The sequence below is a fragment of the Neovison vison genome, chromosome 7 (assembly GCF_020171115.1).
Source record: "Neovison vison isolate M4711 chromosome 7, ASM_NN_V1, whole genome shotgun sequence".
Classification (NCBI taxonomy): Eukaryota; Metazoa; Chordata; class Mammalia; order Carnivora; family Mustelidae; genus Neogale; species Neogale vison.
Window position 1 is genome coordinate 59838750 of NC_058097.1, and position 53601 is coordinate 59892350.

The 53601-nt window shown below is 58.0% G+C and overlaps 5 protein-coding genes across 10 annotated transcripts; 2 read left to right on the plus strand and 3 right to left on the minus strand.

The window, feature by feature from the left end:
- Positions 1 to 268: 268 nt before the first annotated feature.
- On the plus strand, positions 269 to 3652 carry SBK3 (SH3 domain binding kinase family member 3). Its single transcript, XM_044260574.1, has 4 exons — positions 269 to 313; positions 839 to 989; positions 1496 to 1698; positions 2963 to 3652. Exons 1-4 carry the CDS (start codon positions 269 to 271, stop codon positions 3650 to 3652), a joined length of 1089 nt encoding a protein of 362 aa, XP_044116509.1.
- Positions 3653 to 5616: 1964 nt separating this feature from the next.
- SBK2 (SH3 domain binding kinase family member 2) lies at positions 5617 to 10189 on the plus strand. The gene is made up of 4 exons (XM_044260575.1): positions 5617 to 5685; positions 6722 to 6976; positions 8550 to 8752; positions 9048 to 10189. The coding sequence occupies exons 2-4, from the start codon at positions 6724 to 6726 to the stop codon at positions 9642 to 9644; spliced, it is 1053 nt and encodes a 350-aa protein (XP_044116510.1). The 5' UTR covers positions 5617 to 5685; positions 6722 to 6723; the 3' UTR covers positions 9645 to 10189.
- Positions 10190 to 16075: 5886 nt separating this feature from the next.
- On the minus strand, positions 16076 to 39166 carry SSC5D (scavenger receptor cysteine rich family member with 5 domains). Of its 3 annotated transcripts, none has more exons than XM_044257597.1 (14): positions 39066 to 39166; positions 38517 to 38543; positions 37898 to 38206; positions 37573 to 37692; positions 37267 to 37380; positions 36577 to 36885; positions 34403 to 34720; positions 34037 to 34213; positions 31672 to 31989; positions 29634 to 30242; positions 29245 to 29559; positions 28958 to 29125; positions 21058 to 21222; positions 16076 to 17741 (listed from the first exon to the last, which is right to left on the minus strand). In XM_044257597.1, the coding sequence occupies exons 1-14, from the start codon at positions 39088 to 39090 to the stop codon at positions 16150 to 16152; spliced, it is 4566 nt and encodes a 1521-aa protein (XP_044113532.1). In that variant the 5' UTR covers positions 39091 to 39166; the 3' UTR covers positions 16076 to 16149. The 3 variants fall into 3 exon arrangements, with proteins under 3 accessions (XP_044113532.1, XP_044113531.1, XP_044113533.1); XM_044257596.1 differs by having other exon boundaries at positions 29245 to 29562; XM_044257598.1 differs by lacking the exons at positions 37898 to 38206; positions 38517 to 38543 and having other exon boundaries at positions 29245 to 29562; positions 39066 to 39165.
- Positions 39167 to 40038: 872 nt separating this feature from the next.
- On the minus strand, positions 40039 to 42796 carry NAT14 (N-acetyltransferase 14 (putative)). Of its 4 annotated transcripts, none has more exons than XM_044260576.1 (3): positions 42776 to 42796; positions 41974 to 42090; positions 40039 to 41155 (listed from the first exon to the last, which is right to left on the minus strand). In XM_044260576.1, exons 2-3 carry the CDS (start codon positions 42043 to 42045, stop codon positions 40607 to 40609), a joined length of 621 nt encoding a protein of 206 aa, XP_044116511.1. In that variant the 5' UTR covers positions 42046 to 42090; positions 42776 to 42796; the 3' UTR covers positions 40039 to 40606. The 4 variants fall into 4 exon arrangements, with proteins under 4 accessions (XP_044116511.1, XP_044116512.1, XP_044116514.1 ...); XM_044260577.1 differs by lacking the exon at positions 42776 to 42796 and adding an exon at positions 42490 to 42558; XM_044260579.1 differs by lacking the exon at positions 42776 to 42796 and adding an exon at positions 42481 to 42548.
- Positions 42797 to 43263: 467 nt separating this feature from the next.
- ZNF628 (zinc finger protein 628) lies at positions 43264 to 50193 on the minus strand. Its single transcript, XM_044257600.1, has 2 exons — positions 50021 to 50193; positions 43264 to 46551 (listed from the first exon to the last, which is right to left on the minus strand). The coding sequence occupies exon 2, from the start codon at positions 46544 to 46546 to the stop codon at positions 43397 to 43399; it is 3150 nt and encodes a 1049-aa protein (XP_044113535.1). The 5' UTR covers positions 46547 to 46551; positions 50021 to 50193; the 3' UTR covers positions 43264 to 43396.
- Positions 50194 to 53601: the final 3408 nt, after the last annotated feature.

Below are 53601 nucleotides of genomic sequence, written 5' to 3' on the forward strand. Positions count from 1 at the left end.
AGGTTGGAGAGGGGTTGGAGGTGTGAGACAGAGCAGAGAGATCAGCAGGATAGTGCAGACGGACAAACAGAGACGGGGCTGTCCGGAGGCAGGAGTCCGGCAGAGGTCGGCGAAGAAATCCTCTGACTCGGACAGGCAGAGAGAGACTGAGGCTGACCCTTTCCAACGGGCTCTAGACCTCAGCTCTGTGGGGCACAGCGGGACGCAGGCAACCCAGACAAGGGGTACTGGCTCGGGCAAGGTCCAGCGGACGCCAGGGGTCTCTGAAATGGAGCTCAGGGAGCCCGAGAACCATGAGGATGGGGACCCAGAGGTGAGAGATGGAAAACAGGGAAAGAGAAAGAGAGAGAGGCAGAAAAGCAGAGTCAGAGATAGACACAAAGAAGGACATGGACAAACATAGAGGGATGGGAGAAACAGGGAAACAGAGAAACAGAGAGACCCAGAATAACACCAACCCAAGGACACAAAGCTAGACTCAGGCCGCCAGGGCAATGGACTTGGAAATAAAGAACGGGAAGCACAGGGAGAGGATGAAGAGAGAGACGGGTGCAGTGGAGGTTATGTGAGCTGAGCGTGAAGTCCCAGCGGGGGCTGGGGGCTTCTGGTGGTTCCCACAGATGGGCAGGGTCTCTGAGACAATCACCCTGACCCTGCCAGGACACAAAAACAGGTGGCCCAAGGCTGGTGAGTCACTGTGACTCATCCTTCTCCCTGGGGACAATGACCCCATTACACTGGCACCCCACCCCAGCCCTGGGCTGGACCTCCAGTTTCCCCCACCATTCTCAGGGGGCCCCAGACTCACCCCCTCCCCACCTCTGCTCCTCTCCAACAGGAGGACACAGCTACAGCCCTCCAAAGGCTCGTGGAGCTGACAGCCACCAGGGTGACCCCAGTGAGGAATCTACGTGTCCCGTACCGCCTCATCCGAGAGCTCGGCTCTGGCTCCTATGGCCGCGTACTCCTTGCCCGGCCTCGCCAAGGAGGTGAGTTTGGCCACCAAAGGGCAGACTCCAGCATGTCCCTAGAATAGGATTCTCAGAAGCCACTGAGACAAGGGGCATCCCCAGGAGATGACAGAAACCCTGGACGGGGGCGCTCAGAAAGTTAAGAGCTCTTTGATCTTCCAATAAACAGAGCTAGCCCAAGGAAGGCTGACTTGCCTGGGGCCACACAGCAAGGCAGGAGTGTGGTTATTGGAGCTCAGGTCACCATGTTCCCTACTTGACTCAAGAGAAACCTGAGGCTCAGAGAGGGTAAAGCAGTTGCATGAGGTCACACAGCCGAATAGGGAGTCCTCAGGGATGGTCATCTTTAACCCCTACTTCACACAAGGACAGACTGGAAGCTGAGAGATGTCAGACACTATTCCCTCCCATTCTTGTTTTATACATGAAACATCTGAGGTTCAGAGAGGTTAAGCACGTTGCCTAAGGCCCCACAGCAAGATCAGAGCTCTCTGAGTTCCCTTCTGCTCTCCTCTACCTGGCAGGACCTGCTGTGGCCCTGAAGGTCCTTCGTCGGGATTCGGTCTTGAGGACCACCTTCCTGAGAGAGTTCTGTGTGGGCCGCTGTGTCTCTTCACACCCAGGCTTACTGCAGACTCTGGCAGGACCCCTGCAAAGCCCCCGACACTTCGCCTTTGCCCAGGAGTACGCGCCATATGGGGACCTCAGCGGGATGCTAAAGGAACAGGTGAGGCAGGTGGGGACCAAAGGCCAGAACGGCTTATCCCATGTACAACTGTTCCTAACCCATTTCTAGCTCCAATCCTGACACCCAAATCAGGGCTCAACCTAGCCCTTCCCTAAGCCCTAGACACCCTCCTTATTTCTAACTCTCAGTGCAATCCCATGCCTAACCCTAACCTAATCCACCCAACCATCCCAACACAAGTTTGCATGGGCAGGGACTTGGGGTTGGGTTGGGAATGAGATTAGGGGTGAGATTTTAGTTAGCACCGGGATTGGGAGTGCGGGCATGCGTGGAGTTGTGTGGGTTGATTATAGATTGGTAATGGGTGTAGAAAGCATGGATGGGATGGTTGAGGATATGTATACAGAATGAGTTGGAGATCGGAGATGAGTAATGAAGTTCTTTCTGCTGAGGAGACCAGGTCAGGACTGAATTCATGAGATTCTGAGGGTACATGAGTTTGAAGATTAGGATGGAGCCAATTTTAGGAATAAATTTTGGATTTCAGACAGGGTTAGAGATAAGCAGAAGGAAAGAAAGAAGGGAGGGAGACAGATGAATGGGCAGAGAAATGGATGGATGGATACATGGATGGATGGATGGATGGATGGATGGATGGATGGAAAGACAAGTGGATGGATGAAAAGGTGGCTGGATTGATGGGTGGCAGATAAATGGAAGGAAGTAAGGAAGAACAAATGGATGGATTTTGGATAACAAATAATTCAATACTTTATTGGACTGCTGACTGGCTGGTAGAATGGAAGCTAAGCAGAAACACTGCTGTATAAACTTGAATGGATAAGTGGTTTGACGGATGGATTGATTTATCAATCCAATGAAGTAAACTGACTTCAGAGTGGTGTCTGAGTTAGAGAATTAAATTAGTAGGAATTCTACTAGTAGTAGAATCTAAATTAGTAGGAACTAAGATTGGAATTAAGTATGAGATTTCAGTTCCCATTGCAGATCTGGGAGATCAGGCTAGAGGAGACAGGATATGTAAGGAGGGGGTTTGAGTTACGGTTAGAAGAAAGCTTGGTGGAAGCTAAAACAGCTTCTGGTTCAGTCTGAGGTTCCGGTGATGACATACTGGGGGTTGGAATACAGAGGTTGTAACAAGGTGTGGCTGAGGATAATCTGGAGACGGTGTTGGGGGACACTAGAGGTAGCCACTGGTCTGAAGTTCTGAATTCTTGAACGTCAAGAAACCCAATAAAGAAGGAGCCAAGACACCCTGACCTTCATCTCTCCTTGACCCCAGGGCCTCCCAGAGCTGCTGGTGAAGCGGGTGATGGCCCAGCTGGCTGGAGCCCTGGACTTCCTCCATGGCCGGGGGCTCGTCCATGCGGATGTCAAACCAGACAACGTGCTGGTCTTTGACCCTGTCTGCAGCCGTGTGGCCCTAGGTGACTTGGGTCTGACCCGGCCCGAGGGCAGTCCAACCCCTGCCCCACCAGGGCCACTACCCTCTGCCCCACCCGAGCTCTGCCTCCTGCTGCCACCTGAGACCCTACCCCTGCGACCAGCTTTGGATTCCTGGGGCCTGGGGGTGCTTCTCTTCTGTACTGCCACTGCCTGCTTCCCTTGGGATGTGGCACTGGCCCCAGACCCCGAGTTTGAGACCTTTGCTGGCTGGATGACCACCAGGCCCCAACCCCCTCGGCCACCCCCGCCTTGGGACCAGTTTGCTCCCCCTGCTTTGGCATTGCTCCAGGGGCTCCTAGACCTGGATCCTGAAACTAGGAGCCCCCCACTGGTTGTCCTGGACTTCTTGGGGGACGACTGGGGGCTAGAGAGGAACAGAGAGGGACCTGGGGGCTTGGGGGGCATGTCTAGTGAAGATGGGGAGGAGGAGGAAGAGGGGGGAGCAAGCCTGGAGGAGTGGACAGATGAGGAGGAGGAGGAGGACAAAGATGGCAGGAGGATGGGGACAGATCGGGGAGCTCCCTGACCAGGTGACGGAGACAGGTGGTCAGAGCCTGGGCCAATGGCCCCTCCCCCAGCAACCCCCCCTTCCCTGGCCACCTGGATGACAGCTGCTCCCCGGAGGACGGAGATGGAACACAGTGCGTCTCTCCCTGCTGAGGGCTGGACTGGGAAGCACAATTCCCCTCTCAGCAGAGGACCTGGGAGTCCAAGAGTCAGCCCCTCCTCCCTCAGACTGGAGTCCAGGCCCCCAGCTGCCTCCTCTCTCAAGGACCCTTCCTCTTCCTTCTGTCCTGACTGTGCCTTTTTGAAGGAAGGCTCTGCTCCCCGTAGACACATTTCCGCATTGCTGGGACCTGCCGAGTGCCTCTCACAGAGCTCTGACAGGGCCACTTGTCCCCACTGCCACCTGGTTGACTCTTGCAATCTGTGGCATTATGTCTGAGTTCTCAAGATCCAGCACCATGGAAACCTCACCCTCCACCTCTTCCATTTCCCTCGACTCCGGGTGACACTGGGGCAGTCACTCATCCTGTCTGGACCTAAATCCTTGCACACACACATGCCCTGTCCTGCCATGGGCCCTCTGCGCATAGTGCATCCTCTCCCGAGAACTTTACTCACAGCTCAGTGCCTCCAAGCCCTCTCCAGCCTCGTTGGAACCTATACCCAGGTGACCTCTGTCTCCCATGGTTTTCGGCCTCACCTGTTGGGCTGTCCAGGGTGGTCTTGGTTTTCCTCCTTTCGACATCTTTTCATTTCTGCTCTTGCTGGAGGAGGGGTTCTGCTCCCCATTGTGCCAGCTCCCTACCGGCATGGAGCAGTGAGGTGTGGGGCTGTCCCAGCTTTGTGGGCTTCGGAGTCTGCACTGAGAGCCCCGGGCCCAGCTGGGACGTTTGCCCCTCCCGCCTGCAGCACGAGCCTGATGCCTGGGGCTTCCCACCTACGGGGCATCCCAGGCCCTTCCCAAGGCCCAGCTCAGGCTCCCCCTCCCAGGGAATCTGCCCTGTGTGCTTTCTAGACTCAAAAGAGTGGGTTCACCAAGTGCCGTGTGGTGTCCTGGTTCGGACCCGGGACAGAAGGCAGTTGGCGGAAGTGCTGCTGAGACCTGATCCAGAGTCTATGCAGGGTCTAGCCTGACTGATGACTCCTTTGTTTGGACAAATGTGCCCTGCCTGCGTGAGATACTAACCTGGCGGGGAGCTGGGGACGGCCTGGCCGTTCTCCGCAGAATCCTTCCAGCTGTTCTGGAAACTGAAAACTATTCTGAATTAAAGGTTTGTTTAAAAAAAATGAAGGGAGTTTCACAGTGGTAATCTTGCTGCAAACCAAGGAAAGGATGTGAATCCTGGGCCCCCAGCCCCTCCTCCATCAGGCCCAGGAGTGCCTACCTTGCCTCCCCCACCAACTCTGAAATCTGTAGATGCAGAATGAGGACCTCCCCCCACCCTCCCCTCCCAGTTGCTCCACCACCTGCTTCCCCTCAGCCCCAAGTCTGACATCATCTCTCACTGCATCGGTCTGGAATCTGGTTGTCTCATCCTTTCCCCAAACAGGACCCCAGTGTCCGACCCCCTGAACACCCCTCACGAAACACTTGTGTCTGACCTGTCACTGGGGTATTGGTGGGGCAGCTGGGTGGGGTCATGTCAGGGCCAAACTAGAGAAATGAGTTCATCCTCCACAGGGGCTTGGACTCCTGGTCTGAGGGAGGAGGGGACTGGGGGTCTGGACTCCTGGGTCTGAGGGAGGAGGGGCCTGGGGTCGGGACTCCTGGTCTGAGGGAGGAAGGGACTGGGGGCCTGGACTCCTTGGTGTGAGAGTGGAAGAGGCGCTGGGCCTGGGTCTGGGACAGATTTCTGGTGGCAGCCAGTTCTAGGAGTCAACACACGATGTCGCTCTGGCCCTAGTGGGGTAGAAGAGGCGGGTCTAGGGGCGGGGCTTACGACCCCCTAGGTGGGGGCGGGGTCTACTCCTGGGCAGGCCTCTGCTGGCATGGGATCTAGAGCTGGGCACTGACCACAGCGGGCAGCGAAGGGTCAGGCAAGCTTGGAGAAGGTGAGGTTTGGAGGCCGGAGCGCAGGTCAGGAGGAGGCAAGGGTTAAACAGCCTGAGGTGGGCAGCACCTGAGAGTGAAGCACACAGCTGACCCAAGTCCCGGGTTCCTGGGGGTCAGGGGCTGAACTTCGAGGCTCTAGAATGGTTAAGTGTTAGGGAAGCAGAGTCTGGGAGTCATAAGATGTGTGAGTTGTATAACGTTCCAGGAGAGGGGTGGGCTGGCGGTCCAGACTCCACGTCTGATGGAGAAGGGGCAGGGTGCCTGGACTCCTGAGTGTGAGGGAGGAGGGGCTGGGGGCCTGGACTCCTGGGTCAGAGGGAGGAGGGGCTGGGGGGTCTGGACTCCTGGGTCTGAGGGAGGAGGTGCTGGGGGCCTGGAGTCCTGGGTCTGCGGGAAGAGGGGCTGGGGGCCTGGACTCCTGGGTCTGAGGGAGGAGGGGCTGGAGGCCTGGACTCCTGGGTCTGAGGGAGGAGGAGGGGTTGGGGGTGTAAGAGTTGGACCCCAGGCGTCTCAAGGACTTGGTGCTCCCAAGTGCTTGCTCCCACCCAGGTTCCAGCCGTCCTCCAAGGCCCTGGTGTGCATGGCTGCCCTCTCCAGCCTCTGGAGGGAGATAGCACCTGTTTGCTCTTAGGAGAAAGAGGCTACTCATCCACCCCCAGGGCCCAAGTCTGTTTGCTTTGGAAACAAGGTGGGGGGGTGTCTCAAGTTATCTGGTTCATCTTTCACCCTTGGGCCATTGGGTGGCGCCAGGATGTGGGGGCAGGGGTGAGAGCCATCTGCGACCTGAGGCTTGACCTTACCCTGACCAGCAACTGGTCTCCCCACTCCTCAGATGCTCCAGTGAAGAGGGAGACTGAGTCACAATGAAAAGTGTCATTGAGCCCTTAGCCCCTTCTTCCCTCAGACCCAGGAGTCCAGAGCCCCCGCTCCCTCCTCCCTCAGATCCAGGAGTCCAGACCTCCAGCCCCCTCCTTCCTCAGACCCATGTCTAGCGGGACCTGGGCCCTGGGTCACTGTCTCTGCTCTGCCCTACAGAGATGCCCGGCAAACAGTCAGATGAGGAACAGGTGGAGGCAGGGGCTGCCGAAAATGTAGCTGAGGAGGACCTAGGGGGCCTCACGGCAGAGGAGCTCCGGCAGGGCCAGGAGGCAGCCCTGGAGCTAGAGGACATGATGGCGCTAAGTGCGCAAACCCTGGTCCGGGCGGAGGTGGACGAGCTTTACCAGCAAGTGCGTTCCCTGGGCCAGGGCCGCTTTGGCCGGGTCCTGCTGGTCACCCATCGTCAGAAAGGTACCAGGGCCTGGAGACAGATGCAGGAGGGTCAGGGGGTGGTTGAATGGGTCACGACAGGTGCCAGCTGAGGCTGGGAGTGTCAGCAGGAATCGAGTGTTGCCTCTGCTCCCCCCACAAGGCTGTGCGTTCTTGGGACTCTCCCCTGCCTTCTCTGAGCCTCAGCTCCTCCTTCGAGAATGTGGGTGACTGAGCATGTGTCAATGGCTGTAGAGCCTGAGAGAAAGGGGAGCAGACAGAGCCCTCCCTGTGGTCATCCCCTGGGGGCTGGCTTCATCTGGAACTTTCTGGCCAGGCATGCACACATCCTCTGTTGGTCCCCTGAGCCAGGCACAGTGTGGATGGAACTCAGAGTCAGCATTGACGCAGGGCACGCCTAGCAAGGCTGCCCAGGGACTCGGCCCTCAGTGCTCAGTGCTTGGAACCCAGAGCTGAGTCCGCGAGGCCTGCCGCCACGGCGGAGCTCCAGCCTGCACAGGGGGAGGGTTTTGCAAGTGCACCCTGCCAGCTGGCGCCGAGCTCTGCATGCTGGGGCTGGGGCAGGGGTGCTGGTTGGCCTCAAACAGCAGGAGTCCACCTTCTTGAGCTCTTGGGGGTGGAAGTCCCCAAGCAGGTGTATCCCTGTGTATCCACACCTGTATGTCTGCGTCCGGTTCCTCGTTCTTTAAGGACACTGGTCACAGTGGATTGGGGCCCACCCCAGGAACCGCGTTTTACCTCTTTCAAGACTATCTCCAGACAGGGCTCTGTTCTCCGAAAGGACTTCTGCGTGAGGACTTCTTTCACCTCTGGATTTGGGGACAGGGGTGCATAGTTCAGCCCACATCAGAGACTGATGCAAAGAGCAAGAGGTCCAGACATGGGCCCTCCTGGACTGTGGAGGCAGAGGCCTAACAGGGGGCCCAGGGGACCATGCTTCGTTGTACCTCCTGGATGCGGGCCCCTGAACTGGAGGGGTCTGGGGCCCAGCACTCACAGCCCCAAGAGACGGACGCCATCAGAATTGACAGTGGCACATGCCACCATGGCTGAGGTCCAGGGCGTTGCTGCATCCAGCCGGGGGACAGAAGGACAGTGGTCCGCATGTGAGGCAAGGAGGTGACCTCTGTCCATCACTCCTGGGCTCCTGGTGAGGGCAGCGGGTGACTCTGCAGGTGAAGAAGCCAGAGTTCCTGCCCTCAGGAGACCTACACTCTTGGGAACTGTTTGCATGAAGGTTCCTTCCCGGGATGGCGTCCCCAGGGCAGAGCATCCCTTCTGCATTCCCTGCGGCTTTGGGGCTCGGGTTTGCTGGAACCAGGAGCCAAACGAAGTCATCTGAAGTTCCGAGTGCAGTTTCCCGGGGCCCCCCATCTGTTCCAACACAGCAGAGCAGAAAATCACCAAATGCTGCATTACTGTTCTTATTAATTACCACGGACGGCGTTTTTGTGGCCACGCGGCGTGTAGGGTTGCATGGCAGGGAGGAGGTGGCAGTGGCGTTGGGGAGAGAGTCTGGGCTGGGGGGGCAAGGGGGTGGCCAGGGTGACCCTTGGCTCCTTCACTCCCTCCACTCCTGTCCCTGCTGCCCCAGGCACGACCCTGGCGTTGAAACAGCTCCCGAAGGCGTCCACTTCCCTCCGTGGCTTCCTGTATGAGTTCTGCGTGGGCCTCTCACTGGGCACGCACCCAGCCATAGTCACGGCCTACGGCATTGGCATTGAGTCATCCGACTCCTACAGCTTCCTGACAGAGCCCGTCCTGTATGGGGACCTCATCACCTTCATCCAGCCCAAGGTGGGTAAGTGGGCCCCTCCCTTGGCCCCTCTGGAGTTCACAGACCGCCACAGAACCAACACTGTACCCTAGCGAGACTTGCCCGCCCCGATGGGCTCAGCCCAGGCCTCGAGGGGTCATGTTAGACCTCCCCAGGGCTCACAGTCCCTTGCAGGGCACGCTGGGCCTCCCCATGGCAAGTCTGCTGGAGGTCCTTCATTGTCCTGGGCCCCCGGGGCTGAGGAGCGCCTGCATGGTCTCAGTCCCCGGCCAGCTGTCCGCAGGGGCAGGAGGCCCTGACACCCGTCCCCTGCAGGTGGGCCTCCCGCAGTCGGCAGTCCAGTGCTGTGCGGCCCAGCTGGCCTCGGCCCTGGAGCACATCCACTCCCGGGGCCTGGTGTACCGGGACATCAAGCCCGAGAACGTGCTGGTGTGTGACCCGGCCTGCCAGCGGGTCAAGCTCACCGACTTTGGCCACACGAGGCCGCGTGGGACTCTGCTGCGCCTGACTGGGCCGCCCATCCCTTACACGGCCCCTGAGCTCTGCTGCCCTCCGCCCCTGCCCGAGGGCCTGCCCATCCAGCCTGCCCTGGACGCCTGGGCACTGGGGGTCCTGCTGTTCTGCCTGCTCACTGGCTACTTCCCCTGGGACCAACCCCTGGTTGGGGCCGACCCCTTCTATGAGGACTTCCTCATCTGGCAGGCGTCTAGCCAGCCCGAGGACCGTCCTCAGCCCTGGTTTGGCCTGACACCTGTGGCCGACAGTCTCCTGTGGGGACTGCTGGACCCTCACCCCCGGAAGAGGAGCCCCGTGAGCTCCATCCGGGACTACCTGGGGCGTCCCTGGAGGCAGCAGCAGGAGGGGGAAGCTGAAGAGCTGGAGGAGGGGGATGGCGAGGAGGATGGAGAGTGAGGGGCAGCCCGAGCCCACCTTGCCTACGGAGATACAGGAACGGAACCGCGTGCCCATGTCCTGAGGTTGCCTCCACCTTCTTGTGCTGCCTTTTGGCTTCTCTTTTACCCGTTTCCCTCTTCCTTTCTTCCTTACCTCCCACATGACCATCCCTCCTATGGCCTAGGGGGCCCCTGAGACAGCTGCATGCCTGTCCCACCATCGCCGTTCCTCAGGGCTTTGGCACCTGCTTTCCCCCTGCCCGAAATCCTGTGGCTCCTTCCCTCGCCTCCCGCACACCCTGGGTGCTTCAGCTGCCCTGCTCAGTGAGGGCAGGCGATGTCGCCGCCCCTGTGTTCCCACCGCCTCCTTCTCCTCTGCTCCCTGCCCTCCGGGATGCTCATCCCCTTCCAGCTGTCCACTTAGGTCCATGTGGTTCTTCTGTGTGTCCTGCGCGGGGTCCCACCTGTCCTATGAGGTGCCCCATGGAGCTGGCGCAGTCCTGGCCCAACAGAAGGGCCTCAGAGATGTCTGCTCAATAAACGCACCTGTCTGGTTCTGTGTCACTGCCTCTGTGTCCCTGTCTTCCAGTCCTGTCTCTCCTCCTGGGCCGGGTCTCCCCCACTCCCCCAGCCCTGCATCTTCCGCCCACAGTCTGGGCTGGCCATCGCTCTCTTCTCAAACCTAGCTTCACCCGGCACTTTGGTCTCCACGATGCTGCTGGTCTGTCCCTGTGGGGAAGACCCGACAGCATGTTGTCAGGGAGAGACCCACAGAAGCCAAACATGGCCCCACGGTGTGGCCGTGCCTTGTGCCAGAGGCTGACGTGGATGCATGTCAGGACGGGGAAAGCCCGTCTCTGCGCGGGCCCACGTGTGAGCAGAGGCCTTGAGCATCAGAGCCACCACAGATGGGCACTGCGGCTGGACTGTGGTGGGGATTTCTGCAGAGGTGTGTGTCCATAAGCCTCTGGGCCCAAGGCTGTGCACAAGTCGTGGTGTGTGTGGGGGACACTGTGGGGTGTGACTGTCCTGGCCTGTGTGGGTGATGTGACTATGTGTTTGATGGGTCCGAGTGTTTGAGCCTGTGTGTGAGGGGACAGCACGGAAGTCTGCGTGTGCTTGGCCCTGCATGGGTGGACATCAGACCTGGGTTTTTGTGTCCACAAGACCTTGAGCAAGTGTGTGTGTAGCCGGAGGAGAAAAGTCACCCAGACACGGCTGCCAGTCACCAGCTGGGCCCCTCTTTCCTTCACACCTTCCCCCCACCCTCACCCCGGCCTCTTCTTGGCCACTGCCCTGTTTGCAAACACTCTGTCTTCCTCTCCTCGCCTTCTTTGGCCTCCCGCCCAGAGCAAGGTTACAACTCAGAGCTGGATCAAGTGTCACTCTCTCCCAGGCCCATACCACCCCCCCCAGGGCCCCTGCTGTGGCCTCCTAGGTGTTGCCTGGACTTGGGAGGGGGGTATTAACAGCGCCTGCGGAGTGACCCCAAAGACCCTTGAATCTAGTTTCAATAGAGAGGACTAGGGACACTGGCCCCTGTCCTGGGCAATCCAGGTGGGCTTCCTGGAGTAGGGGATACTGGAAAGAACAAGAAAGGGAGGTACATAGTGGGGGGGAGGGGGGGCAGGATCAGGACCTTCTGCCATCTTATCCATGAATGTGAAGTAGCACGAACCATCAGGCCAAGAATGTGTCCCAAAAAAGCTGGAGGCGGCTGGGGCAGGGTGGAGCTGGGAAGGGGGGAGTGCAGATGGGCAGGGGCAGGCAGGGGCAGGGGAGGCTGCAGAGGTGTTAATTGGTGGCAGCAGCTGAGGATTAACTGGGAGGTGATAATGACCCAGTGGGGGGCCCCAGGGCAGGGCGGGAGGATGAAAATTCCCTGAAGGCCTGAAGGGAGGGGGGGGGCAGTGCTAATTAAGTATTAGTTACTTAATTAAGTAAGGCTTAATCCTAATCATAATACTTAACACTGACAAAGCAGCATGCTCCTCCATCCTCCAGCTGCCCCCCTGGCAGAAACGTCAGCTCACCTGCTAGGACCCTCTTCAGTTCACGGGTCGGGGTGCATGGGTGGCTAAGGTAACACCTGAGCTCCCACCTGGGTCAGGAACAGGAGCAGAGCCCGGAGCCAAACCCAGAATGGGTCCTGCCCAGGGACCACGGTCTTCAACTTCAGGGTGTTCCGCTGCCATCAGTGGCCAAAGGGGTCCCACACAGAAGGCTGGGGTGCATGTGGCGGGCTGCATGATGGTATTGTGTACGTCTGAATGCGCAATGCGAGCGTGCATGGGGGGTTGTGAGGTGGCCGTCCCTCCCTGGGAGGACTCGTGCGTTGGGGCAGGTAAACCATCGGGATAGAAGAGGTGGGCTCAAGAGGCTTCCAGACCCACTGCCATGTGTTAGTGAGGACGTGGAGAGGCTAGAACCCCAGGGCAGTGCGGAGGGAGTGTAAAAATGGTGCAGCCATCGTGGGAGACAGGCCGGCCTTTGTCAGCTCATCAGACACAGAACCACCACGTGGCCCAGCAATTCCACTCTGAGGTTCGTGCCCATGAGCAACGGAAAGCATGCATCCACACAGATATTCTAGTACGTTACTCAAAAGCCAAACCATGGAGACAACCCAAGTGTCTGTCCACAGCTGAGCAAACACAAGGTGGTCCATCCAGACTCTGGACTAGTACCCCGCCATGGGAAGGAACGAAGCCCCAACCCATGCCACACCATGGGTGGACGTCACCAACGCCGTGAGAAGAGAGAGGTCAGCGGTGCAAGATGAGCCACTGCAGGACTCCATTCTGAAAATGCCCAGAACAGGCAGATGCGGGGGTGGATCTGTCGGGGGGAGACGGGGAATGACCAGTAAGGGGCACAGCTTTTCTTCTTCGGGGGGCGTGGTGGTGGACTCGTTCTAAAATTAGATTGTGGTGAGTGCTGCACAACTCTGGATATATTAAAAACCACCGAAAAGGATAAATTTCATGGCATGCAGATTTCATCTCAATGAGGCTAAAATACCACAAAAGAAGCATTTCCAAGGTTCTCATGCCTTAATCAGTTCCTTTCCTTCTCCAGCCCTCTGAATTCCCATCAGAGAGAAAAGAGAAAACGCTGCTCTCCTTCTCATAGCTCTGAGTCAATCACAAACCAGGGCCTTAAACACAGAACCTACTCCTTGCTCTGTCTTACAGAAAAGACCACTGAGGCCCCAATGGGGAGAAACCTACTTTCCAATGACCAGCAAGTCTAAAGATGGAAGAGCCTGAATTCAAACCCAGCTCTTCACCCCAGCCCAACACCTCTAAAGTGCACCCAACTGGTGGTTGCCAAGGACACTCTGCCCCGCCCCCCAAGCTGGGACCTCAAGCTTGCAAGCAGGACCATGTAGATGTCCAGTGTAAAGTGAAAACGTGGGCCTTCTTGGTTCAAAAAAAAGTTTTTCCTTCCCTTCTCCCTCTCTGCCATTTGCTAGTGATGCCATGCCCTCCCCTGGGCCTGGGGCATGGAGCTACTCGCTGGGGATGGTGTCCTGTGACCAGAACCCATCAGGGAAGTGTCTTTGCATGAGCCCACGCTCCTTCCCCATCAACTTCACTTAGAAAACTCAGGATCAAAAATCATGAAGATCATCAGCAGAGTGTTAAACCAACCCACTGGCACCCCACCTGCAAGCTGCTTGCAGCGGGGAAGGGACCAACCCCGGGGCCAGAAGAGACCAACCCGGCAAACCTCTGTGAACAAGCTTTGGGGCAGAGTCCCTGCAGGTGGGTGCTGGGGCACAGATAATGCAAATAGCTTGAGCAGCGCTTCTCAGACCTCCAGCCGACAGCCACAATGACCTGCTGGCTTGCTAAACCTCGGATTCCGATCTGATCCGATCTGATCCGGAGAGTCTGAGGTGGTGCTGGTGAGGCCCATGTTCCCAGGGCATGGGCCACACTTGCTGGTGCAAGGGACACAACGTTAGAATACTGATCTTGCGTCCTCACTGATCTCTTATTAACACTAACCATTTGTGCGCTGGATGCTCCGGGGTTTTCTACATGGACAGTCAGATTGCCCACGGGAAAGGACAGATCTATGTCTTCACGCTTCCTGGGATTAAGGTAGCCCCCTCTGCTCCTATTCTGCTAAGAGTGTGTGTGTGCGTGTGTGTCTGTGTGTTCACCATGAATGGCTGTTGAATTTTGTCAAATGTGGTTTTCTGCAAAGGTCAAGCTCGCTAGGCTTCTGCAGCTACTGTTCTGGGCTTGTTGCAAGCTGGCAGGCACAGGATAGGGCTCAGCTGTCCCATGGGAGGTGTCCAAGTCAGGGCCAGCAGTAGGTGGGGGCTGGTCACCCACTCTGGTCCTGGGCCTTAGGGCCAGATGTTTGGGCTTAGCTGCCTGGCCAAGCAGGGATAGAGTGACCGGATAATTAAGCACCCGCTTCTTCGGGGCTGGCAGAAGGTTGTAGAGGGTGGAGGGACCTGGGGCCAGAGTGCCCAACAGCCACCCTACCCCCCCCCAAATCCAGCTCACAGATGGGGGCCTGGAGCCTAAACTCCTAGTGGGGCCCTCAGGGGGGACCCAGAGTTGGGGTGTGCCTGCTCCCAACTTCAAATAGGGAAGCAGACCCTTTGCCCCCAGGTCGGTGTGCTGTCCTCTGAGCCCCTGACTGCCCAGGAGGGCAAGGGGCAGGCAGGCAGGGGCCCCCTCAGCCCTCCCTGTTTACTAGTCAGCAGTTATTTAAGTCTGGGGCTTAATGAGACCCGGGGAACAGAATTCTCTGCGTGCTTCTTTGCTTGTTGGCGGGGGCAGACAGTCCATCTATCAGGACCCCCAGACATTATCCCTCCCTGCCCCCAACACGTAACTGGACCCTGCTGGCCTTTGCTGGACTGCGGGGGCGCCAGCTCCATGACCTTCCAGGACCTCTGAGCCAGGCTCCAGATTGGGGAGAGGAGGAGGAGGGAACGGTCTCTCCTGTCCGAGGCTACAGAAACCAGAATTCGAGCTTCCTTCAGTGTTTCAATGTGGCCCCCAGTTTAAAAGTGAAGAGCCAGAGAGGGGAAGGAGCCCACCCAAGGTCACTCAAAGAGGGGCCATCATAGGAGTCCTAACCTGGAACCCCAGGCCAAGGTCAAACCAGGGGAATTTGCATCGCATTTTTCTGAGTTTGAGTTCCCACTCTGCTGTGTGGCCTTAGGCAAGACACTTGCCCTCTCTGAGCTTCGGTGTCCTTTCTGAAATGGGGATTAAGGTCCTCCCTCAAAGGGCTGGGGTGAGGATGGGATGTAGTGTGTTAAGAGGCCACACTGGGTCAGATGCAGAGAAGTGCAGTCAGGAAGGGACAAGATCATTCTTGTTAACTGAGCACATGACACGCCGAGCTCCGTCCTTGCCTTGGCTACCTCGTCTAATCCTCCTCACCACCACCTCCCCAGAGGCAGGTGCTGTTACTATCCCCATGTACCACTGATGAGACTGAGGTTCAGAGAAAGGAAACAAGCTCCCAGAGTCCCACTGCCTGGACGTGGTTTCAAGTCCAGGTTAGTCTGACTTAGGAGCAAGGGCCTGGTCCACAGGCCTGGCTACTAATCACGGCTCCACCACATCTTCCCTAAGAGACCTGGGACCTCAGTGCCCTGATCTGTAAAAAGGGGACAAAGACAACAGCTGGCACAGCACGAGTGCTTATTCAGAGCCGGCCCCCATTCTAAGTGCTCTAACACACGCATTGACTTGGATAATTAGCACAACCATCCATGAGGTGCACTTACTACCCCACTTAAGTGGTTGAAAGAACTCAGACCAAAAATTTAGGTAACTGACTCAGGTTCATGCCCACAGGCAAACTCAGGCCTTCGGGCTCCAAAGCCCACCCCTTCTCTGCTGAGCTGTGGTTACAGTACCCTCCTCAGCAGGTGTTCGTGAAGATAAAGTGACATTATGCACAGAAAGCCCTCAAAGCAGAGCCTGATCCAGAAGAGGCACTCAACAAATATTAGTCATTATTATTATTATCATGTACTCATGCATTCAAGATTTTTAAGGCGTGTGCACTCTACGTCAGGCTCTGTTCTAAGAGCTAGGCATACATCTGTGAATAAGACAAAGATCTCTGTCATCATGGGGCTTCGCCAGTACCAATGGTGGCACCATCGTCATCACTACGATCATCGCAATCACGCCCATGATCACCTTCATCATCACCACCACCGTGGTCATGGCCAACATCACTTCCATCACCATCGTCACCATGGTCACCACGGCCAATTAGGCTCACCGTCCTCCTTCTCACTACCGTAATCACCATGACCACCATGGTCATCACCCATTATCATTAACACCATCACCATAAACATCATTGCCTTGCAAGGTGCCTATGGGATCCACAATTCAAGACCAATCTTGGGATTCCCTCTCTCTGGAGTTCCCCTAGATCCCCACAAATGTCACTGATATCTTGTTTTTAATTAGATACTATGATTTTCATTTTTTGGTTGGGTGTGTCTTACCCCCTCAAATCCCATATAGGGGTCACACATCTCCCCTCAGAGGCCTTTCTTCCTCCTCTGGGGTGGTGGTGGATGGTGCAGAGGTACTAGGGGGCCAGGCCCCCTCAGCCAGTCTTTTTACAACCTCACCCAGTTGCCCTAGGTTCCGGGTGGCCTCCACCAGCTGGATCAGCCCCAGTCCCAGGGCTTGGCGCTGCTGCTGCTCCTGCTCCAGGACATGGGTCAGCCTCTGCAGCTGGCCACCCACCTCCCTCACAGCAGCCACCAGCTCTACCAGGGCAGGCGGCTCACAAGCCATGACCCTTACAGGTGGTGTTGGAGCCACACATGGGCCAAGGGGGTCTGGGCTCTGACCAGGGGTTGGCCTTGGGGTGAGATGGTCAGGGAAAGGTTGACCCAAGGGGTGGGCCATGGAAGACAGGTGGAGGTCAGAGGTCACTGTGGGGTCAGAGGCTGAGTGTGGGGTCTGTGGGGGTGGTGGGCTTGGTTTGGGGCTCTGGCTTCTTGGTGGTTCGAAGTCATCAGTGGACAGAGTGTCCATGCTTGGAGCTGGAGAAGGCCTGGAGTGGCTGGACTCCGAGATTGGAAAAGGTGCTAGGCTTGACATATTGGATGTAGAGAGATGAGAAGACCCCGTGGAAGTCAACCAGGGGTGTAGGCTAGACTTGACTGTTGGTGCTGGAGTGGGAGAGAACAGTTCTGTTCCCGAGGAAGTTAGAATGGACTTGGTAGTGATCATAGGGGTTGAGGTAAGGTCAGCTGTCATGCTGGGGTGAGTGGAGGTGGTAGAATGAAGGGTCATGGTGGGGTGAGGGGTTGTGGCAGGGTAAGGATTTGTGATAGAGTGAGGGGTTGTGGTGGGTGGAGAGACAGTGGACTGAGGGGTCATGGTGGGATGAGGGGTTGTGGTGGGTTGAATAGATGTGGTGGGTTGAAGGGATATGGTGGGTTGAGGGGTTGTGGTGGGTTGAATAGATGTGGTGGGTTGAAGGGATATGGTGGGTTGAGGGGGTGTGGTGGGTTGTGGGGTCCTAGTGAGTGGTGGGGTTGTGGCGGAATGAGGGGTGGTCATGGGTTGAAAGATCAAGGTGGAATGAGGGGTGCCAGTAGGGTGGGGGTTTATGGAGGAGTGTCGGGATTTGGAATGATCTGGAAATGTGTTGGCATATGGAGCTGAGCCCAAGTTTGGGGTTGTGTCAGATTCTGGAGTCAACTCTGAGGTAGAAGAAAGGTGGGTCACCACAGACAGTGCAGAGGGGTCAGAGGTCAGTTCTTTGGGCAAGGTGGGTGGTGGGGTGGGTGAAAGATCAGGTATAAGCGCTGAAGTCACAGCACCCTCGGGGGTGGACAGAGTGAGGCCAGGGGTTGTCAGAGTGAGGTCCGAGTTCATCTGCGAGGCCAGGTCTGGGTTGGGTGTTGAAATGTCTGGAGGGTCAGAGGTCACCCCTCGCCTTGAAGCTGCCTCGGGAATGAGCCGAGGTGCAGAGTCAGGGGTCACCGGTGGGCCAGGGGGCTCTGGTGAAGCCGACGGAGCTGGGGAAGCGGCAGGGGGCGCTGTCCTGGCCGCTGTAGGACGCTGCAGCCGACGCTCTGGCCACAGTTTCCTCAGGGAACCTGGAGGAGGAGGAAAGACAGATGGTCGAGGTCAGCTTGCCCCGCCCACCCCCTTGGCCTGCCCCGCCCCTCCAGGGAGGAGCCGACCAATGGGAGGGCTCGGAGCCTTGCAACGTCACGGTTCCCCAGCAGACTTTGCCCCGCCCCAGCGCCCCACCTCCCCGCCACCTGTGATGTCTCCAGACGCCACCTGGCGTCCTCCTAAGCGGGCGAGGGAGGTCGAGGGAGGGGAGGGGTACCGTGGAAGATGGGAGGGAGCGGAAACGTGGTGGGGCGGGCGGCTGGAGGGTCTTGGGGAAGCAGGAAGGAAAACGCGGGAGTGTGGGGATTGTGGCGGCTTACCTGGGGAAGAGGGAGGGGCTGAAGGGCGGGGGGATGAGGGAGCAAATAGAAAGGAATGGGGGAGATGCCGGAAGGTGCAGAAGCGTGAGGGGGGATGCAAGAGGCTTCTGAGCGTAATCTCAGTGGTCAAGATTTTTATGTCACATTTTAAACAAAATTATTGCAAAAGATCCACTATGAACCAAAGAGTCCAAATTTTAGCCCAGCAGGATCTGACTGGGCCAGGATTAGGGAAAGTCAAGTGAGGTAGATGGGATCCTGCCTTTCGTTAAATTTTTGATGTTCAGTTCATTGCAAATGTTTTACATTAATTTCGGTTTTTAAAACTATAAAGATATTTACTTTGGTAACTGCGTGTTTTGGCGGCACCTTACATTTAGGGCCTGAGTAGAATGAGAAGCCTTATCCCTTTCTTGGCTCAGCTTCGCGGTAAATGAGAATTTTATCCCTTTTTGCAGATGAGGGGAGTCAGGCCAAGAGGGTAGGTAACTTGCCATGGGTCGCACAGATACAGTTTGCAAATTGTGGGGACAAGATTTGAAGCAAAGTCCTTTGCATTCAGAGTCTGGGTCGTTAAATATCACTTTCCCAGTGACGGGTGTGATAACATGTGGCCAACCCTAATCTGAAGTGTGGCTATTCCAACTAAGGGTTGGAATTTTTTTTTTTCAAAAAAAAATTATTTTGGGGGGCACCTGGGTAGCTCAGTGGGTTAAACCCTCATTCTTCAGCTCAGGTTATGATCTGAGGGTCCTGGGATCAAGCCCTCTGCTCAGCAGGGAGCCTGCTTTCCCCTTCTCTCTCTCTGCCTGCCTCTCTGACTGCTTGTGATCTCTGTCAAATAAATAATTAAAATCTTTAAAAAAATATTTTTGGCGGGCAGCAAAGCAAGGTTTATTGAATGATAGCGAAGTGAATACACAAAGCTCCCAAGGAGGGAGGGGACCCAAGGGGACTGCCCTCCTTTTTCACATTTTTAATTCATTTAAAGTAAAAAGCCACCAGTGTTGATAGCTAGCATATTGAACAATACAGCTCTAGAGAATTCCAGGTTTCCTGCAGGATTTTGGACATGCCTCCTGTTGTTGCCACTGGTTTGCAGCGTCAGAGAAGTGGCTCAGTAAGGGGGTTGGCCTCCAGCCATGCTGCCTGTAGCTTAAACCCCAGATCTGTCGCTTCCTAACTGGGTGACCATGGACAAGTTATTTAACTGCCTTGAACCTCAGTTTGTGGATGATCAACGGACCTCCCTTGTAGAACTGTGCTGGTGCAGGGAGCTCCTGTGTGTGCAGAGACTTAGGACAGCGCCTCGCATGTAACAGGCACCTTTGTGACTAATACTGTCACACTCATTGATGTCCATACCTCAGTTTCTCACATCTATGAAATGGGCGTAATGATAGCACCTACATCATAGAGCTCCTACAGATGCCTGAGAGCTAAAGGGGTAATATATAAAAGTTCTTAGAACAGTCCCCAACACCTGGGTGTACTGTTCAGTAACTATTAACTGATTTAGTTATTATTTCAAGAATCACAGCTTGCTTAAATATTGTAGGGGTTCAGATGTCTAGAGTGGTATTTTTAATTTTTCGGACCCAAGGTTCAGAAAGCCAAACTAATAATACTCTTCTGTACAATGTCATCAACAGCCCGGCAATGTCTCTACTTTTTTCTCCTTTTTCTTCCCCGCTCTCCATCCCTCTCACTTTCCCCCACAGCTACCTCCATTAGTGTATTTGACACATGTCCTTAAAGATAGGTCCTTACACAATACCTTATAAAATAGAAAAGGCATATATGTATATATGTTAATGTATTAAGCATACATGTATTTTTGTGTTTGTGCTTTTTAGCTTTTGCAAATCGCTGGAAATCTCACTCTGCTCTTTCTCCATCTTTAGTTGCTCACACTGCCCCGTGCTCCGGTGTGTGCAGCTTGACTCGCTTTAGCTCCCTATGGGATTTCACCACACGCACCCACTGCATTTCTCGTTACCCACTGCTGGACACATAACCTGCCTCCAACTCCTTGATATCACAGTGTTCCAAAGAAAACCCTCATACAGCTTGACCATAGAAGCCTATTCAAGAATTTCTCTGGAATACATGGGGCACCTGGGTGGCTCAGTTAGTTGGTTAAGCGACTGCCTTCAGCTCAGGTCATGATCCTGGAGTCCCAGATCGAGTCCCATATTGGGCTCTCTGCTCGGCATGGAGTCTGCTTCTCCAGCTGACCTCTCTCATGCTCTCTCTCTCTCTCTCAAATAAATAAATAAAGTCTTTAAAAAAAAAAGAATTTTTCTGGAACACAGGAAGAGGATTGCTGGGTCACAATGTACAATCATACCTAATTTCACTGTCTTTATCAGATACCTGTATCCAGTGGGGATGTCTGTTTTCCCACATCCTCACCCACACTTGATATTACCTATCTTCCAAATTTTCTCCATGCTTGTCATCACTTTAACTTTAGTTTCCCTAATTCTTTATGAGTGTGAATGTTTCTACATATACTTGTTGGCCATTTGGGCTTTCCTTTCTGTGAATTGCCTGGTCATAACTGTTACCCATTCTCTTGTAGGGCTTCCTGTCATTTCTTCATTGATTTGTCAGAGTGAATTGCATAGTATAGGTTATAGTTCCCCTACCTGGGCATTGTTGATATTTGGAGCTGGATGATTCTTTGTTGTGGGAGACTGCTCTGTACAGAGTAGGATATGTAACAACACCCGTGGCCTTGACCCATTAGGTTCTAGTAACCTCCCCACTCTTAGTCATGACAACCCCAAACATCTTCAAATATTGCTAGTTACTCCCAGTTGAGGGCCACAGACGTAGATAATAACCCCTTGTACCAGGATATATTTCTGCTGGATCTCTGGGGTGAGAGTGGGGTCAGCACTGGGGAATTCGGAGTCCATCTCTCTACCCACAACACAAACAACCCGGTTGCCACAGCTACATGCCTCACCTGTGTCTCCACGGATCCTTGGAGCTGGAGAGGGACGGCCTGGACTCTGGGTGGTAGCAGTGGTAAGAGTGGATCCAGGTCTGCCTGTGGTGGGTGTCCCCTCGGGCGGAGCCCCTCCGGAAGGTGTATCCCACGTCCAGGAAGGCTCGTAACTATCCTCATCACCTTGAGAGATATAGGGAGAACTGAATCTTGTTTCCCTTTATTGTGACCCTCTGCTCCTCCTGGACTCCAACTCAGGTCTTATCCTGTCTCACCTGCACTCCAATCTCCTTCCTGACCTCACAGCCACTCTCGTGACTCAGCCAAGATGCTCTGAACTATTAAGAGCAGAAACTGGGACTAAACCAGCTTATAAAATAAGAACAGTTCTTATTTCAATGTCCTGATGTCCCTGCCCCTACTCATTCTTTATTTTTCCCTCGGGGGGAGGGGGACACCTATAATATCTTTATTAATGAACAACCAGGAACATTTCTGTAGCATTTTCACTATGTATTTTGGATGAATACACTTGGATAATCTCTACATGACAATTTTATGTAACATATAAATGTATAATATCCAGTGACCCTCGAACTCTACAGATTATGCAGAACCACCTGTATGTGGATTTTTCCCACAAATACAGTACAATACTATACTGTACTTAAAATTTTAGTAACCTTTTTTCTCTAGCTTACTTTATTATAAAATACAGTGTATATTGGGGCGCCTGGGTGACCTAGTGGGTTAAGCCTCTGCCTTCGGCTCAGGTCATGATCCCAGGGTCCTGGGATGGAGCCCCGCATCAGGCTCTCTTCTCAACAAGAAGTCTGCTTCCTCCTCTCTCTCTCTCTCTGTCTGCCTCTCTGCCTACTTGTGATCTGTATTTGTCAAATAAAGAAATAAAAAATACACTGTATAATATATATAACATACAAAATATGTATTAATTGTTTATGTTATCAGTAAGGTTTCCTGTCAACAGTAGGCTATTAGTAAAGTTCTGAGGGAGTCAAACTCTCTCATCTATATGTAGATTTTTGACTGCATGGGGGTCAGTGCCCCTAACCCCCGTGTTATTCAATGGTCAGCTGTGTAATATAAAAATTAACCATTTTATAAGTATAATGTAAAATATAACATAAAATACACCATTTTACATAGAGAGAATTGAAAGATTGAATTCAGTTTTTTAGCTTGGTGGATCAAAAAACTTATTTTAACAATAGCTTTTTCGGGCGCCTGGGTGGCTCGGTCGGTTAAGTGTCTGAATCTTCATTTCAACTCACGTTGCGATCTCAGGGTTGGATGAGCCAGTCCCACATGGTGCTCCGTGCCCAGTGAGTCTGCTAGAGGTTCTCCTCTTCCCCCTCTGCCCCTCCCCTGCACTTGCATGCAAATGTGCATGCTTCCTCTCTCTCTCAGGTAAGTAAATAAATCATTAAAAAAAACACAATAGCTTTGTTGAGATATAATTCCCATGCCTTAATGTGTACAGTTTGGTAGGTTTGAGTGTATTCACAATGTTTGGCAACCAGAAACTCCATGTTCCTCCCCTCCCTTCACTCACTGCCCCTTGCCCACCTCTCTGACACCCCCTCACCGTGTCGCCTTCCCCACAGGCTTGCTGCTCACACTGGACCCCAAACCTTGAGGTGTTCCCATCTAGCCTCGGTGCACCTCTGAGCTTTTGCCCGTGCTATTGCCCCCACGTGGAATTCCCTTCTCCACCATAGACATTTTCCCACTCTGCACATGAAACCAGCAGAAGGATGGTGTCTGACACACTAGGCACGTTTGTCCTGGTCACTTTGAGCTCTGCGGCTAGGTGTCCCAGTTGCAGAAATCCCTGGCTCTGTCACCTGCTAATATATTACACGGGTCAATTTTCACCTTGATGCCTGGCATTGCCCATACCTCAGTCCCATCTCCCTATTATTAACCGTTCTTAACTAAATACCTTCCCCATGCCTGTCAAGTACCTTAAGAGGGAAACTATGAAATCCTACCTGATGGTCATACGCATTAGGAATTTTAAGGACCATTAGCCTTATTGTTAAAAAATCAAAAATGGAAACAAGCTTAGGGAAAAAAAAACCCATTAGTGGGGAAGATGTCTTTTCAAGATGCTGGATTTTAGGAGAACTCCACTGAGAACACAAATTGAACCCCGTTACAATGTCAGTCCACCAACTGCAGGCATACTCCTTGGGTCTCTGTGTTCTTGAACTGTGCTCTAAGATATGGCCACCTGTGGGGCACCTGGGTGGCTCAGTGGGTTAAGCCTCTGCCTTCGGCTCAGGTCATGATCTCAGGGTTCTGGGATCCAGCCCCACATCAGACTCTCTGCTTGGTGGGGAGCCTGCTTCCCCCTCTCTCTCCACATCCCTCTCTGCTTACTTGTGATCTCCATGTCAAATAAATAAATCTTAAAAAATAAATAAAATAAATAAATAAAATAAATAAAAATAAATAAATAAATAAATAAATAAAAATAAATAAATCTTAAATAAATCTTAAAAAAAAAAATATATATATATATATATATATATATATATATATATATGGCCACCCGTCCATTAGTGTGGGGTCAATCTGATTTTTTTCCTTAAAATCTGCATTTTAAATTTAAGCAGCAGCATTGCAGAGTTACAGCCCTTGTGAGGCCCAATCACCTCCCTTCCCCCAAAGGACTCTCTGATGCTAAATTGTTTCTCCATGTTTTAGCTTCCTAAGTTGAAGACTTGCCCATCTACATAACACTGCATAGTTTTATAGCTTGGATGTGGGCGTGGCCCTTCCTAGCTGGGTGAGCAAGTCACTGAACTGCTCCATGACTCAGTTTCCTCACCTGTAAAATGGGTACCATGATGATCTACTCCATGGGGTCGCAAAGCCTGGCATGTGATAAGCTTATTCTTTGAATTCAATTCCTCTCTCTCTAGCTCCTTCTTTTTAACCTTCATTTAATATTCTGTTGTACCAACATTCATCCATGCCCTATTGACAGGCAGGTAGGCTGTGGCTGTGGCCAATGTTTTGCTGTTACAAATACAGCTGCAGTGAACTCCTTAGATCTGTGACCTTGGGCTCAGGAGTGAGAACTCCTTAACACCTAATTGTATAACTGCGGTGTGGAAGGCAAAGGCGTCTCCCTAGACATTGTTAAACTGCCCTCCCAATGAGGCGCAGATTCGCATGCCCACCTTTACCCTACAACCTTTGTGCTGTCAGACATTTTAATTTTTGGCAATCTCATGGGGAGAGGGTGGCTGGGGAAGCTGCTGTTTTGCTACAGATGACCGAACTAAAGCCCAGAGAAGGCAAGGAACTTTCCCAAAGTCACACAGCCAAAGAGCAGTGTTAGGCTTCAGACCCACACAGGTCTACCTGGTCCTTAATGGAGACCTCTTTCCCTCGAGGTGCAAATCTACGGAGTTTTATCCTACTCCTCCCCTGGTGAGCTTTTATTGGTCCTTTAAGATTTTATTCAAAGGCCACGCCCCTTCCCCCCTCAATAAAGTCATGCCTGCATAATGCTTCCTGGCTTCTTCAGAGCTAATTCTGTCATATACTCCTTCCTTGTGTCCATGACTAGCGTAGTTAAGAGTGTAAATCCTGGAGTTAGAATCCAAGCTCTGCTGTTTGCTGTACTAGCCCTCTTTGTACCTGTTTCCTTATCTGTAGGACAGTGTTAGGTGTTGTACTGATCTCATAAGGTTCCTTGGGGGAGGAAGTGAGTTAAGCCATGTGATGCTGGTAGATGGCTCCTGACACATGGGGCACATTCAGTGAAAACTAGCTATGATTATTAATATTATCACCCAACCTCTGAATTTAATCTTGCATTTACTCTTGGATCCTCTTCCCCTCTGCATGACCTCATGCAGCCGTAACATACAGCAACAGCCCAAATCCATGAGTCATCCCACCTTCCAAGCTGGGTATGGGAGGCCCATGAGACATGGCTAGCTGTCTGCACAGCCTCATCCATTCCCACAGCCTCACATTCCATTCTGTCAATGTATATCTTCAGCCCAGGCACTCCGCAGAGCTCCAGGATGGTATATCTAATGTCTGCACCTGGGTGTGTCAAACACATCACCAATAGATCTAATATTCCCACTGTGGATCCTGTGGATCCAGCTGCAGTGTTCCCTGATCCAGTAAAAGGTGGGTCCCCATCTCCCACTTCCCTCTTCTCACACCCCACCCAACCTCTCACTCGAATCCATCAGCTCGACTCCCAGAATATAGCTTGCACAATCCACTTCTTAGTCTCCACTGCTACCCTGGCAGAGACCACTGTCACCTTTCCAGAGACCTCTCGATTTCCCTGTATGCACTCTGACTCCTCCATCCATTTCCCATGCGGCATCCTGAGTGACTCCTTTGAAAATGCACTCAAGACCGTGTCCTTCCTAGCTCAAAATGCCCCACCAAGGGCTTCTCACTGCATAGAGAATAAAACTCAGAGTCTAGCCCTCTCCTATCACTCTCACACTACCTGGCTTACTGTGTTTCGGTCATGCTAGCATCCTTGCCATTCTCTCAAGGTCTCACCAGAGGGCCTTTGCATGCTCTGCTCCCTCCGTCTGGAATGCACCCTTAGCTCCCTCCGGGGTCCCCATTGCAGATCTCATCTCCTGCCATCATTCCCATCGACCACTCCATTTCAGCCCCACTGACCTTTAGGCCGTTTCTTCAACCAGCTAAGCACGATTCTACCTCAAAGCCCTTGCATGTACTGTTCCCTCTGTATAAAACATTCTCCAACCAGATACCTGCATGGCTTTCTCCCTCTCCTCCTAAAGGTCATCACTTAAAGGGCACTTTCTCCGTAAGGCATCTCTTGGCCATCCTATTCTAAATTGCAAATCTCAGCCTCCCTTTCCCTTGCTCACCGCTGTGTTCTCAGGGGTTAGTATTCAGGCCTGTCGCACAACAGGCGACAGGCATGTAAATGTCTGTGTCTCCAAATTCCGAGAAGCCTCGAGAAATACTGCTTCAATGAACTAGAAAGTGAAATTCAACCTTTTAAGCTTCTAGCTTCAGCTGTTACATTCATTCAACAAACGTGTAAGTCTCCACAGAGTCTCTACAGCACAATTCGGTGGTAGACCAGTGGGGGAACCATGCTCCCCCAAAGACGCCTGTACCCTAGTCCCGAGGACCTCTGAATAGGTTACCTTATGTGGCAAAGGGATATTGCAGTTGTGATTAAAGGTGCAGACCTTGAGAGGAAGAGATTATCCTGCGTCAATCCAAGTAGGCCCAATCCAATCACACAAATCCTTAAAATTAGGACAGAGGAAGACTTGAAGACCGAAGGAAGGTCAGAGAGGTGCAGCATTGCTGGCTCTGAACAGGGAGGAAGGGGCCACGAGCCAGGAATGTGGGGGCCTCGAGAAGCCGGAAAAAGTAGAGAACAGATTTTGTTCTAGAGCCTTGGGAAGGAACACATCCCTGCTGGACTTCTGACCCACGGGACTGCAAAGTGAGCCTGCGCTGCTGCAAGGCAGTACCGGGCGGTTATGTCACGGTAAAGGCGGGATGGAGCCAAGGGTCCAGGGAGAGGGCAGTGTCCGGCGGGCAATGCCCTTTAACCCCGGCCTCTGCCCCCCGGAGAACTCCCTTCCTCCTGGTGTCTTCTGTTGGGTAATACCATGTCCTCGTCGAGGCCCTTCGGCATCGCCCTACAAGAAACAATGGCTTCCCTGGGATCCTGCAGCGGCCACATTCACGCTAAACCAGCCTCGCCACCAGCGTTCCGAGGTTTTAAACGGTTTCACACACATTTTGTTCTTGGGATCGGGACCCGAGGTCGCCCGCTAGTTCTAACCCCAGAACAGCCCCGAGAACTGGACTAAGCAAGTCGCTGATCGTTAGCTCAGTAACTCCGTCATCTCTCCCAGTCTGAAGAGCGAAATGTGTGTGGAATCACGAAGACGGGCCTTAGCAGCGGCTTTTGAGTTTCCGCTGAGGCAGATTTGCCCCCGCCGCAGCCCGGGCGTTCGCCGCAGGGCCCAGGTCTCCCGGGCGCCGGAATCGCGCGTACCCCGCACCGAGGGAGCTGTGCGGGGCTGTTTCCCACAGAAAGAAGCAGGCTCAGAGAGGCGCGGTCCCTCTTTCCCAGGGTCACCTCGCAGTGAGGGGGGAGGAAGGCGCTTCTGTCCTTCCTCCCACTCGCCATCTGGCCTCCTTATCACTGGACCTGGGACTACCCCGACTTTTCCCAGGCGCGGCTCGCTACACCGCTCCGAGCTCACGTCACCGCCTACCCCCCTCGCCCCGCACCCCAGTAGGACCTCCGGGCCCCGCGTCTGACCGTCTCTGCCACGAGGGGGCGCTAGAGGATAGCCAGGGGTCTGCGCCCCGCTGCAGTTCTAGAACAAAGGCTCTAGGACCCCGGCCGCCCGGCACCCAGGAGCAGCACCTCGGACCGCCGGGCAGGACAAGCCCGACCTCACAACTCCGATCCCCCGCCCTAACGCGCTGCTGCCCCTCGGCCCGCCCTTCCCCTCCGTTTCCCCCTCACAACCACCCCAACCTCGCACACAAGTCACCGCTCTGAAAGCGCAGTAAGCGCCTCCTGACCCACCCCCTGCTTTTATTGCCGCGGGCGTGGGTCAACCGGCCAATCAGGAGGCGCAGCGCACATGTGACGTCACAAGCCGTGAGGCGGATTGGGCCCATTCCCCGAGGGCCGCGCAAGGGTGCGGAGCGCCAGAAAAAGGCGGGAAAATGCCCGCGGGGCGGGGCGCCCCGTTCCTGAGGCGACGAGTCCCTCAGAGAAAGACTAGCAGAGGGACGTGAGGCGACAGGCAGAAGGGGGACCTTCGGAGGGTGGGAGATCACCCGGAGAAGGGAGAGGACAGCGGGAGGGTGAAGCGGGGGCACAAGGCTGGGTGGAGTGAAACAGGCAGGGCCGGGGCAGGAGGAGCCATTGGTGAGCAGAAGGTGGAGTCCGCGCGCGGGCACAGAGGGGCGGCCGGGGGCGCGAGTGGCCGGGCGGCGGGCAGGCAGACAGCAGCAGGGCACGCGGCGGACGGTCGGTGGCAGAGAGAGCAAGAGCACGGAGGGTAGAGGCGTCGGCAGGAGGAGAACAGGAACGTGTGCACTGGATGCGAGCACATGAGAGCGACAGTGACAGACAAGTGGACCACGAGAACAGCAGTGCGACAGAGCAGTGCGACAGAGACGAGGAGCGGGCCAGTGGAAGAGAGCCAGCGGGCTGGGCGGGAGAGGACCGAGGGCCGCGGACGTGTGCACAAATGCACACGCACATGCGCAGGGACGCAAGGCCAGTAGAGCCTGCGAAGCCCGTAGAGCACGCGCTCACGCGCAGGGATGCGGGGCTAGACAGACACCACAGGGAAGCCTGGAAGGACACTGCGCACGTGCGTGGACACGGGGACCCCCCGGGGAAGCAATGCGCATGCGCAGGGCCACGGGGCCTGGGAGATGCTGCGCGGAAACCACCTGAGCAGCATGCGCTGGGAAAACACGGGGGCTGGGGCACACAGGCTCCCGGTGTGGTCACAGGGGTGGAAGGCCACTCGGGCCGCACGGACCAAGCTCTAGGGGGCTGGGGGATGACGCGGTGACTTCGGCCCTCTGGGAGGTCTCTGGGCTCTGGACGGAGGGGCCCAGCCTCAGGTGTCGTGACTGGTTTGCTGGAGGACCGTGGGCTCGGGCCGTGCTGAGCCTGGTCTGATTCTCAGAGACACACGGGGGTCTCCTCTTCAAGGCTCTCGAGAGGAGCCCAGGGAAGGAACGTTTTGGGCCTCTGGAGCTGCGGAGAACCTGTACGCGATCTCCGACACCCAGGCCAGCTCCAGGGTCTTCGGAAGCCCTGCCAGGAGGAGCACACAGGTAGATGTGGCCCCATCTGCACCCTGGCCATGCACCTCACCTGTGTCCGGAAGACGCCTTGTCGCCGGAGAGGGGGCGCCTGGGCTCTTGGTGGTGCCCCAGGAGAGCGTGTGTCCAGGTACTCCCGCGGTGGTGGTCAGCTTGGCCAGGTCCTCTCCAGAGGTGGGATCCCACGTCCAGGGGGGATAATCATCCTCATCGGCGTGGCCTTGGGAGAAAGTGGGACATGGGTTGAGTCCCTCCCTGCCTCAGGTCCTTGCTGCTACTCCAGATACCCTTCCAGAACATCCTGGAGTGACTCTGGGTGCCCCACCCCATTTCCAGTACCAGTGCAGGTGAGCCCCACGTCTTCCTCGTGGTCACAGTTGTGCTGGCCCCACGCCCCAGCAGGGCAGTCACTCAGGGAGGCCTCGATTCCCTTGCAGCCCACGTCATCCAGCCAGATGGGACCGGTCCCGGGGCCGTAGTGGGTTTTGCCCACTCGGGACCGGACCCTTCCACAGCCCAGCTCCCAGCAGGCCACGGTACTGTCCCGCAGGTCCCAGCTGTCATCGCACACTGTCCCCCAGCGCCCAGCATGCCACACTTCCAGCCGGCCAGCACACCGGTTGGGCCCATCGGCCAGACGCACCCGGAACGGGCCTGCTGGTAGAAGACCCCAAGTCAGGAGGGGTCAACAGGGGTCAGCCTCACCTCTTCATGTTCCCCCCACTCACCTGATCCCCCAGCGGTGCTCCCAGTGGGGGAGGGGGCTGGGTCTTTGGAAGAGTCTGGAGAACCTTGTGTTGGGGTCTCAGCGGATGGCTCCGTGGAGGCCAGAGGGATTTGCTCCACTGTGGCCTCAGAGGTCATTTCTCGGGGGCTTTGAGTGGTCGGTGTTGCCATGGTCTTGGCAGTCTGTTCTTGGGGGGCCCGGGGAGTCCGTGTTGCAGTAGGATGTGAGGTCATCCTGTGGGGGGCTTCAGTGCCCAACCTGGTGGTAGACTCAGAAACTGTTCTTCGGGAGGCCTCAGTGGTCAGGGTCGTGGTGGTCCGTGAGGTCAGTTCAGGGGGCCTCTGGGTACCCAGGACCCTGGAGTGTTTAGTGGTTGGAATCACGGGGGGCTGAGTGGTCAGTCTCCTTGCATTTTTGGTCACCCACTTCTTAGTACCCTTGGGGTTTTTCCCTGGGGTTTTGGTGGTGGTTTTCTCGGGAACACTGGGGGTCAGCTTTGCGGGGGGCTTGGTGGTCAGCTCCCCAGGGAGCCAGGCATCTGGATCTCTACCCAGGCCAGGGATCCAGCTCCAGCTGAAGGGGTCTGAGATGGAGTCCAGGCCAGGAGTGTCTGGAAGTTGGGAAGAGAGGACATGGAAGGTGGCAGACACCATAATGACAAGGTAGTCTTTTGGATCCCCCCTCCTCCCTCATCTCTTTGTTCTTTATTCATTCACTCCTGCATGTCTCCAACATTTATCCAGCATATTCTATCACCCAGGCACTGTGCCAGACTCTGGGGATACAAACCTGCTGGCCAGACACACCATCCCCTGCTCCCTGGCTTTTCCAGTTGGGACATGCCTGACCCTCTCTGCCCTTCCCACATCAAACCTGTCCACTGGCCACCCACGGTGTCACTTCCCATAACTTCTGACAGTCTCCCTTTCTCCCTGTCCAGCTCTCACCAGTTACCAGAGTGGTACCAGGTCTGGCGGGTCATTCCCCAGCTGAAAACCCTTCTGTGGCTCTTGTGACCTCGGGAGGAGAGGGAAAGGGCCTTAGCTTCTGTGACGCCAGTGTGTGGGCCACAGCCCTCGTCACATTTCTCTGATTAGATTAGCACGTGTGTGCAGTAAAGTGCCACCTGTGCCCAAGGAAATGTCTGGCCCCTGGCTCATGGGGCTACCCAGAGAGTCAGTACCAATACTGTGACTCACGGGCAGCCAGTGGGCAGGCAGCCAGAGGTCATAGCCGAGCTCCTGTAAAAACTCTGCACCCGAGGCTGGGGGGACGTCTCTGCTGGGCAGTACTGCACATGTGTGGTCACTTGCCCCTGCTGGGAGAGCTAAGTGCTCTCTGCATGGCTCCCCAGGGAGGAAGGCTGGGGGCTCCCTGGCAGACCTCTCCTGCATCAGCCCTTGTGCCTCTGCCCTCAACTGGTTTTTATGACAGCTTTTCTGATTTTTTGGGAGTCCTTCTAGAAGATTATAGAACCTGAGGGTTGTCTTGGGGCCTTCTGAATGATACCGTGTCGCACAGGTTTGCAGAGATGTGTGGGTGCACCTTTGTGTCAGTGAGCTGTGAGCATCCCAAAGGCCAGGACTGGGCTCCTTCTATTTGACACCCCAGCACCCAGCTCAGTGTCTGGCACTCGTAAACGTTAGCAAACAACAGACACAACAAGGCTTGTGTATACTGCAGCTGGCCCTCACCTTGGCCTCTCTCCAGCTCCCGACATCCCTGTCCTCACTTCCTTTATCTTGGGGAGCATAAACAGGAGGAGGAGAAAGAATCCCAACTGTGCCACTTAGTTGCTGTGTGACCTTGGACAAGTTACTGAAGCTCTCTGTGCCTCAGCTTCCTCAGTAAAATGAGCATAACACCCACCAGCTTGTACTTATTGTGAGGCGTGAGTGCGGTCACATGTGTGGGAACACCCAGCCTGGGCAGGGGGCTTAGGAAGACATGCACTCAGAAAATGTTAGTGCAGATGTTAGTTCCCATTCCTTCTTCCAGGAAGCCCTCCAGGAGCCAGCAGGTGGTCAGGACCTCCTTACCAGTGCAGGAGATTCCAACATCTTCATTGTGAGCACAGTTGTGCTTCCCCCAGGGTGAAGCGGGGCATTCTGAGAGTGAGGCCTCGGTCCCCAAGCACCCCACGTCATCCAGCCAGATGGGGCCAGCCCCCCAGCCAAAGCGGCCAGCCGCAGGGTCCTGCTGCCGAGCTCTGCCGCAGCCCAGCTCCCGGCAGACCACGGCTGAGTCCCGCAGGTCCCAGCTGTCATCACACACCGTCCCCCAGAGTCCATTGTGCCACACCTCCAGCCGGCCCGAACACCTGCTGGGTCCTGCCACCAGGCGCAGCTGGGGGGACCCTAGGGTAGAAGAGACCCAAAGACTTAGACAGGAAATTGTCCAGCTGTCTGTCCCTCTGCCTGCCTTGCATTCATCCAACCTTCTGTTCATCTGGGCTTCCCCACATCCGTCCATCCTGGTGGCAGGCACAGGGATAGAGTCTGGCATGGTCTGGGTTCCTCGAAAAACGGGACACGGAATCCCTATATGATCCAGAAATCCCACTGCTTGGGCTTTACCGCCGGTAAACGGAGGATGGCTACTCAGACACGTGCTTGCGCACAGGGTCCTGGCGCTGTTCACAGAAGTCCAAGGATGGACACAGCCTGACTGTGCATCCCTGCATGGAGGGATAGCGGAGTGAGGCCTGCACACGAAATGGAATAGGATTCAGCCTTTCTTAGGGAGGGAATTCCGTGACCTGCCCTGTGGGTGAAGCCAGAGGACATCAGCACAAGTACTGCAGGTTCCCATCTGCACCAGGCCCCTGGAGGAGTCCAGTTTATAGAGACAGTAGAAGGGTGGGCGCCTGGGCTGGGCCGGGGGGATGGGGAGCCCACATATAATCCGTCTGGGGTGTCTGGGATGGTGACAAAGTCCCACAGCTGGATGGTGGTGGCTGCCCGACCTCATGAATGGGTTTATGCCACTGAACTCATGCTTAAAAACAGACGAAGCGGTCAATGTTACATTGCGTATAGTTGACCACAACGAACCAAACAGAGGACGTGGGCTGTGGGATGCTCGGCCTTCACCCATGTCTTAGCCATGTGGCCTCCTCTGTAACACGGACAGCATGTAGCACCCAGGGCCCCGTGGCCAGGAGTGTCCCCTGATGGAGACAAGGAGCATGCCTGCAACAGCGCTGGTCACACACAAGCCCGTGAGCGCTGAGTGACTCAGGAAAAGGGGGAAAGTGGCCTCCAGCAAGAATGCGTTTCCCATCCTGGAGGAGTCAGTTGTGCTAACCAGGCCTTTTTATTGTCTGTGTGTCTGTCTGTCTTTCTTTCTCTCTCTCTCTCTCTCTCTTTCTTTCATTTGATTTATTTATGGTGGGGGGAGCATGAAAGGGAGAGGGTCAGAGGGAGAAGCAGACCCCCCATTGAGCAGGGAGCCTGATGCAGGACTCAATTCTGGGACTTCAGGATCACAACCCAAGCCGAAGGCAGTCACCCAACCAACTAAGCCACCCGGGTGCCCTACAGTCTGTTCTGACGCTTTGGCCTCTCAGGGCCTTGCTGACCCTGGAGGGACCACCCCTGGAGGGCTACCTAAATCGAGAGACAGGAAGCCAGCAGAGCGGTCTCCTGTCTGCATACCAGCCAATCCAGAGCCCACCACCCCCACCTGCTCTGGGGCAGGGGGCTCTCACACTCTGGGCCACTGTCCACGTGGCCTGGTGCCCCACAACCAGGGGCAGCCCTGGTGCCCCACAGCTCTTGGAAACCATCCAAGCAAACTGACCCTGAGCTTGCTTACTCGGCCTTGCCCGCTCCTTCCCACAGAAGCCATGGTCAAGGGGCGCCTGGGTGGCTCAGTTGGTTAAGCATCTGCCTTTGGCTTAGGTCATGATCCCAGGGTCCTGGGATCAAACCCCACATCAGGCTCTCTGCTCAATAGGGAGCCTGCTTCTCCCTGTCCCACTCCCCCTGGTTGTGCACCCTCTCTCTGTCAAATATTTTCAAAAAGAAGAAGAAGAAGAAGAAGAAGAAGAAGCAGCGGCAGCCACGGTCAAGGCTCTAGCTATGTGTTCCCCTCACTGCCCCTGCCTCCTGGCCCATGCTGCTCCTTCCCTGCCTGGCCCCTGTTTCTAGAAACCCAGTATCTTTCCAAGGGCAGTCCCGTCCTGATCTGCTGGCTTCACCACACCTGAGTAACACGGCAGGGCATTCAACCAAGCACAGACCCTTGAGGGCACAGGGCTCTGTTCCATTCACCATCCTTGTCTTTCCCCCCATGAGAACTTAAGAGCAGGGAGAAAGGGCAGGGGTTGGGGGCGGAGCACTGACTCTGGGGGAGGAAGCAGTCAGTAAGACCCTGTTTTCTCAGGGAGCAGAACGGACTCACCAGCTTCCGGTCCAGTCTCCCGAGGGACAGTGGGGGAGGCAGGAGGAGGTGGGATGTCTGCTGTGCCTAAGGACCGGCTCCCTGTGGGGGCCGGGGGCCTGGACACTGCCTCCTGGGACGAAGAGCGGTTGCTGTCTGCTGGTGGGGCTGTGGGGGGGACATACCCCAGAGGCATACCTGGGGCAGGGAAGAGCCAATCACCACCATGGGTGATCCCAGGACCACAGATTCAGAGTGAGGGTCCATGCATCAGAACAGGAGAGAGGGGTGCGTCAGGTGAGCGGGCCAATGCCCCACGAGCCCCCCACTTCCTGTGCCTCCACTTGAGGCTCCCACACCCCCAGCCTCTCCCTGTGTCCTCCTCACCATCACACACGGCCCCGGCGTCCTCCCGGTGGTGACAGTCATGCTGGCCCCAGGGCCGTGTGGGGCAGAATCGCAGGGCTGTCTCGTTACCCCGGCACCGAAGGTCATCCAGGAGGATGGGTCCAGCCCCTTCCCCGAAGAAGGCACCCCCAGGGGCGGCCAGCGCGCCCCCGCAGCCCAGCTCCCGGCAGGCCACAGTGGCGTCCCGCAAGTCCCAGGCGTCATCGCACACCGTCCCCCAGCGGCCGCTGTGCCACACCTCCAGGCGGCCCGCACACCCGTGGGGTCCATCAGCTAGACGCAGCCGGGGAGCTGGGCCTGGATGTGGGGAAAGGGAGGGGAATAGACAGACGGGACACTGCAGTGGGTGAGTGGTGTGAGCTCGGAGGGCAGGCAGCCACGTGTGTGCGCAGATGCTGAGCTTTCCAGGGCTGGGCTTCCTGCCCATGCCACAGTGCTCAGGGGGACAGGAGACGCCCCACCTTCTGTTTGCCGATGGGGAAAAGGCTCCAGGATGGGAAGTCACTCACCAGGAGTCCAGCAATTGTCTGTCCACCTCCCAGTGCTCCGTTTGTGCAGAAGCAAGCCCTGGGGACACTGGCCCTCACCCCACGTGCCGGCTGCCTACCCCAGTCCTGTACGGCAGGCTTCTCAACCTCAGCATCACCAACATCGGGGGATTGTGTGGAGCCAAGCTGTGACTGTAGGATGTCCGCAGTGTCCCTGGGCTCCATCCCCACATGTGAGGGACATCCACAGTGTGACTGACTTTGCCCAGTGTCCCCTGGGAGGAGTTGGGGGTGGGGGGAGATCACACCCCACCCTCTGCAAAGAACCCCTAGTCTGCGGACTAACCTCTTGCTGGCTTTAGGGTACATTTCTGTTGGGTCTCTCTGGGTAAGACTGGGGTCACCACTGGGGAGCACAGAGTCTATCTTTCTACCCCCTAGTTTGGGGGGTACATCACCCCTGCCCCCATCAGTGCTCTGGAGAAAAGAACTGACCAGGGAGGGGTCAGACATGAAGAGCTGCCTTACAGGACTGCTCTGGGGATTAAGGTGTCAGTAAGGCTCCAAGCTTCCCCAGACACCTCAGTAGCCTTCACTTCTTTTCCCCAGCCACTTAGCCTTCCCTGGGGCCTCCACTTACCTCCCAATCTGGGCTCTGGAGAACCTGCTTCTGCCTCTCCGGGCTGTCCATCCCGCACAGCACAGTCCCAGCCCACTGCTCAGGGCCCCAACCCCCATGGGTGGCCTCCGTCCCCACCACTCCAGGCTTCAGATGCCCGCCCGCACAGCAGCTCTGTCTGCAGTGGGATAGACCTGGCTGGTCAAGTTCTGAGTCTGGGGCTGAGTCCATAACCTGGGTCATTTGGGTTCCTTCTCCAAACCTCATTTCCACATCTGGGAAGACAGGGATGAGAGCACCCACCCCAGAGGGTGTCCACGTGGTGGTGAGGCTCAGACACAGCCGGGAGGTACCCAGCACACTGCCTGGCACAGAGCAGGACTCAGGAGAATGTCCTCTTCCTCTTCCCGTTCACATCAGCCCACGGAAGCACTGCCCACCCCCTGCCCCCCTGCTCTGGTTGGCACCCACTGTCCACCTGCAGCCCCTGTGCTTTCCCACCCCACCACTCTGGGCAGCCGTCACCCTGTGCCTGCTGGGTCCTGCAGCAGACCCACTGCGAGTCCATGAGAGTGAGGACTGGGTCTCAAGCTGTCCCTGCCTGGAGTGGATAGGGTTCAAATGGTATTGGGGGAGGGGGAGAGAGGGGGGAAGGAGAGAAGGAAGAAGAGGGGGGAGAACTGGGAGGAGAGAGGAAAGGGAGAGGGGGAGGAGAGGAGGAAAGCAGGAGGGAGGGAATGGAGAAGGGGGAGAACTGAAGAAGAAGGGAGAGTGGGAGAGAGGGAAGTATAGAGGTAGGAGGGAGGGATGGGAGAGGCTGGGGGGAAAGAGGAGGAAGGAAAGGAAGGAGGGAGGGAGGAGGAAGGAAGGGAAGGAAGGGGGGAGAACTGAGGAGGGAGGGATGAGGAAGGGAGGAAAGGAATGGGGGGAGGATGGGAGGGAGAGAAGAGGGAGAATGAGGATAGAGGGAGGACAGAGGAGAGCCCTAGAGAGAGCAAGTGCAGCAGATGGGGTGCAGGGGGTGGGTGGTGCGGGTGGGGGCATACCAGTGCAGACCAGCCCTGCGTCCTCGCTGTGGTCACAGTTGCTCCGACCCCAGGGACTCCGGGGACAGTCCCGCAGAGCCTGCTCCCCGCCTCCACACCCCACGTCATCCATCCACACAGGCCCGGAGCCTGGGCCAAATCTGGCGCCTCCGGGGGCGGCCAGTGCGCTCCCGCAGCCCAGCTCCCGACAGGCGACAGCAGCGTCCCGCAGGTCCCATCCGTCGTCGCACACGGTCCCCCAGCGGCCGCCGTGCCACACCTCCAGGCGCCCGGAGCACCCGTGGGGGCCTGAGACAAGGCGCAGCCGCTCTGTGGGGGGATGGGCAGGGAGGGAGGGGGTGGTGAGTCTCATGCCAGGCAGTTTGGGAAAAGCAGATTCAAACACCCTTCATTTTCCAACTGGGAAAACTGAGCCCCAGAGGGAGCAGTGGTCCGAGATCCACCTGCCGGCTGGGCCTGTAAGAGTGTTGGGGTCCCAGAAGGAGCAAGGTGTCTGGGGCAGGAGCTGCCTGGGGTCCTGACCGGAGGGGGGCGGGGCATGGGAGCCTGGCCCGACTGAGTCCCCGAGGGATATGGTGCATGCTGGAGCCCTCCCAGGTACCGGCTAGGAGGAGGCCACCCAGGGGTCCCCAGGTCAGTCCAGGCCAGGCAAGAACTGTGACAGGGAGGTATGCAGAGAACAGAACATACCCTGTCGGGGGGCTCCAGCCGTCAGCATGGGGGCCTTGGTGGATTTGGGCTGCTTGACTGGCCTCAGGCTCTTCTTCCTGGAGTTGTTCTGTGGACTCCCAGCTGGGCGGGTGGCTGCGAGAGATGGTGGTTGGTCACTGCGGATCCTCCTGCCAGGCCACACCGTGCTGCCTGGGAGTCCCTGAGGGTGCGGCAGGGGGCCCCTTGAGGGGGTGAAGCCCCTGCGTCGTCTGTCCCCAGGACATATCAGTGCGGAAGGCCCCTCCCTCTCCCTCCCAGCTGGATGCGCGGCCAGAGTGGGCTCACCATGGGTCACGGGAGGCTCCTGAGAGCCAGGGCTCAGCTCCCCAGACAGCCCTGGCCAGAGGTCCCCCTCCAGGATGGAAGGCGGATCCTCCCCGTCCCTGGAGTTGGCCACGCGCTGACCTGCGGGAGGGAGAGCACAGGAGCTTGGCTGGGCGGCCCTGACCAAGGCAGGCATGGGGACACCTCAGGCAATGGTCAGCTGGGAGTCCCGCAGGGAGACACCCAGTTTTCGGAGGGGTGGGGATGCCTGGAAGTCCAGACCCTCTGAGTCCCTGGGGTCATGTCTGTAGGAGTGCCCCCCCACGGAGGCTCCAAGACCTCTCACCTGCACAGACAACGCCCGCGTCCTCCTCATGGGAGCAAATGTGGGCCTTCCAGCCTCGGTGGGGACAGAGCCCCAGCTGTCCCTCGCTGCCCCGGCAGGCCAGCTCACTCAGCCACACAGGCCCCGAGCCCTCCCCGAAAAAGGCACCTCCAGGGGCGGCCAGTGCACCCCCGCAGCCCAGCTCCCGGCAGGCCACGGCGGCGTCCCGCAGGTCCCATCCATCGTCGCACACGGTCCCCCAGCGGCCGCCATGCCACACCTCCAGGCGGCCCGCACACCCGTGGGGGCCGTCAGCCAGACGCAGCCGCTCTGGGGGGACAGAGGAAAGGCTGGGACACCTGGGAGGCCCAGTCCCCGGGAATGGCAGGGCCAGGGGCTTGCCTGCAGGGTGTGGGTGAGGCCAGCCACCCTGGCCACTGGTGGGGGTCCCAACTCCTGGGTTCTCAGGAGAGAGGTGGCCCCCATGGTAAATGGGGAGTTGGTCACCAGCCGTTCTGGAGGAAGCAATGTCCAAGGTCATAGTTGCCCGCAGGGCTGCCGGGGTTCCCCTGGAGGGGGAGACTGGACCGGGTGGGTTGGAGCTGGGCAAGGCCAGACAGAGGTGCTCAGGGCCACTTACCAACAGCCTGGATCCCCATCAGAGCCGCTGGAAGGGAGGTTGGAGGGGTGGGGTAGAGTGAGGACAGGCCCCATGGGGGTGCTTTCTCCTGGTCTTAAATACCCCAGCGCGTGTGCACACACACACACACACACACACACACACACAAAATCCGCACTCCTCTGAACCAGAAACCCCTGCTGGGAGGCAGGACTCTGGACAGAGGGCTGGGCAAGACTCAGGTCCCTGAGACGGGCGGGGCCCCACATGCCTTGGGTCAGGGCTAGGAGCCAGGCCCTTTGTGCTCCCCCAGGGGCCTGGTTAATGTCAAATGGGAGTGACCCCCCCCCCCGCAAGGTCAGGGCCAGTTGCTGCGGGGAGTAGTCCCTGGGGTCTTCAGAGGGTGGGATGCGTGTGCAGAGGCTGGGTCCCTTGGGGGGATCAGGCAAGGACGACCAGATGTCCTTCATCCCAAGCACTCGAGACAGGGCCCCGGAAGTCTGAGTCGATTAAGTGTATGAGCTCAGGGGTCAGAGGTCCCTGAGTCCCCATGGAGAAGGGGTCACTCACCGATAAGGCAGGCCAAGACCCTCATGTTTGCAGACTCCAGGGCAGGGACGGGGTGAAAGGGGACTCCAGCAGGAGAGGGGAGGAGGCTGCGGCCACCGGAGGGAGGAAAGGAGAGAGGGAGAGAGGGAGAGAGGGAGGGAAGCGCCTGCCAGAGGCGCCCTGGACCGGGGAGGAGCAGGCAGTGGCTGGACGCTCTGCCAGAAGGAAGAGAGGAGGCAGCAGGGGACAGGAGCGGGGGCAGGGAGGGGGCTGGCCGCAGCGGAGGCCTGAGGAGGAGGGGGTGGCGGCGGGGAGGGAGGGTGTCCAGCTGCAAACCCCCACAGGGAGCTGGAGCCGCCAGGCCCAGAGCCCTGCTGTGCTTAGAGATGCTGCGGGGAGGGCGGGCCCCGGGAAAGGGACCCGGCAGAGGCACGCACAGGCCGCCACCGTCTGCCTCCTCTGTGCAGCCAGGGGACGCGGTGAGACCAGGGTGGGGCGGGTGGACCATGGATCCTGACCGGCAGCAAGAGGGCTTACAGCTAGACACCAGGAAGGACTTCCTGGATTGGGAAAGGGGACTGAGGAAGCCCTCCCGGCTGGCCCTCGCGGGGCTGGATGCAAACCCATCCGAGGGGGCACTGGGTGAACCCCAGGGAAGCCGGAGATGGGGGGGCAGGCGGACTAAGCGCTGAGCGTAAGGTGAAGGAGGGGGACTCCACACGCACACTCACACACACTCACACACACACACACCACGCTCACTCACTCCTCCCACCCCCCACTCTGCACCAGGCAGCTGTGAGTCGGAAAAAATTCGGTAATGGGGAGCGTGAGTCAGAGGGCTGGCAGGGAGCAGGGCTGCTGTGAGCTCACTGCCTCCCCCTCTCCCGGTCCAGCACCCCCAGCAACAATTAATGTCAAGTCGGGGAAAGGAGAAGCCAGACAGAAGGGGGGGCGCTCAGACGCGGACTGGAAAAGGCATCAGAGAGAGAGCTCTGCACACAGCAGTTTCAGGCTTTATTAACAATCGGGTGCAAAAAAACAGATGGGTCTGGCGGCCCCTCTCAGCTCACCTTCCGGTGAGGGGCCTGGCATGGGCAGCCTGGTGCCCACCCTGTCCTGGCCAGGGCCTTCTTCTGGGTAGGCTACCCTACTTTGCAAAGGCTCTGCTGACCCGCTCCAAGCAGTCACTAAACCCCTCCCCACTCCCGGGAGGGCCTCGTCCCTATTTGGGGTGCCCCTGCCACAAGTCCTACCCCATACAGCAGGCCCGCTCTCCTCCTCCCCATTTCTCTCTCCCGGGCTCAGGCCTGGAACACAAATGGTGCAACCTTGGCACCAGACTGAGGAGAGGTCTTAGTGCAGACAAAATCTGGGTTGGGGGCTGGACAGTTGACCTCTATGAAAAGTTCAGACACTACAGGCAGACATTGGCCTGCAGTGGGGTGTCTCGCCTTCTGCAGACCTGCTTCTGGGCCCTGGGCAGGCTGGGCATCCACCGAGGGAGAACCTGCACACCATCAGCACTCAACACAGTGCTCTCCCTCGCATGCGGTCCGGAGTCACAGGTCCTTGCTGAACTCCCTCACCAGCGTGTACCCCATGCAGCCCCAGCTCCCCTCAGCCTGGTAGCCACACCCCTCCAGCATCCCAGCCACACCCCACGCTGCCACCGCCACAGGGACCACGAGCCGGGCCCGGGGCTCCCCCATGCCGCCTGCCCAGGCCCGTGCCCGGGATTCGGCAAAGGCCAGCAACCGCCGGCCCACACCTCGGCGGCGGTGCCAGCGAGAGACAGAGAGGCGGGTGACCCGGGCCCCGTCCCCAGCACTGGAGCCTGGGGCCAGGGCCAGGACCCCACACACATCGCCTGAGCTACGCACGGCCACCCAGGGGCCCCCCAGGCCACCTGGCGGAGGCAGTGAGCCCCATCGGGCCCGCAGGCCCAGCTTCATGGCTGCCACAGCCAGGAACACGGGCAGGAGAAGGGCCAGGGCAAAGGAGGCCAGGACGAAGCGCAGGCCACTACTGGCCGCTGCCAGGAGGAGCAGGGCTGGTGGCCGCGTCAGGGCGTGGAGGGCCACTCGGTTCTCCGTGTCCTTCACACCTGCCTGCGGGCGAAAGGCGCCGTCAGAGCCAGGGTCCTGGGCCTTCCCTCCCACCAGGGCCCCCATGCTATGGGACCTCCAGGGAGAGGAGAGGGGGTGAGCTGTGCCCAGGCAGGGGCAAAGGGGTGGAGGAGAAGGGAAGGTGCTGTGTTGGGGCCTGCAGCCAGGGAACAGGCAGGGAACAGCCCACGTCTGCTGTGGCTCCGGTAAACAGAGTCCAGCACACTGGGTCCTGAGCGAGTGAGTGAGGTGGGAGCTGTGGGGGGACATACGATGCAGGGGAGCTGCAGGTGTGAGGCTGAGCCCAGAACAGGACAGGGGGCTGGTCCAGTTCCGAGGAGGAGCATTCTCTGGGCAGCAGGAAGTGGCACTGGGGGGTGGCGGGTGTGGGGGGGTACTCAGCGCCAGGCTGAGACCCAAGGGCTATGCTTGGAGAGTGCTGGGGAGGCTGGCTCCTGTGGGCTGGCGGGGGGGTGGGGGTGGGAGGGTGGTGTTCAGGCGGTGGGTGGGCGCAGGGCAGGCTGAAGTCTGCAAAGGGAGTACAGAGCTGATGCCACACGCATCTCACAGCCCTCCAGCTATGAAAACTTTTAAGTAACCTCTACATCAAAATAGGGCTTGAACTCTCGACCCCGCGGTCCCCAATGAACCAGCCAGGCGCCCCTAAAACCTTTTTGACCCCAGGGGTAGGAAGAAGGCACTAGGAAAGGAAGGGACCGAGCCAGGAAGCCTCTCAGGAGGAACGCATCCCGCTCCGGGAGTGCGGGCTGGCTCAGGCAAGTGTCCGGAGCCGCTCACGAGGCCTCCCCGCCGGCTCTCACCTTCAGCATCTCCAGCACCAGGGGTCTCTCATCTTCCCTCATCTCCCGCACTGACAAGTGGCCGGGGGCCATGGCAGCCCCCAGGCTCCCGCACCCCAGAGGGGAGCAGGCGTGCACCTGGTGAAACAAGCAGGCCAGCGTCAGTGAAGGCCCCCCCTCGTCCCCACAGCGCCCCAGGCACGGGGACCAGAAGCAGCAGGGTCCAGATGGCGACACTGGGGACGCTCGGGGCCCCCGAGCGAGGTTCCAGGCAGGACAGGATTCACCCTCCACCCCGCGACCTTTCTCAAGTCCCCCGGACCACCGCCCCGCTCTGCCTGCCGCGGTGCTCAGCGAATTCCCCCCAAAAGCCCTACAGACGCCAACACCCCGCAGCCCGCGCTCCCTCCCAGGCTCTGGGGCTGCCCTGGGGAGTCAGCGGAACTCCCCTCGCCCCCAAACAGCCAGGGTCTGGACCACGCTCCCTGCCCCACAGGCGTCCCCGACCCGCGTCGCGGGAGCAGGCACCGCAAGAACCTCTGCAGGTCGCCTCAATCCTTCCACTAGGTGAGGGGGCAGCAGGGTCGGGAAGGGGTCGCCTGCGGAAGTGACGTCACGATCGCGCTCGAAGGGGGCGGGGCCCGCACCCTGCCTTAGCGACGGTTGCCAAGCATCCTGGCCGGGGCGGGTGGGCGGCCGGCTGGCCGAGGAGGGACCGGAGCGGGGAGCAGCGACCCCGGCGGGGTTGGAACAGAGGGAGGAGCAGTCGCGGAGCCGGGCTGGAGGGGACGAGGGCGGCGGGGCCGGGCAGGACGGTACTTACGCGGCCGGCAGAGGAGACGCGCACGAGGGCGGTTGCTAAGCAAGCTGCGAGGCGGGTGGGGGCCGGCGACGGGAGCGCCCCAGTTCTCATTGGCTCTGTGGCCTTCGCGGGAGGGGCCGCGTCCCGCGCTCCCAAACTCAGATCCGACCCAGGAACCTCCACCCAAGCCACCTGGGCTCTCTCTCAGAGACCTTCGGGGCAGGGATTCCCACCCACCCATTTTCCAGATGAGGGGACCAGTGGGGTGACTGACAGCGAACAAGTGGCACAACCCGGATTTTAGATCCCCGCTCTTCCCCACTCCAGTGACCACCGCGCCTCCTTTTTTTGGAGAACAAACAGAACCTCAGAAGTGTCTGGCTCCCAATCGCAAAGTCAGTCCCCTGAGAGCCAGGAAGCAATAGAGAACAAGACTCCGAGCTCCCAAGCAGTGGCTACCGCCGTGACATTGCCCCCACCGCAGCCGCCCCCAAGAGAACAAAACCGCGGAGAGGAGATTCCGGTCTTTATTAGCAAGCGCAGCCCGCAGCTTCCCTGCCCCCCTGCGCAGCCCAGCCCAGTCCAGCCCAAGCAGGGAGTCCGGGTCTCTGTGTGGGGCCCTCAAGAACCCAGTGTTTCTTTTCAAAATGTGTGCACCAGCTGGACTGCGGGCAGAGTCTGGACAATCTGGATAGAGGGCAGGCCCTGTGGGGGCATGCCTCCGGGGGCAGCGCCAGTGGGTACCACTTGGACCATCTGGGAGGTGGGTGCCGTGGAGATGCCCACTGGACCAGAGGCTTGGCCCGGTGGTGGAGGGGTCAGCAGCTGCAGTGTGGGAGCGCCTCCCCCACCAGGGCTGTTCTCCAGCAGCTCTGTGGCCGGTGCGCTGCGGATGATGAGCAGTTTCTGTCCGGGTGGGCCTGGGGCAGGAGGCTCTGCCAGCCCAGTGGGGAGGGTCTCTACCTCCTGCACACATAGCTGTGTCTGCTCACCATCTGCCCCGCTCAGCACCAGGACGCTCTGCAACCCCTCGTCTGTCTGCAGCGTCTCGAAGAGCACATCCTGGACGACGCCAGTACTGGCGTCACCATCACCGGGCTCCCCGGGGCCAGGGCCCGCCAGCAGCTCCTCCGCTGTACCACTCTGAACCACCAGCAGGTTGGGGGCCTCAGTGGTCACTGCTCCCCCACTGGGATTGGAGAGCTGGCCTGCCACAGGCTGGAGCTGGACCGTGGTCACCTCCTGAGCCGGCTGGAGCTGGACCGTGGTCACCTCCTGGGCTGGCTGGAGCTGGACCGTGGTCACTTCCGGGGCTGGCCGGAGGGGCTGGAGCTGGACCCCACTCACTTCCTGTGCCCCTGCCTCCCCACCCCCTACATTCTGTAGAACGATGAGGCTCTGCCCTCCCCCACTGGCCCCTGCGTTGCCCCCGCCCTGAACCCCCAGTCCCCCAGGACCTGGCAGCCATACTACTCCAGGCGCCTGACCGGATTTTCCTGCTGCCTGTGGGCCCTGCCTACCGCGGCTGCTCCCGGCACCAGGACTGGATGAGGGCAGCAGGATGAGCTTGGGGGGAGCCGGTGGGGGCGGTGGCGTGGGGGGCTGGACGCTGCTGGGGATGAGTTGCAAGCCCTGGGCGGTCTGCACCAGGAGAAAAGTCTGGGAGTTGGGGGCTGCCTGGCCTGGGGGCGGGGCCGGAGCCGGGCCCCCTGCCACCTCGAGGGAGAGCGTGGCCTGGAGGTGTGGGAGAACGTGGACGTCTTGGGTAGCAGACGCGGCTGGGGCGGCAGCCAGAGGGGTGGGGGACTGGGAGCTGGCGGCGGGGGCTGCGGGGCCGGCGGCGGCCGTGGGCGCAGGGGTGTGCGTCCTCAGGTGCCGCTGCAGGTAGGCCGCCATGACAAAGCTGCGGCCGCACACAGGGCAGGCAAAGGGGCGCTCGGCGGAGTGCGTGCGCTGGTGCAGCAGCAGGTTGGACGAGTGCGTGAAGGTCTTGGGGCAGAGCGGACAGCGGAAGGGCCGCTCGCCCGTGTGCACACGCTGGTGCTGCCGCAGGTTGGAGGTCTGCGCGAAGCTCTTGCCGCACACACCGCAGGCGTGGGGCCGCTCGCCCGTGTGCACGTGCCGGTGGCGCCGCAGGCACGACGTGTTCCGGAAGGCCTTGCCGCACTCCCCACAGGCGTAGGGCCGCTCGCCCGAGTGCAGCCGCAGGTGGTACTGGTAGTGCGAGGACCACTTGAACGTGAGGCCGCACTGGCCGCACGTGAAGGCCCGCAGGCCCGTGTGCACGCGCTGGTGGATGGCCAGCAGCGAGGAGCGCTTGAAGGCCTTGCCGCACTCGCCACACTGATAGGGCCGCTCGCCCGTGTGGTCCCGCAGGTGGTAGCGCAGCCCCGAGGAGCCCTTGAAGGCCTTGCCGCACTCTGCGCATTTGTAGGGCCGCTCGGTGCCTGCGGGGGCGGGCGCTGGCGCGGGGGCGGCGGTGGGCGGGGTGGGGGCGGCTGGGGCCAGGGGCTCCTGGGGACAGGTGACCTCGGCGGCCTCCGCCTGGGGGGGCGGGCGCCCGGCAGCCGCCTCTTCCACGTGGCACTGCTGGTGCGCCAGGAGGCTGGCCAGCTGTGGGAAGGCGCCGTCGCAGCTGCCACAGCGGAACGCCTGGCCGCCGGCCGCGCCGTGGCTGTGCTGGTGGCGGGAGAGGCCGGCCACCGTCCGGAAGGACTTCCCACACGGGAGGCAGGCGAAGCCGGGGGCTGCGGAGGCAGGAGGGGGCTGCGGCGCGGGGGCCGGCGGGGACTGGGAGGGCGGCGGGGCGGGGTCTGCCTTGGGCGCCGTGGTGGCGTGCCCGTCCTGGGGCGGGGTGGCGGCTTCGGGCCCGGGGCAGGGCTGGTGCTCCAGGAGCAGCTCCTCGCTGCCGAAGCCCAGCTCGCAGCCCTCGCAGCGGTATACCAGCTCCACCGTGGTCTCCGCAGCAGCCAGAAAGAGCTCCGGCACCACGGGCGGAGGCGCGGGTGGCGGCGGCGGCGCGGGCGCGTGCAGGTAGGCGTCCGACACCAAGACCTTGGCGCCAGGCTCGTGCTGTGGCGGGGCGGGAGCGGCAGAGGGGGCGGGGGCGGCGGTAGCCGAGGAGCCGTGCGTGCGCTGGTGCAGCAGCAGGTTGGACGAGTGCGTGAAGGTCTTGGGGCAGAGCGGGCAGCGGAAGGGCCGCTCGCCCGTGTGCACGCGCTGGTGCTGCCGCAGGTTGGTGCTCTGGGTAAAGCTCTTGCCGCACACGCCGCAGGTGTAGGGCCGCTCGCCCGTGTGCACGTGCCGGTGGCGCCGCAGGCTGGACGAGTTCTTGAAGGCCTTGGGGCAGTCGGGACATGGGTAGGGCCGCTCACCCGTGTGCTGCCGCAGGTGGTACTGATAGTGGGAAGACCACTTGAAGGCCAGGCCGCACTGGCCGCACGTGAAGGCCCGCAGGCCGGTGTGCACACTGCGGTGTATCTGCAGTAGCGAGGAGCGCTTGAAGGCCTTGGGGCAGTCGGGGCACTGGTAGGGCCGCTCGCCCGTGTGGCCCCGCTGGTGGTAGAGCAGGGCAGACGAGCCCTTGAAGGCCTTGGGGCAGTCCGGGCACTTGTAGGGCCGTTCGCCCGTGTGCGTACGCTGGTGGTGGAGGAGCCGAGATGACCACCGGAACGACTTGCCACATTCCCCACACTCATACTGGGCCGCCGGGGTGGAGGCCGTGGGGCCGGGCTTCTCCCCGGGCCCCTCAGTGGTAGAGGCGGGTGCCATGTCTGCGTGGGAGCCGACCATCACACCTGGCGGGGGATTCTGGGTCAAGGGAAGGCGGGAGCTCACCCCACCTCCACCCAAATACCCCATCTTCTCAACCTGGACATACACCTTTGCCCCCGAAGAGGCAGAGAGGACCACCCCAGCCCCCCAGCCAGGGATAGGGAGACTCCCTTAAGATGAGGGCCCCTGGTGGTCCAGGTCTGCCCCAGTGCAAGGCTTTAGGTGCTGAAACAGAAAGTTCTGGAAAATTGGGAGGAGTGCTCACCAGTCATAGGATGCTGGCCATCCCCTCCACGCCAGACAAGTCTGAGAAAGCTGTGCGTGGTCTTTAGGAGGCACAGCACTTTCCCTAGGACTAAGTTCCTTCCCTCTACAGATAGACACTGTCCTTGAAGAAGCCTGGGGTCTCTCTAGCACACTGGCATCTGACACTTGACCCTTCTCCCTCTAAAACCTCATCTTCCACCCCGCCTCAATACCAGTTCCCACCAGTTCCGAATGCCACTGTAACTAAAGCCCTGCGAGCATTCCACCCTCCACCATGCCCCATCCTGCTCACCTTCTCCCTTTTGGGTATTAATCAAAGATCTCTAACCTCCCCCAGACCCATAATGCCTCTGCGCCCAGCACCCCATCCACATCTTCACTTCCTGTCTGGCTGCAGTCTCCCTTTTTAAAAAATTTTTTATTTTAAGATTTTATTTTTCTTAAAGATATATTTATTTATTTGAGAGAGAGAGAGACAGCCTGCACAAGCAGGAGGGGTAGAGGGAGAGAATCTCAAGCAGATTCCTCGCTGAGCATGGAGCCTGATGTGGGCCTTGATCTCATGATGCTGAGATCATGACCTTAGCCGAAACCAGGAATCGGCTGCTCAACCGGCTGTGCCACCCAGGTGCCCCAAGATTTTATTTTTAAGGTAATCCCCATGCCCAATCTGCGGCTTAAACTCACAGCTCCATGATCAAGAGTCGAGCACTCTACCGACCGAGCCAGCAGGCGGCCTTGGCTTCAGTCTTCCTTTGCGCTCTCGCCCGAGCATCTCAAAGTTCCCAGCACCGCTCACACTGCCCTCCTCTGTCCATTCACCACACACACTCCCACCTAACAGGTGGTACTGGACATGCCTCTGCTCCCCTCAAACCTCTCTCCTTCCCCCGCCCTCCTCTTCGCAGGTAACCTTGCCACTGAGAACATAAAAGCAAGCAGAAGAGAACTTCCCATGTTCCAAATGCAAAAGCAGTGATTCTCAATGAGAACAACTGATGACTCTCCCATCCCAGGGGACGATGCCTGGAGACTCAAGCTGTCACCTGGAGGGGCTGGTGCTCCCAGCATCTGGTGAGGGGAAACCAGGGATGCTGCTGGACACCTTCCAGTGCACAGAACAGGCCTCCACAGCACCAAACACCACTAGCGTTGAGCTGAGAATTCCGGAACTATCCCGTCCCCTGCCTGCTGCTGGCCCATGGACTCTTGACTTCCCACCTACAACTTTTCCTTATCTCCTAGAATGTTTCAGTGAATCCACGAGCTGCATCTCTCCTCTTTAAAACAAACAACAAACCCTTCACCTTACCACGCTCTCCAGCTATGGCCTTATTTCTCCCCACCCCTTTTGCAACAAAGCAACTCCAAGTGCTATCAAAGTGCGCCCAGGTGGCTCAGTCAGGCGTCTGCCTTCAGCTGTGGTCCTGATCTTAGGGTCCTGGGATCAAACCCCGCACTGGGCTCTCGGCTTAGCAGGGAGTCAGCTTCTCCCTTTCACTCTCCCTCTGCGTTGTCTCTTTCTCTCAAATGAAAACAAAAAGTGTACGTTTTCCCCTCTCAAACCCCATCACTCAGATACTCCTCCCCTGACTCTACTCCTGGCCTCCTTGGTGCTGAACTGCATGGTCTCTGCTCCTTACCTACTCTCCTCACCTTGGGGCACTGGTGCCTTTTCACCTCCCTGACTTGTGAACTGAGTCCCGGACTCTGCACATCCTTGTCCTCTTCCTCATCCACACTGTCTCCCAAGGAGCCCCCACTCATTCTCAGATCTCAGTCTGTATCTCTATTTGACCCGGTCTCCTCTGAACTCTAATCCCTCTGCTACAGTGTGCCATACGGACGCCCCACAGACAACTCAAACTTAACATGCCCCAAATCTAACTTGGGGGGGGGGGGTTACTCCTGCTTGCTTCGTTCTTCACCCACCATCTCCCTCCCTGAAAACCACTCGGCCCTTCCCCAGGCATCGCCTCTTTCTCTCACCACCTATGCCCAACCCATCGGCGGGCTCTCCTGTCCCAGCACGAACATATCTGGAATGTGGCCACTTCTCTGAGTCCCCCATTGCCACCTTTATCCAGGGCCTTCCTCCTGGGCAGCGGCAACAGCCTCCTAAAACAGATCTCCATGCTTCCAGCCCTACCCCAGTGTGCGCCCAACACAGAGGCTGTGAGGAACTTGCCAAAGGCCTCTACAGCTCCCACTTCAGAGAAGACAGATGTCTTGCGGGATCCTGCAGACTTCCCATGCCCTCAGCCACCTCCCTCCCTGACCTCCCGCTAGCCTCTCACACCACCCAGGCCCCCCGCCAGGGACCACCCCCTTCCTGCTAGGGTGCTTGCTGACATGTCACCGCTTGGAGGCATTCCCTGCCCCGGACGTAGACTTGCAACCCCTTCCAACACTCCCCGTTCTCTACAGTACTTATCACCTCCCAACCCGCTTCTCATCAGGGTTTCCAACCCTCAGCCCTGTTGAGATGTGGAGCTGGCCAGTGCCGGGAGCCTGTCCCGAGGGCTGTGGAGCGCTCGGCAGCATCCCTAGCCCTCTGCACGCTAAATCGAGTGGCATCCTAGTCACTGTCGCACTCCAGCGCCTAAAACAACGTCTGGCAGAGCGAGCCCTGCGAAGACGTGTCCTGAATGAAAAAGGCCGGGCTTCCCCTTTAGACGGGCTATCAAGATTCCCTTTAATGTCCTCTTTAAAATGGAAACAAGTCCTTTTACGAGAAGCTGCAGGTGCTTCTCAGAAGACTGAGTAAGCCTTAAACGAGAGCAGTCCGCCCGGGGCCCGAGCCGGACCCATCCTGCCCAAAGCCGGACCACACCCTTCCATCAGGCCCGACTTCCCCTTTAAGAGGCTGCTCCCGCTGCCCACCGAACTCCACTTATGCTTGAGCTAAACTAGAGGGGGCGTCGAAGCCACCAGGGCTCATAAGCTACCCCGTCGATGTATGGGACACTGTCCGCGACCTTTCCACAAGAGGGCCCGTCCTTAGAGGAGAAAAAGCGGGAATCCGCGGGGAACCGCACAACCTGACCCGCCCCTCTAAAAGCAGCCCTTGCCCCTTAAGAGGGCGGAGCCCGCCTAGCGGACGGAAGTCGGAGGTGAAGTAGCCCCCTTCCCTTTAAGGCGTCCCTTCCGGTTTCACGCTCTCCGTTTCCCCAACGTCTCCGCCCTCCGGTCCCTCCCCCCACCCTCACCCCTCCGGTCTCTCACCTGCGGCCCCGACCGGGGGAATGAGCGGGGGACCCCTAGGGCCTTCCCGCGGGGGCCGACGGGAAGACGGGGCCCCGGCAGCGGCGGGACGGGAGTCGGGGCCTGAGAGGGGGGCGGGGGCGCGCTCCCTCCCAATAGCCCCCGGCGCGAGGCACCCAACCTTTATCGGCGGCCTCTCGCGCACACAAACCCCTACGTCGCCGTTGGCGCGTCACGACGCCACATGCGCCGAGGCCCCGCCTCGCCCCTCCCGTTGGCCGGCGGCGGTCGCTCCTTCCGTGGCGTAAGCGGCGCGCGGCATTGTGGGAGTTGTAGTTCTTGCCCGGCCCCCAACTGCCCGGTCGTTTTGGAAGTCAGCACAAGGCCGGGGGAGGCCGGGCCTGGACGTGGGGTAGCCTGTTCCCTTTTTTGACTATTGATTCTCCCTCTCTGTCTAGAATCCCTCTGCGGTACCTTGGTTTGCGAACGGCCTCGCCGGCCAGGGCTGTGATGCTTCCTGGCCCGGCCCCCAAGCCCCAGTCTCTAATTGCCCTGTTGGGGAAACTGAGGTCCATGAAGCTTCCTGCCTCGAAGAGGTCCCAGCGCTCGCGATTCCTGGGCGTCTGCTGCGTGCTTGTGTGTGTGGTTGCGCACGAACCGGCTATGCTTTCTCTCCTTCGTGGCCTGGGACCTTAGGGAACCACTGAGCTGTCCCGGATCCCCATCCCTCCTTTCCATGACAGCCCAGGACGGCCTCAGCCTTTTGAGCCATACCGGCTCTTGCAGGTCATCCAGCTCAGTTTCTCAACCATGGGATTCGTAACATCTGTGCCAGACCGTTCCTTGTTGTGAGGGCCATCCTGAGCCTCGTAGGGGGTCAGTAGCCTCCCTGTGCCGGGCCTCCACCTTCTCTCCCCCACATGACCCCTGGTTGAGAACCACTGCTCCAGGACAATCCCCCTCAGCCTCAACTATTTGTTGGACCAAAAGGCCCCTCTACTCCTACCCCACACCTCCTCAACTCCTGCAGGAGAACCCGCCATGCTACGTGGGGTCCCCTTACAGAAAAACCTGCCATGCTAGGTGGGGTCCCGTTACAGGCCCAGCCGCACTCAGCCATGATTCACCTGAACATCTGCAGCAACCAGCAAGATTCTGATCGGAAGCAAGTGCTACTCTTCATTGAATGAGCCTCCCAGGCGGTTTCCCAAGGCCCCCAGGCAGGCCCAAACTCCACTGTGACCAGAGTGGATGTGGACCTCTCCCGGCCCTACAGGATGGTTTTTGCAGTCTCCAGTGAACTCGTACATGGAAATCCTAGGATTCCAGCTTAGCCCGAACATCCCTTTCACTTCAGCTTTTACCTCCTCTGCCAGAAAGGAAGCTGCCCAGGGAGTGACAGGGACACAGGAGCAGAGCTCTGAGCTACAGAAGAATACAGAGGGGAAGGCAAGAGTTGCAGGCACCAGCATAGAGTTAGGAGGCCCAGGCTGGGGGGCGAAGGTGGGGGGACTCGCCAACTCCCTAAGGTTGCTTCCAGATGGAGGACTCCACACGGGGTCAAGGTGTGGATGTGGAATGTATGGCCCAGCTGGCTGTGGGGAGAACCCAAGCCCACCTGCTTCATCTCAGGCCATTGGGGTCCACAATAGTGCCAACAGAGCCCCAGCCAGCCCCCCTCTACCTGCCAGTCAGCAGGTACATTAAGAGAGGTGAGAGGGCAGAGTCCCAGCACCTGCCCTCCTCCACCATCCCCTACTCTGGAACCAGAAAGTAAGCAAAGGTTTTGAACCCAATGGCCTCAAGCAACTGGCTGTGCCGATTTAACTTTTTTCAAACAGTAGTAGCTGGACACCATGTAGAACCCTCTGTGAGGGGCCTCATGGGACCTTATACGGACAAGCAAACTGGGAGTCCAGGCGTCTGAGACACAGATAAGATCACAGGAAATCATCAGAGGGGCCCAGGTCAAGCCTTGTGGTGTCCCGACCCTCTGTCCTGATCCAGGCCCCTCCTGGGTCTTGTCTTTAGAGCTGGGGACAGAGCAATAGGGTGTGAGGGCCACAAAAGTCTTGTCCTGGTGAGTTTATATAAAATCTAAACAAGTGATAATGTATGTCCCATTCTACATACTAAGAAAAATAAAGCAGGAGAGGTGGGTATGGGTGAGTGAAGACTCTAGGAGTTTAAACGTGGAACTTAGCAAACACCACTGTAGACCCCTGGCGTTCTTGTTTCTGGCCAGCCACACCCTGCCCCCGGTGCTTTTGGGGGAGACTAACCCCCTCGACTAGATCAGGCATCTGATCCAGCCCCAGGCCCTCTGAGCCCCTGCCCCCAACCTTACCATCCAGATGAAACATTCATCCTGGAGGACAGAGCTGGGAATGGGGACTGCAGGCTTTGAAGGTACCTGAGACCTACCTGACCCTTCCCAGGGACCTCGGCTGTTACTCTTGCCCCAAAGGCCCCTGTGTCCCTCTCTGTCCACCAGCATCCCAAAGCTGCCAGCCAAGAAAGGGTTGGCAAGGATCTGCACTCCACCCACCCCCGATTCCAGAGAAAGGAAGCCCCACACTCACAGGTGGTCAAAGGAGAAGAGAGACCCTGAGAGGAACTGGGGAGCCTGGACCTTTCCCTCTTCCTCACACTCCCCCCTCCCTTCCCTGACAGCCACACTGTGGGTCCTGGGAAATGTGTCCTGGGTTTCTGAAACAGTCCAGCTCCAAGGTGGCCCAGGCAGGATGAGAGCCTGGGCCTACCCTCTTTGATCACAGGGTGGTGCCCCCACATGCTCAATCCACATCCCTTCCCTCTGGAAGGAGGGGGCTTGTGATGTCAGGCTATGTGGAATTAGATTCTGGTTTGGGCCATTCTGCCCATCATTCCATCTTCGTGATGACCACCTGTGCTCCCTAGAGAGGAGAGGATTAGGGGCTGGGGTGACAGATGTCCCTGGAGCACCTGCTCCCCCTACACACATAACAGGAGGCATAGGGACCAAAGAAGGACTCCCAGGGCCAGAGGCTAAAAATAAAATAACTTTTTTCATCTGAGTGCAGGAAAGAGAGCAGAGATGCACATTAAGCAAGGTGGGTGGTGGGCAGGAGCTGAGGGGGTGGCCTATGCCTCCCACAGACTGAAGATGCTCCTTTCTGACATCTCTTGGGGCTCCCATGGGTGCCCAGCCAGCCCTGCCCGAATGGGCCTGTCTTAGGGAAGGAGTGTGATCCCCACTTGACTGGGGGGTAAGTAGAGGTCCTCTGAAGTCTCTTGGCCAGGCACAGAACCAGGAAGTGATGTGACATCCTGAACCAGGAAGTGATTCCCGGAAGTGATGTAACCAGGAATGTCTCCAGCTCCGGAGTCCACCCCCATCCAAGGCCCATCTAGCAGGTCCCCTTGTGCATGGTCACATCCCAGCGTGGGGGCCAGAGAAGACTCCCTGGCAGTCACCCTGGGTCACACAGTCCCTTCTGTACAGGGAAAACACATCCCTCTGTTTTCAGTAAAAAAACGTGGACAGGGACAAATATGCACCAAATGGCCTCCCCAGGAGTGACCACCACTTTCCATGCCAATCCCCAGTGACCCACACCTTT

Coding starts and splice junctions, on each gene's coding strand:
- SSC5D (XM_044257596.1), bottom strand. CDS start 39,090: ATGAGGGTCTTGGCCTGCCTTATCG. Junction 38,207..38,516: donor GATGGGGATCCAGGCTGTTG/GTAAGTGGCCCT, acceptor CTGTCCCCCCAG/AGCGGCTGCGTCTGGCTGAC. Junction 31,990..34,036: donor GGAGACTGGACCGGAAGCTG/GTGAGTCCGTTC, acceptor CTTCTACCCTAG/GGTCCCCCCAGCTGCGCCTG.
- SBK3 (XM_044260574.1), top strand. CDS start 269: ATGGAGCTCAGGGAGCCCGAGAACCATGAGGATGGGGACCCAGAG. Junction 314..838: donor ATGAGGATGGGGACCCAGAG/GTGAGAGATGGA, acceptor CCTCTCCAACAG/GAGGACACAGCTACAGCCCT. Junction 1,699..2,962: donor GCGGGATGCTAAAGGAACAG/GTGAGGCAGGTG, acceptor CCTTGACCCCAG/GGCCTCCCAGAGCTGCTGGT.
- NAT14 (XM_044260576.1), bottom strand. CDS start 42,045: ATGGCCCCCGGCCACTTGTCAGTGCGGGAGATGAGGGAAGATGAGAGA. Junction 41,156..41,973: donor TGGTGCTGGAGATGCTGAAG/GTGAGAGCCGGC, acceptor TTTCGCCCGCAG/GCAGGTGTGAAGGACACGGA.
- ZNF628 (XM_044257600.1), bottom strand. CDS start 46,546: ATGGTCGGCTCCCACGCAGACATGGCACCCGCCTCTACCACTGAGGGG.
- SBK2 (XM_044260575.1), top strand. CDS start 6,724: ATGCCCGGCAAACAGTCAGATGAGGAACAGGTGGAGGCAGGGGCTGCC. Junction 6,977..8,549: donor GGTCACCCATCGTCAGAAAG/GTACCAGGGCCT, acceptor CTGCTGCCCCAG/GCACGACCCTGGCGTTGAAA. Junction 8,753..9,047: donor TCACCTTCATCCAGCCCAAG/GTGGGTAAGTGG, acceptor CGTCCCCTGCAG/GTGGGCCTCCCGCAGTCGGC.